Source organism: Leptosomus discolor, chromosome 1, assembly GCF_034619465.1.
Source record: "Leptosomus discolor isolate bLepDis1 chromosome 1, bLepDis1.hap2, whole genome shotgun sequence".
NCBI classification, from domain to species: domain Eukaryota; kingdom Metazoa; phylum Chordata; class Aves; order Leptosomiformes; family Leptosomidae; genus Leptosomus; species Leptosomus discolor.
In genome coordinates, this window is record NC_141391.1 from 133,289,514 (window position 1) to 133,361,602 (window position 72,089).

At 39.0% G+C, this 72,089-nt stretch overlaps 1 protein-coding gene across 1 annotated transcript; it reads left to right on the forward strand.

Moving 5' to 3' along the window:
- Positions 1-544: 544 nt before the first annotated feature.
- Positions 545-27,397, forward strand: LOC104346363 (transient receptor potential cation channel subfamily V member 6-like). The gene is made up of 15 exons (XM_086464998.1): positions 545-675; positions 10,079-10,176; positions 10,706-10,828; positions 11,728-11,868; positions 12,424-12,522; positions 12,732-12,907; positions 13,789-13,935; positions 19,672-19,884; positions 20,227-20,313; positions 22,423-22,499; positions 22,808-22,973; positions 23,257-23,323; positions 23,932-24,200; positions 25,248-25,354; positions 27,124-27,397. The coding sequence occupies exons 1-15, from the start codon at positions 545-547 to the stop codon at positions 27,395-27,397; spliced, it is 2,175 nt and encodes a 724-aa protein (XP_086321124.1).
- The last annotated feature ends 44,692 nt before the right edge of the window (positions 27,398-72,089 follow it).

Sequence of the window (72,089 nt, forward strand, 5' to 3'; positions counted from 1 at the left end):
GGTGGGAGGTGTGTCCTCCTCTATACTACCTTCCCAGAGTGCAGTGTCTTTTAGGGCACATTCCCACATGCTCACTCACCTAAAAGGTGTTTTGCCGGACCTGTTCAGCTGTCTATTTCAAAATTGCTTACATGTTGCTTTCCAGAGGAATTCAGAAATATGTAAGGTGGATGATTACTTCTAAATTCTAGACCTCAGAAATGGAATACTGGAAGCCTAGGACATTGATGCTGTATGAATTATTCAGTGCTGTAGAGGGTCTCTGTGAGGGGAGGCTGCTGGCAAGCTACTTCTAAATCAGACACACCTTTGGGTTGGGCTATTTTGGAAACTAAGTACTTGATGAGGCTCAAGGTATGGTCTGCTAGGGACAAGTTTTATTTTGTGTTTTTACTCAGCTGATAAAGCTGGCGGACAGTCTCCTCTGTAAGTAACAGACTGAGGTCAGAGGAGTGGTGACCTGTAGTGAGTCTTCCCTGTCTTTTTTCAAAGTGGGGGTTGCTGGTGTTCAGGGAGCTAGGCAAGAGAGAAAAACGGACGTGCTATGGGGGTACCTTTATTTGGGGATAGCAAGCCCTTCTATTTCCGGATCTGGAATGGACTAAGCCAGAAGTTGCAAGGCAAAAAATCCTGGGATAAACGTCTGGATGAAATCTACTTACTCCAGCAGAAAAGGTACAGTGCCTTTCAGCCCTCTTGTCCTCCCTTTCTTCTGCTGCTCTCTCACTGTAACTCACTCTCACACTTTTCCCTTAGGCTTTTCTGCCAGTAGATAAACTTTAAACAACCCTGGAGCACTTTTCTCTATATCAGATTTCTTCTTTCAAGGTGGAATGCTTCTGGAGTTCCAATCTTATCTGCTTTCACAGGTGGGTTTAGTAGATCATAACTGAGTTACCCTGAGTGCAGTACTTCAGTGACAAATTAATAACTTATACTCTTGTCTTTCCTGTTTCATTGGTAAAGCTCACAAGAAAATGCATGAGGGTCTGTTTGGCTTTTTTTTTTTTTTTTTTTTAATTATTATTAAGAGTGTGTGTGACGTATATGCTGCAGTCAGCTGAAATAATGGCTTTTTTGCAAGGATTCTGCTTTCTGTCTCTCTAAATGTCGCCTTTACTGTGCGACAGTGGACCTAATGTTGTTCCACATTTGGACTGTGGTTTCTCACTCCTGTGGCCTGGGTGTCAACATGTACAGTGACTACTCTTACACCTTACATTATCAAGAAGGTTGCCTGTGTCTTTGTATGTAAATACTGAATCAAGGCTGTTTGTTACTGCTGTGCAGGGTTGCTCCCTGAACACACAGATATGCAGGAGTATTCTTGGAAATCAAGCTGACTCTGTTGTTCCTTGTAATTTCTGCATGCACAAACACTGCAGTACTCAATTAACAAATTGCTTCTAGTCCCTTGTAAAATTTGTTTTTTTTTCTTTCCTGATAAAGCTCTGAACATCTCTGGGGACAAAAAGGTGTCTGTGTGGGACAAAATCTATCTGTCTGTCTATCTATCTATCTATCTATCTATCTATCTATCTATACATATGTATAAGTAGCACCTTAAGAGGGACAAATGTACATATCCGTCTTTAGGGACAGAACTTACATATATCATCATCTAACTTCTGACCAAATAACAAAAGCCTGTTCTATTTTACTTCAGGGCAATGGGATTTAAATACACCTAAAAAGGGGAGGGACAGTGGGAACAATAGCGTCTCCATAGAATGCTGAAGTGTTCACATTTTGGTATGTTCACGAAAAGCATCACAGGTAACAAAAATAAGTTCTCAGCAGATTCTGTAATATCCAGTTGAATGTGTGCAAAATAAAAGTCTAAATATACTAATATTTTTATAATTATAACATTATCTTCACATTTTCAAGTCAGAGAGATGTGGAAGGGACCTCTGGAGGTCTCTATCTGACCTCCCACTTGAAGCTGGACTGTTGACAGCAACAGGTCACATTGCTTTGTCTATCTCAGTCTTGAAAGCCTCCCAGGACAGAGGTTCCACTGTATCTTTAGGTACTGGTTATAGTGTTGTAGTAACCTCCTAGTGAAAAGGATTTTTTTCCAAATATTCAACCTGAACTTCCAAAATCACCATTTGGTGCTGTAGCCCCTTGTTTTATCATCTGCTGTTACAAATAACGGTCTAGTCCCTTACTTTTTGTTTCTCCCTTTCACATAGGCTGCTATTAGATTGCCATTTAACCTTCTCTTTGTTTGACAGTCCTCATTAGTCATGCGCTGCAGGCCCATGAACATCTTGTATGTTGCTGCTGATAGAGGAAACCAGAAAAACTCTTAGGCATATAAATTCTTCTTCTTATAAACTTAGTGAAGCCTCAGTGGTCTCCAAACCTAACATTTCTGTGTTTCTTTATAAAACTCTGTATAACAACATGTGTAGTGCATACAATATCATTGTCTGTGAAATCAGGGTTGCATGGGAACATTATTGTTCCCTTCCTTTTTAGGTCTATATGTTTTCCACAGCTTTCAGCTAACACAAATTAGCCTTCTGTTATTTGTCAGAAATTACATAGTGCAAATATGTGGATACTCTTTCCCTAAAGAGGGACAGGACCATTTCTCCCTCTTATTATCCTACTGTTTCCTTCCCTTTCTTGTCCCCAGAGATACTCAGAGTTTGAGGGGAAAGAAAATGAGTATTCTGTGGAGGACTGGAATCAGTTTTATTGCTTTCATATTCTTAATTACACACGGATAGGAAAACATAACAGGAAAACCTTCTGTGATGACTTGTGTATGGGAGCTACTCTTATAAAAGCTTTGCTTTTGTGGAAAAAATGTTGTAAGCCAAGAGGGCTTTTACTTCATCCTGTCATTTTATTGTGTAGAATTGAAGTGTTGTGGCTTCAGCTTGAGTTCTTAGTGTTAATGGTGCTGGAATGCATACAGTAATAAGCAGCAATTAAATTCTATTATCTTATTGAAAGCCAGTGGTAAATATATTACTATTTAACTAGTATGCTCTGACTGCACAAAGTCTGCAAGAGAACAATGTTTTTTCCTGTTCTGCAACTGCTGATGATAATACCTGAAAGCTAACTGTTTTGGAAGTTCTCACCCTCACTGGAATTGCTCTCTCTTTCTTCATGTGTAATAGTTCTTCGAATCTTATTGGCAGTTGATCTCAGCATTATCCACAGTAAGGGGTTTCTTTGGCTTAATCCTGCACTGTATAGCATTCCTTAAAGGGACATCCAAGTTCAGTAAATGTGATACAATCTCCTAATACTAGAGAGGACTTTGAATTTATTTTGCCTTACTCCTCTGGTTTCTTTCTGTTCAAGACTCTCCTTTTTAAACAGCCTGTAGGTCAGTGTGAGGTCCCAGGGACATTGGTCACGTCTCATGTGTCCTTCCTAGGATTATCTTTGGAAGAAAACTCTAGCACCTACATAGCCTGGAGCATATGAACATAAAAACCCACCATGGTTCATAATCATGGTGAACAATGAGATAAATACTTATGAAAATTCAGGCTTGATAGAGGTGAAGAGGAATTGAATGTCTGTTACTGATCTAACAGTTCTACAATTTATGAGAGCCATTGCTTGATTTATTTTTCTTAGTCTAGCTTTCACTGTAAGAGATGCTAAGAAAATGTGATCAAAATCTTCCTAGCATGTAATGTTAGAAATTCCATCCTATGAAAACTGTACTGTTCATAAAAAATAACTAATAAATAATTTAGAGCAAGTGAGTACATGGATTCTGGACAATGACGTTAAATTTTTCTTTCTGTTATTGCCTGTCTCCATAACTTTAATTGATAAATAATCTGTCTTCTGTGTGTCTCTTCTCTCTCACAGTCGCTGCTTAGGGATTAGTGTTATCACCTGGCCTTCCTGGAATGCTCTGAAGCTTAATTATTCTAATGACAATAAAACATTTAACGTGTAGTATATAAAAAACCAAAGAAACAAACAAAAAATCAACCAAACACCCATCAAAAAACAATGCATTTTTACACATTGATTAACAATAGAAATCTGTGCTATGAGAAATAATGCATTAGAGGTGCTCGGGATAATTTGCATAACTTGCAGAGAGCTATGGTCATTCCAAACATTGCAATAAAGACTTTATATCCCCTTTTTATTTTTTTTTGAGGGGGCTCTTTGGTATTGCAGACATATTAGCAAAGTGCTTTCCTTACCCTGAAAACAAATCTTTCTGAAGCTGCTAGTAAATGAGAGATGTCACCATAGTTTTCTGTTCATTTTTCCAAACAACGTTTCTAAGTTTTCAGTGCACAAATTAATGTAGGACTGTCCTGTCTTCTCAGCTCTTCTGAGTAGTCAAGATGCAAACAACAGCCTGTTGGAAACTCTGCTGCTGCATGCAAAATAAAGTCAAAGGCATCACTGGCAGCATTTCTGGTCTTTCTTATGCTATTACACTTCCATGCTAATGGAAGTTTTGAGTCTAATAATGAAAAACAATCCTTAATTTCACAAGTATAAAGGTCCTCCAGAGCTCACATTTCCCCAACATTGCACAAACATACACACACCTGATCTCAGTGCCTAAGATGTGGCTCAGGCTCATAGATTTAGGAAGCTATTTGCCTTCTTAAAGTTGGCTATATGTTTCCTTATGAAGAAGTAAACATGAAATTTCTGCTTTGAAAAAAAACCACTGTAAATTAAACAGTTGTTAGGGAAAACTAATTAGACATAGGGTGAGGGACACAACCTAGAATAAAACGGCAAGAAAATCCCTCTTGAAGAGGGTTGGAAGTTTTGATACAGGATGAGGTTGTGCTTCAGAGGACAAATTTGTTTTGTGGATAACTCAGTGATAATAAAGAATAACTAACATCTGCTGAACTGTTGATCCGATTCTGGCACAAGATTATTCTTAGGATGGTCTTGGATGCAGAATCAAAAAAAAGGAAATTAATGCAAGGAGATTGCCCTGCTGGAAGTGACTGAGGAAGATTTCTATTGCTTAGTGTGGTAGATAGCTAAATATCTGAAGGCATAAGACTTCCCTATCAGTTTCTTGTCTAGTAGCATGAACAGTTAGTAACCTGTTTAATTTGTTTCCAGAGAAGCTCTGTTTACTGTCAGCTGAAGGGGCTTCTACATACATGCTCAAGAGATTCCAGTTAATTTGCTGAGTTGTTCTATCGGTCCTGAAGAAATTGGTTGACCCTGTTGATTGTTCAAGCCCCTGTTATCTGTCTCCTTTACACTTTGTAATATTAATTTCCTAACTCATTCTTTAGCAATTTGTTAGATGATTGTATTGATCCTCTTTCTGTCTGGTTAGCTTCCTCTGAGCACTCCTCTGCTCTCCTGAAGTCTTGCACATATTTACATAAACATACTAGCGGAAGGAAGGGAGAAAATAATATTCTTTGTCAATTTCATGATGAAGAGTTGAGCATGGATATTCTGAGCACCAGAACAGGGAAAGAAAAGAAAGCTGAAATAATATCCTGCTGATGAATTTATAGCTCAGTTAGAAAGAATTGCTTTAGACCTTTAGTAACTGACATAGCTATGCGGATAAAACATAAAGCTAGCAGATGCTGAGCATAAACTAGAGCAAACAATAGGAAAATTCCATAAAGTGAATGACTCAAGTAGTTGCACCTCTGCTGAGCTCAGTCTTGAAAAAGAAGTTTCAGATTGCTTGTTGTCCTTACGGTTCATATATTTAATATATATTTCCCTGTTATAAAAGAATAACCCTGTAAATCCAAATTCATCTTTTTGTAACACAGTTAAGACTTACAGATCTATCCTTGCATTCTTATTTCTTCATAAGTGTAATGAGGAGGATACACTCCAAAAGAAGTGCTTAAGAAGCTGTAAATCCAAATGGGTACATATTATCAGCAGAAAGTGCTTGTGAAATAATTAACCTTGTTTAAAACTGGTTTATGTTACTCCCTCAGTCAGAATCTGACCTACAGTCTATCTTCTCTTTGTTTCACAATGGATTTTCAGGTGTTCCTGATTTTGTCCTCACCTATGTTGAAAAACAACTCACAGCTTCCTGAGCATGTCATTGAATCATCTATTAAGAAAACTGACTGATATTATTGCATGATCAAGGCTCACTAGGTGTCTCAACACAGCTGCATTCCTTAGCTCAGTAAGAAGAACCCAGGAGCACTTTCAGGTGGATACTGTCGTGGTTTTCATTTTTCAGAACTACTGGTTAACTATGTAGCTGCTCTTATCCTATACTGATCCGATAAGGCAACATCAGTACTACCTAGTGTTACAGACGTAACTTGATGGCTAAATTAGGAGCTTACTGTCCTTCGACTCAATAGCTAATGAAAAAATTATTTGGAACAGCAGTTTAACTTAGATGTGCAGAATTACCTTCTCAGAGTGTCTAAGTAGGTCTTTGCCGAATCATTCTTTGAAAGCCACCCTCTCCATCCAGTGACATAATGATACTTTATGGAAACCAAACATCTACTGTAGACAGCTCTGTTGAGAGACTAAGTTACAGATTTTACCTGCTGCTGCTTTGAGACGCAGGAACTGGAGTTGTAAAATGTAAAATTCATGCTGTGTTTGATGGGTCAGGAAGAAAATTCATTAAATATGCAGAACTTAAAGAAATTAAAATGTTCTGAAGGTTCTAGATTCAGGTGACTTTGTTTTATATTTTGTATTAATGAATTTGCCTCACCTAGTATTTGACATTTATACGCTCAGCACATTGCTGTAATATATTATAAATGAGTTGATAATTATAATGGCATGTTTTAAATGAGAGTAAAATGTTTTCCCAGTTATGGGACAGAGAATTAAATGAGAGTAAAAGCATATGGTATAAACATATGGTCCATAAGTCATGGACCTTTGAGGCACCAGAGGCAGTGTGCCATGACATTTACCAACACTTTCGGGTTCTTCACCAGCTTGATGTTTGGCCTAGGATCTCTGGTTCTTTAAGCCCAGTCGGAGGTTCCTACAATAAGTAGAAAGGTTTGACGATTTTGCCCTAAATTTCTGAAAGCTGAGTACGGTAGTTATTAGGTGTATCCCTCTTAGCAGACTTGTAATTTAATTAGTTGTTTACCAGGGCTTTGGAAAGTTTTGTGAGGAAGGTATTGTGTTTGTGTCCTCCCACATTGTCTCTTACCCAATCCTTCCTCCTCTCTGAGGTCATTTGAGGGATAAAGGCCTACCCAGTAAAACATCATCATATTAATTGTAGCATTGTTTATACTGTTGAAACTCCACCTCCTTCCCACTTCCTGCCTCTGAAAGTTCCATTCTCCAGGAACACAGAGTCTTTCTCAGCCAAAATAATGGCAGAAGTGGTAAGCTTGCTTCACTGATACTGAATCTTGCAACTTTTGCTCAGAGTGCCTCTTTATTTTGTTCCTATTTGTCTGATCCTAGATGCAATGTTCTCATTAAATCATCTTGTAATTAGCAACTAACACAACTGATGCATGTTTAAGCTAAAGAAGGAATACTTCTCAAAGCAGCAAGGTTAAGAGTTTGAAGGACGTGTAAAAATATCTCATTTGTTCAGGATGGTCCTTTATATTCTGAATGTTTTTATTTCTCCTCCGTTCTTCAGTGTTTTTCTAGTCTAGTTTCTAGTGACTTAGATACTGAGGTGCTGTTGGTGACAGGAAATGCTCCTTTTATGGAATGATAAATATAATGTTCAGTTATGCTTTTATTACTTGTAGCCCATGCCCATTAATTTACAGTTATTAAAATGATTCCTATTTATCTGTGTAATTCTGATACTTCTTTTTGTTCTGCTTTATTCCCTCAGTTCTCTCAAGTGTGTCAGTATCTTTCTGCTATAAAGGTGTGCAGAACTCACACATTTCAGGTGGATTAAATCCAGAGATAATGGTATATCAAATTTTTTTTTTTTTTGCTTCAAGATTCTATTCTTCATAAAATAATATTTTTTTATCATTTAAACCGAGAAAGATATATTTTTCTGAGCCACAGAATTTATGTTACCTGTTTTACCTATGGTTTTACCGTTAAATTATCCTATATGCAGTAAGCACAAGTCCTGAGAAAACGTTTTGTACAATGGGCCATTTATATTCTCTTTCTCTCTTTCTTTGATGTGGGTTTTCTTGTGGCTTATAATAGAGTTATATTCACAGATAATGTATTCTAATATCAGTGTTATCACTTAATGCAAAACACCTATTGCTTTATATAGTATTTGCCCTATAAACTGTATCCCCAAAATCTTGTAACTAAATAATACCAGAATACAAGGAAGAAATCTGGGATTTCAAGGAGAAAGCATTGAATATATCTTCAGGTATATGGTTTGACTAATTTATTTGTCCCACATGCTTTTGTGTATGTGTGTGTGTGTGTGACTAACATCAAGTCTATTGGCAGTTGTTAGATTGTAGTAAAAGAACAGACAGGAGCTAACAGGAAAATGAGGGCTAATGTTCTCCTTGTTCATATCAGCTTGAATTTGTCATTGTTCTACTGTGTTCCCTAGACTTATTCCACATCACACATGACCTGAGCCACGCTAGGCAATTAAGAACAAATTAAACATCTGTACTACAAGAAAGCAGAGGTGAGATAAAAGCACAAGATTTGCATCTGAACAGAGATCTAAATCTGAACTTACCCTATTTGGCGAGAGGAATCTCTTTCATACTGAAAATTTATGAGATGTAGGCTGTTTCTTTGGGTTTGAGGGTCTTTCTTCCCCTTCAATCTTTAGCTCCTGAACTTGGGCTACTTATAATTCTTTATTTGTATATAAAAAAAGAACTAAACAATACCCCACCCCAAAACACTTCTTGTGAATTAAAAGACAAATCTGAAAATATTTGAGGGTAGCAGAAATATTTACCGCAAATTAGTAGATTTTATTCTATTTTTTTGGTGACTTTTTTGGGTGGCCAACTCATTATTTTGAACATTAGAAAAGTTTATTTGGATGCTGAGTGAGCAGGCATTGCAGGTAACTCTTTGCACCCTCCCTTCAATTACTTGTACACAGTGATAAGAATCCTGCCTGAGACTTCTCTTCTTCAGGATAAACAGTCCCAGTTCTCAGCCTTTCTTCATACAAGAGATGCTCTAGTCCCGCAATCATCTTTGTGGCCCTTTCCTGAACTCCCTTCATATGTTTTTCATACTGAGGATTCCAGAACTGGACACAGCCTCTAGATATGGCCTTACCAGAGCTGAGTAGAGGGGGAAGATCACCTCCCTTGACCTGCTGTTTGCATCAAAGGACCTTGGTGTAGTGAAGTTTGGTTACTGTACTTGAAATTTCTTCATCAGCCCCAAAGGATCTATTGAAATAACCCAGAGGGTCGTGGAAGACTCACGGGCATTCTTCAGCTATAATTGAACCATTCCACCTAGAACTTGTTTGAAGGCATGCTCTTTCCCAGGACAGGCATACATTTCAGTTCTCAACAGTCTCAATTTTCTCAGCATCAGACAAAAAAATAATATAGTTAAGCTTTTAAATTTTTCCTCATAAATTTGTATGATGAGGAACTACATTTTAGAGCTCATTCTTTTAATTATACTACATGAAACATTGCTACAACACAGGTGGGTTTCTTGTTTGTACATTTTCTTTTCCATCTGTTATTGGAGTAATTCAGGGGTAAACCTTTTTTTAATTTATTGTGCTGTGTAAAAAAACTACTGGCTTTTTCTGGCTTGTAAGACAGCTAGTCTAATGGCAGGAGGGGTATTAAATGACCCATCATTCTGTGTCAAAATGTTGGTTATATAAACCAGAAACATTTTTGAGTTGGTTATCCTTTTTTCCTACCTTTCCCTCTGCTGCCACCATATGTTTAAGCATCAGTAAGTCAAGAGATGATGAAATGCCTTGGTTTTTATCATTGTACTTATCTGCTTTTCAGGTCGGTTTTTTTGCGTTCAAAAAATACCTCAGATGGTAGGTGTGCATTACTGATCTTTCAGTGAAAATATTGAAGACACATAGTGTCACTAGCAAAGGCCATGCTAGCTCTGGAGAGAGGCACCATGTGTTTGAATGTGTTCCTTATCAGCCACTTTTTCTTGACTACAGGATCTGGGAATCCCCACTCCTCCAGGCTGCCAAAGAGAACAACCTCCCAGCCATTAGGAAACTTCTTACTGATGGAACATGTGATATCTATCAGAGAGGTAACTCAATTATTTGCAACAAATTGTTTTCTGTGGAAGGCAAGAGCCTGCTACAATGAGTAGCATGTAGTATGTTTGTTAGTTTGCTAAAACATTTGCATTAGCAGACTCAAACTACTTAACCCTATGTCAGCAGCTTTGCAACAAAGTGAGTATTCTGACTTGACGAGCATATCGAACCCTAAAGGAATGGCGAAGATCACAGTTTTACAGCTTGAATGGGCCTTTTTTATAGAGAGACTGGGGGAGGTGGTTTACTGTGGTAGGTGGTCAGTCATTCACCTTATGCCTGAGTCTGCTATCACAGACACCCGAAGTCTCTGTCCAGCTTTCGGATTTTGATGGAGTGAAGGACAGAGATTATGCAGTTATGTGGCTGTTACCATGTCATATGATGAGGAGGCACCTCGAAGTACTCAAGGGAGGACCTAGCACTCCCATAATTCTGCACCCCAATAAATCCATTTCTGCTTTTGTCCCATAAAGTTGAATGTCTAGATGACTCACATGCTTCTCCTACTGTTTCTAGGTGCAGTGGGGGAGACCGCCCTTCATGTAGCTGCCTTGTATGATAACGTGGAGGCAGCAGTGACTCTGATGGAAGCAGCTCCTGAGCTTGTCAATGAGAGGATGACATCAGAGCTTTATGAAGGTAACATCTCAGGGAATGAAGATGGGCAGGATTCTCCGCAAGGGGAGAGAGAAAAGGGTACATTTAGGGAAGTGGCTTATACTGTTCCTGGTTCAATATATTACTGAACTGTTACATAGCAAAAACAACATACAAATGGCTTCTGATCATTTGTGGAAGGTGGAATTATATTAAACCCAAGTATGCACATATGCAAACATGCAAATGAGTAATTGACAAACCCTTAACCACAGGTGAGCCCGTTGGGTATAGTGGGATTGCAAGGAGTTTGCTTTCTGGCATACTTACGTGTAACAAAAGGGGTACCGACCTGATTTCCTCTGAAAGGAGAAAAAAATTAGTTCTTTTGTTGACAAAGAATAGGCATTGAAAACAAATGTGGCCACTGCTTTTGAGTCTAGACTCTGAGCAAAGTTTATAAAGAACGGTTCTGATTGACTACACAGAAATGCCAGACAGAATCTTGAAACCACTAAATTAATAATGATGGGGGTTTAAAAATGCTAATACTTAGTTTGAAGTATTAGAATTAGTCTTCCTTGGGAGCTTTGTCTTGACCTGGTCTTCATGTCCCATGAAGGAAAGTATAGACAGTCACACAGCTTTCATGGTGCTTCCTGAAATAGTGTGGCATGTCTTGTTTTCCCCTAGAAAAAATTTCGAAAGTGTATCCTGTTGGGTTTTTTTTGGCAGGTTGTAAAGTCAGTGTTCATTAATTCATAAAAAGATTTAAGTAGAATGGGACCCCTGGAAAAATCTGTAGTCCAACCCTTGCACACAACAGGGATAACTTCAAAGCTAAATCGTATGGATGCAGTCCCAAAAAAACTTTACCATGACTGAAATATGAACTGAAGTTGCTTTCTTGGAAGGAGAGGATTTATTTCTGTGTCTTACAGGGCAGACAGCTCTCCACATTGCAGCCGTGAACCAGAACATCACTTTGGTGAAGGCTTTACTCAAGAGAGGGGCCAATGTCTGCACAGCACAGGCCACTGGGCACTTCTTCAGGCGCAGCTCACAGAACCTTCTCTATTTCGGTACAGCCTTATCTTCTCCCCTTGCTGCTACGGGAGGGAACCAGCAGAGTGATGAGGGAATATAAGGGAGACTTGCTTTAGTCCCCATCTAAACTGGACAAGCAGAGGCTCCTGTCTCCAAGTGTCAGCAGTCACACACCTTCTAGCAGAGACAGTAAGACTCCATCTGAGTATACAAATACTTCATAAATATAAATATATATGAATCATACATATTCTATATATTTGCACATATACAAAAAATATATATTACATAAAAATTGTAATTTCATTTCTTCCTAGCAGCATGTACTGCAACTTACTTGTCAACATTCTTATGAAGATAATCTCCTGAAAAGAACAAGGGAACCCCCCTTTTAGTGTTATGTGGGGCTGGTCTTTTTTTCCTTTCTGAGAAGGATGAGGAGTGGGGCAGGAAATATACAGGTTACCTGAAGTAACTCTTCCTTTCATGTTCTCTGGCTTCATAGCATGGATAATTTTCCCTCAGCATGCTTCAACCTTCCCTGCCTTCTGGGGTCTTAATGTTGTTTCTCCCCATTCCTTTCTTTGCAGGAGAGCATGCTCTGTCATTTGCTGCTTGTGTGGGAAATGAAGAAATTGTACAGTTGCTCATTGAAAATGGAGCTGACATTGGAGCTCAAGATTATCTGGGTATGTGCTGTGGGGCCTAGTGAATTTTATACAGTGGATCTGGACACTTTAAATCAGACTCTGTCATCCGTGCACACACATATTTTTCTCTCATTACAAATGGCTGTGGGATGAACGATGTGAATAAAATGAAAACCATCAGTCAATTGCCAGTCTTTGCACATGGCTGGTCTATTCCATATACTTTACCTGATCTGTTTTCTTCAAAGGTAACACTGTTCTTCACATCCTGGTTCTCCAGCCTAATAAGATGTTTGCCTGCCACATGTACAGCCTGATACTTTCCTATGACAAAAACAAAGAGGGACCGGGATCACTTGAACTGATTCCTAACAATGAGGGGCTTACTCCATTCAAACTGGCTGGAGTTGAGGGCAACACTGTGGTGAGTTTTTGTGACACAGTTGCCTCCATACAAAAGAGAAAGGAAGAACTTGAATTAACATCATGCAAACCAAGGGAGTTTGTGCATGTTCTTAGTGAGTAGAAGATACACAGCAAGTCTTTTTTTTTTTTTTTTTTCCCCAGAAGTCTCATGTAGGACCAGAAAAGCCTTTGTAAGAAATTTCTTTACCCTATAATGAAAGGAATGAGTGCCTAAAGAATAGTTCTTTTGATCCAGTTTTTGAAGCATTTGAGTTAAACAGGTATTAACAGAAAGATCCACCCCAAGTAATTTCTTGAAAGTCTGACTGAAATGATTGTCTTTGCTATCTAGATTTCACTACCCTAAATGTGACATATGGGAAACTTCTTCAGGTATCCACAGACATTTATTCATAGACAAGAACTCAATATTTAATGAAAACTCTCATCCTTCCCCTTAAAATAATACAAAGGTGGTTAGTATTTCTTATGTAGATCCAGAAAGGATAGGATCATTTCCCTTGCCACACCTCTTTCTTGGTAACTTGTAGAAGAGTGTAAAAGGATTTTTTTTCTAATCAATATATAATTCGATATGAAAGTTATTGTCAAGATATATAACTGTGTCAAAAACTTTGGCAATTTGATTAGCATTTAGAGTAAAAATCACTCATCCTTTACCTCACGCATGAGCTAGTTATCAAATGGGAATCAGAAAAAGTTATTACACTTCTTAACCTCTGTAGTTGTTCCTGAGAGATACGATAACCTCAACAACTACCAAGTTCAAGGAAAATACGTTGCAATTAAGGTTTTTAAACAACTTTATTTGTTCTCATTGCAAATACACTGTATACTGGAAAGCTTCTGATATCTTTAACCCCATTTTTTTCTCCTCAGATGTTTCAATACCTTATGCAGAAGCGCAAGCACAACCTCTGGTCCTTTGGCCCCTTGTCCACTGTGCTCTATGATCTCACAGAAATTGACTCCTGGGCTGAAGATCAATCCTTCCTTGAGCTCATTGTCTCAACCAAGAAGAGAGAGGTACTCTGGGCACCACATGCTTTCCATGTGCAGACCATGGTGATTATAAAAGGAGAAGAATGATGAGTTTGAAGGTTCAAGCTCTTTTATACTATCCGTAGAACAAGGACTTTGCATCATATACTGTAGGGAATACATGAAATGTGGCAGCTTATTAATGACCTGACTACATCTTGTGCTTTATATACAGTTTCTTCTGAGGTGTGAAAGTTGCAGATGATTGAAAGAACTTAGTATGAGCAAGCCACAGGAAATTACATTGTGTGATTCAATAAAGGGTTCTCTGTCTTTCACAGGCTCAGAGATATCAGCAACAAGTACCTCTAGAGTAGCTCTAACAAGTAGATTTCTGTAACTGTGATACTGATTAACTCTCATAATGTCCCTGTGAGACAAGGCTGTGCTCAGAAATCCTAAACTTGAGTGCACTTTAAAACCACTCATTGTTACTATTCCCTTGATTTAATGACATTGCTTGTCCACGTTATGACAAAACAAAGTGGGCAAATTATCTTTGCTGTAGGCTCAAAAACTTGTAAAGGGATCACTGAGATAAAAATAGCAGAGTGTAATGGAAAGCTTAGACAGATCTCCATAAGACTTTCAAGGTACACTCCCTAGCAGTTGTAATTGGCTTAAATAATCCTAATAGAATAGGAAATGAATCAAAGACACTTTAATTAGCACAATACTACCTATCCTGTATTATTTCCATCTATCAAAATTTTAGTCAAACTTAGCTCTAACAGAAGTTTCAGCTGCTGGAGAGTTTTGAACAGTGTGGAGGAAGTCTATGAGACTCTCAATTGCTTTTCTTTGAAATCCTCTAAATTTCTATGTGTGATGATACTTATGGAAATTCAGGGGAAAGCAGTCTACGTCAAAAAATAGAACAACCTTAGATATTGTTCGGAAGACTAAACCATAATCCTAAAAGAAAGCAGAATGTTGTGCCTCTATCTTATCCCAAAACATACAGTGCATGCAGATCCAAGATTCCTAAATTCAAAGGATATAATGTCACCAAATACCATAAGAGATTCTGATTTCTGTATTTTCAAGAATGCTCTTGAATATGAACAATTGCAATTTTTGCATGCATAACTAGTAATTCTTTGCATTTGTTATATGTTTGGCCCAAAATGTTGGCTGTCTCCTCTAGAAAAATGCTGTGTGTAACCTCATCCTATCATACCATCCCAGTCCAGTATTGGGCTAGGTGAGCGTCTTTAGGCCCCCATCAGAAACAGGTTCTTCTTGTATTAAGAGGGATGCATACACAAACAGGTACTAAGATATATTCTCTGACCCTTAAGTGGGTGTAAAGTGGAAAAAATAGAAGGGAACTAAGCTACAGGAAGATTATAGTAAGCTCCAGACTTAGATCATCCATTTCAAAATGAAATTTACTCTCTTACGGAAAGAATTATAGAATACTGACTTCTGCAGAAAACAGAACACCTAAGGCTATCTAGCTGGGTTCATTATCTCTTACTTAGTTTTGATCCTTTAGGATATTTCTTAGGCCATTCAAGAGTTCTGTTAGAGTCATGTCAATTTATTGGAACATACATATTCCTTGCACTTTGCACAATCTGTCTTTGGCCGACTTAAAGTAAACAGGGCAATGTAGCAAGAGAATGAAAACATCTAGAGTGAAATAAGAGACTTTCCTTTAAACTAACATACACCAATTTGACATATGTCTCCTTCTTGCTTATTGCAGTGGTCTCCTAAATATTACAATAGGAAGTAGGACTAGAATTTAATAATATGTGTGGGTCAAATTCGTAAGCAAGGTGTAAAGTACACCCTGTTTGTCCTAGTTATACTGTAAGTGTCAATCTTCCAGCAGAAGCTGAAAGCTTGACATAAATGATTCAATTAAGTATCACCCAGATAATAATGCAGAAACTTATAATGTAATATTTTTACATAAGCCATGGAGCTTTAAACAAATGCTTATCTCTTTTGGAAAAATGTTCCAGTTTTCTTATCCTAAATCATCTGATACAAAAGACTTCTATTGCTGTACTAACAGGAATATTCTGTCATCCTCAGTTCTATGTTCCTACAAACAATAAAAACATTTCAAAGGTTTATCAGATACATTTTAGTTGTTAGTGGTTTTTTTTACCCTCAAGATGCCATCAGGACCGAGGGTAATTTCCAATCAATTATATACATGCCTTTGTTTCCGTTTTACAGAAAACACCTTATTGACATTTTGGGTCTTGGTTGGCAACCTTAAACAGGATTCTTGGAGAAGTAGCTTATTGCTCATGTGGACCCTGGATACATTCTGTGAGAAAGGACAGATAGGTTCTTCCCTTTTTTATAGGTAGAGAAACTGCAAATGAAATAGCACTGACTGTCTTAAAGTCGCTGAATCCAACTGTTTTTGACCATCTCTGGAGTAGATCGAGCCCCTTGACCTACAAAGCCAACTTTGATCCTTTGTAAACATACCAGTCATAGTCCTGTTTCTAGTATTTATATATTCTTCTTACATCAGTAGAAATTACACTTCCATGTAGGGAAGACAGATGAAGGACTACAGGCTCATTATTCCACTGTTAGAGACCAGTGCAATTATGGCTTCAGTTCAGCTATACTGATTTCTTCCAGACTGCGAACAGACCCTAAACGGTTATAATGAGATGACAGAAAAATCACAAAAAGACTCCATGCTGATTTTCTGGGCTTGCAGGTGCCAATAAACAAATATCCTAGTTTTAATTCCACTTCACAGAACATGGCTTATAACTAAATGGAAAAGAACATTTTTTTTTGAAAATACTTCAGGGTGATCCGTTTGATTCCAAAGTATAGATCTAGCTCTTCTACTGCAGATCTTGGAAGCCATGCTAAATTGAGTCAGTACCATACATCTACTTTGAAAATAACATTTGTCACTTCTGTGGTACATACTTCCTCGCAGTGGAACTCTATGTAGTTTATGACCACTAGGGAATCACAGGCCAAATTTTTCAAAAGAACTCAGTATGAAAAGACCTTAATATTCTCTTTTCCATTTTATTTGTATCAGCATAGTCATTTTATCACTGTGTTGTTGAATACATCCCAATAGTACGTTACATACTAAAATTAATATCTTTCCCATGCAGTTCACTCTTTCTTCACAGACTAGTTTACTAAGCAGAGCTTCTAGTTTTGGGCGGGCTTGAGAGTGACTACTTTTTTGCACGCAATATTGTTTGTTTACATTGGACAAATTAAGCTAAAGAAGTGCACTTGGCCTAGATTCGTCTCATCTCATTTTTGTCTCCAACTGAGGTGTTTAATTAAGGAATACTGATTGCCTACTTTTTGCATGTGGATGATAGAGAAATGCAAGTAACTAAGAATCTCCAGAGAGCAGTTTAGATCTTAGGTGAGCTGAATGGCTATCTGTAGGACCCTATTGCCTACAAGGAGAGAAATCTTACGATAACAACATCACCGATGAAGATACCTCCTTTAGGCGCCTAAAGTTATGTGATAGGGTTATTTGTACTAGTGATACTCTAAGGACATAGATGAGGCAAAGTTTCTAGGAAGAAATAGTGACATTTATTAGACAGTTCATGTAGCTGCAATTTCATCTTGTTCTAGGAAAACAGTTAAAAAGAGTGGAATGACATTGATCTTTGTCCTGGTTTGGCTAGGATAGAATCATAGACCAGCCATTAGCAGCTTCAAGCCAGCCAGGACAGCTGACCTGAGTTAGCTGCAGGTGTAGCCCATACCATAATGTCATGCTCAAGGAGGAGGTTTACTGAGGAGTGGGAGCTCCTGTGAGTTTATTCTTGCTGATGTTCCTCCTGCTCCTCCTCTGCTTCTGCTGAGGACTACTCTGCAGTACGTTGTGATGACAGCATATTTATTTAGTTGAGTATTTTCTGTTTGTACTGGTGATGTTTTCATTAAACCTGTTGTACTTTCATCTGTGAGTCTTCTCTCCTTTTTCCCAATTCTCCTCCCTGATTGATGAGGATTTATTGGGTGATAGAGCAACTGTTACAGTTTAGCCCTAGTACAGCCTAAATGTAGATAACCTTTCCAAGTTTTATAGTTGTCATCTCTACAGCAAATCAATAGATTCACTCAGAGGTACAACAGAGGAAAATACGTTGAATTTTTTTTCTGTAACATCTCACTGTATTTTCTTTGTCCTTTACATGCATCTGTGCAAATCAACCATGAGAGCACTTAAGAAAATTTCTGAAGTCTTCCTGTCAGTTTTTGAAAAGGAATTGTATGATAGGAAAGGGCTCTTCCCTCCAGTGCTTATAACTCCATTTCTCTTACTTTTTATAGAGCCTCTCTGTCACTTCTAAAACTGTGGTGGCAACATTTTTGATGAAGCTTGCTTTTTGTATAGAATTCCTCAGCTACAGTGAATGTATAGATATATACAGATCTTTGACACAAACGCAGCCCCAAGGTATGGAGCAGCACTATTTTTCATATCATGCAAGATGCTCACTGAAGTTTCTGTTTATTCCTGGAAATTTATGTGGTCCTCTTACAATATTTGAGCTACACCACCGAGATACTACAATGAAGGGCCAAAACTTTGAATAACATGCAAATAATCTAAAGGAAGTAAGTTGGAAAAGCCTGGGTTGTTTTTTTTTTTTTTCATACTATATCTAACTGGGGGTATACTGCAGGTTTTATCATAATAGCTAAATGGTGAAAACTTTTGAAAATCCAGTCCATTAACAGGCTGCATTTAAATAGAAAATAAAGAATTTTTAAAATCTTTCAAAGTCCTCTTAGTTGCCTGCTAAATCAAGGTAATATGAGTGTCAGTTTTTCAAAGAGAGCTAATCATCTAAAAGACCTTTTGATATGTTTCCTAGAGATTAAGAGTTTCACAAATACTACTGAAGTTGATAGAAATAGCTGTTGAAATCAATGTTAACTTACACATATAAATGCAGTGCTCCAATTTGGAGAAAAAAATCTAAGTGAATTTCACAAGCTTACACACAAACTTTTTTCTGTAGCTGAAAATAGAATACAAATTGTCTTTTTTTTCAATTCTGTGTTCTAATAATGATGTATATTTTGTGCAGAGTATCTGCTGTAGAGTGCACTGTGCTGTCTTGCTTAACACAAAATATTATTCAAAAATTATACCAGTCACAGTAAAAGACAATTCGTGAATAGAAGTAGTTTTGTATCTGTTTGAATCCCTAGAGTTCACAGGACATACAAAATTTTTGACACTGTAAAGTTAGCCTGACCCTAATATGTATATATCTTATACTCTGCAGATAGCCTTGTAAAAGATAATAGGATCATTTATAAAGGATGCTATGAAATGCTATTCTAAGTAATACCTTTTATTCTGTGCAACACATTCTCACATATTTGCATTCATGGACCTAGATCATAGGCCTGTCTCAAGTGTTGATATGCATACAGGCCTACGAAGGCAACAAACTTATTCCAGTAGCTAATATGCTTTTCTTGTGCATCCCACGGGTACTCAAAAGCTATTCTCTACAGGATATATTTTTTACTTTTTTCCAAAGATCTTTACTGGCAAACTGAGCAAATCCAAACCCACATGAGCATTCTATTTTTGCAAAATAAATTTGGCTTCCTAATGCTGAAGAAAGTAGGTGAGAATAGTTTGTTAATATTATCCCAGGAAACGGTGTGAATGATGCTTATAAACAAATGCCCTTATGGTAATTAATTACTTCTTTCTTTCTTTCTCAGGCACGCCAGATCTTGGACCTAACACCTGTGAAGGAGCTGGTGAGCCTGAAGTGGAATATGTATGGTCGTCCCTATTTCTGTTTCCTGGCGTTATTCTATGTACTCTACATGGTCTGCTTCACTATGTGCTGCGTCTACCGACCTCTGAAACCCCGAACAGGCAACAAAACAAGCAGCAGAGACAATACAATCTATGTCCAGAAAATGCTGCAGGTACTGTGTCTGTAGGAGTCAGGTCCCTATAGGCAGCATTGGAAAATTCTCATCTAACCTACTTGGCTGGAAAGTTCAAGTTTTTTCCAGTTCTGAGCTATTGCAGCTGTCCTCCTTGTGTCTTTCTGCCAGCTGACCTTTGTCAATGAAGAACATGGGGTATGCTCTGTTCTCCATTGCTAGGGCTGGACTGGTTCCTGTGGCCTTGCCAGGCCTGGTCATGTTTTCACACTAACAGTGGTCTTTCGCTTCCCCCACCCTCCTTTTTAATTTCCTTTCACTCCCTTCAAAATTTAATTTTAATTTCCATTCACTCCTTTTTTCTTTTTTTTTTTTCGTCAGGAATCATATATGACGTATGAGGATGAGCTGAGGCTGGTGGGGGAGCTGATCACAGTCATTGGAGCTGTAGTAATTTTGATCCTTGAGGTAAGAGAAACTGTAAGCTATAGAGTTTCAAGTTTCATCAAGACGGATTTTACTTACTAGACAAACATGAGTTTGTGCTCACAACTTAGTAGGGGTATTTGCTTAGTCTAAGTGCTTTTGGAGGCCTGTATCTAGTGGAGTCCCTCAGGGGTCTGTACTGGGACCAATACTATTCAGTATATTCATCAGTGACCTAGATGAGGGAATAGAGTGCACTGTCAGCAAGTTTGCTGATGGGAGGAGTGGCTGACACACCAGAAAACTGTGCTGCCATTCATAGAGACTTAGACAGGCTGGAGAGCTGGGCAGGGAGAAATTTAATGAAATACAACAAAGGCAAGTGTAGAGTCTTGCATCTGGGAAAGAACAACGCTACGTACCAGTCTAGATTGGGGACTGAGCTGTTAGAGCATACTGTAGGGGAAATGGACCTGGGGGTCCTGGTGGACAGCAGGATGACCATGAGCCAGCAATGAGCTCTCGTGGCCAAGAAGGCCAGTGGCATCCTGGGGTATATTAGAAGGGGTGTGGTCAGTAGATCAAGAGAGGTTCTCCTGCCCCTCTATTCTGCCCTGGTGAGACTGCATCTGGAATATTGTGTCTAGTTCTGGGCCCCTCAGTTCAAGAAGGACAGGGAACTGCTTGAAAGAGTCCAGCACAGAGCCACAAAGATGATTAAGGGGGTGGAGCATCACCCTTATGATGAAAGGCTGAGGGAGCTGGGTCTCTTTAGCTTGGAGGAGACTGAAGGGTGACCTCATTAATTTATAAATACGTAAAGGGCGAGTGTCAGGAGGATGGAGCCAGGCTGTTCTCAGTGATGCCCAATGATAGGACAAGGGTCAACAGGTGCAAGCTGGAGCATAGGAGGTTCCACATTAACATACGGAAAACCTTTTTCACTGTGAGGGTGTCAGAGCACTGGAACAGGCTGCCCAGAGAGGTTGTGGGGTCTCCTTCTCTGGAGACATTCAAAACCTGCCTGGACATGTTCCTGTGTGATCTACTCTAGGTGGTCCTGCTCTGGCAGGGGGGTTGGACTAGGTGATCTTTGGAGGTCCCTTCCAACCCCTAACATTCTGTCATTCTCTGATTCTGTGATTCTCTGTGATAAACGTCCATGGCAATAGACATTGTCAACAGTATCTGTTGGATAAAACAGAGACTGTGACAACATACTAGTAGGACTCCAGGTGCGGAGGAAGCAATTAGGACTGGCCACACTCTCAAATACTATCTGCAGGGTAATGCCAATTGCCTTTAGCTGAATCCCAGCTGTTACATGAGTTTGTTAGAGATTCTTCACCCAACACACCTGAATACTCATGTGTTTAGTGGTGCTATGTGAAGTGATTCCTGTGTGTACGCGTAAAAGTTTATATTTAATTGGAGATCAGTGACTGTAGGGACCTATAACAGGAGCCTTACTCAACCAGAGTTCTGATATGGACATGTTTAGGTGTTCTCCCTACCATGAGACAACTAAAAAGCAAAAGTTCTTTAAATTAAAACAAACATATTCCCCATTTGACTTACTATAATATGAAATAGAACTCTGAAAATTTTAAGAAGTTTTAGACTCAATTGACTATGAGATGATAAGAAAACTCAAATGATGATGCCAGGCCTTGTAAACAGCTTTCTTTCTGCTCATATATGTTCCAGAAGAATAGGTCCTTCTTTCTGTACTTGGTCAGGACTCTGGGGCTACACTACAACTAACACAGTGAGAATTATAACAAACTCCTTTGATTTTCCAAGAAGATCTTTCATGACTTCATTTCTGAGGCTCAGCTTTTTGTCTGGTCTCTTCTCAGTAATCTGTATGAACTTCAGGCTCACAGCTCTGTTCTGCAACACCTCTCTGCCACATATTGAAGTCTTTCAATCTGCCTAAGCATTGTTAGATTTTCTGGCAATCTCTGTCGCATCCCCAGAGGGGCCAAATCATCCTGTTATTAAAGTAATATAGAAATCAAACTGTTAACCAGCAGAAACAAAGCAGATGCACGTGGCCTCAAGTTACTGTGAATATTGGTGGTTATGATGACATTTAATAGTATAACGGAATCCATCTGAGTCTTAAAGTCAACAGGATGTCTCTCTTAGATCCCAGATATCCTTAGAGTTGGAGCAACGAAATACTTTGGACAAACCATCCTAGGAGGGCCTTTCCACATAATTGTGTAAGTACACAACTTTTTAAGTCTAATAAATATATTGTCTCTCGCTTTCGCCACAGCTGTCTTTTGCTGGATGAGTCAGTTCCTCCATTCTTTTAGAGTATTCCTTCTCTTGATTTATTTCTCTTACTGGCTCAGCTGGGGTGTAGGAAGCCAGGTGAGTGGGCAGGTACAGCTGACAGTGCTAAGAGGTCTCTGTCTATGGGGCTGGTGGCTGTATGTGCCTGTCTTGGAATTTTTGAAAAGAAATCAAAAAGAAGGGTAAGATTCCTTTATTGAACTTTGTTCAACTGTCTTTTCTTCCTTTGCAGCATCACATATGCTTGCATGATTCTAGTAACCATGGTGATGCGTCTCACCAGCACAACTGGTGAGGTGGTGCCCATGTCCTTTGCCCTAGTGCTAGGATGGTGCAATGTCATGTACTTCGCACGAGGCTTCCAGATGCTCGGACCCTTTACCATCATGATCCAGAAGGTATAAGACACAAACAAATACGGGCTTGTTACACACATCCTGACACCTCTGCAGAGAGTGAGAACTGAAAGAATACTTCTTTCTCCCTCAGGACTAGCATTAATGGCAAAGTGACAAGTTCTTGTCTGCACAGAGGATTTGGTATTTTCACATTCTCTCTTTAGTGCAGAAGTTTCCTTTAGTCTACTCATAGTCTTAGAATCTGGAATATGGTTTATGTAGGGTTGCATTGTGACTTGGTGGAACAGTTGGGCCTTATGGTTGCTCTGTCTTTGCTCTACAGATGATATTTGGAGATCTTATGCGCTTTTGCTGGCTCATGGCTGTGGTGATACTAGGCTTCGCATCAGGTGAGTCTACAAAAGGAAAACAGCAATATGTTACCCCTGCCAACTTCTTTAGTATGAATTAAATGCATGGATTTTGATTTTATTCTCAGGTTGCCCTCTGAGTTAGCTGGCAAATGTGATGATGATGTACAGCTTCTATTTCTTTGACCATGGTCACTTTCCAGTACTGATTTCTGTTCTATTGAGTTTGGTTTTCAATTCTTACTCTTTCCAGTGTAATAGAAATTAGAACAGTCCAGATAATTCCATATGTTTACATAAGTCAAGGTTTAAAAACATACTGCATTTATGATATTTGTCTTTTGAAAATGAGATTAACACGCATAGCTTTATTATATCCTTGAAGAAGAAAAGATCACTATTTTGAGAACAAATAAATAAAGTAATTCCGAGTCATTTTAAAATGGAGACCAGTGATTCTAGTCAGGGATTTGTCCTTGTTATGCTGGGTACTGCACTAGCATAGAAACACATGCAACTCCTTCCCAGACCACTTTGTGTTGTCAACATCTCTTATAGGACCCTGTTGTTGCTCTTGGAATGTGATTCCTACTGTTAAAATCTCTCTTTCTTTTTTTTTTTTTTTTTTCTTAATTGCTCCCCTCTAGCTTTTTACATCATCTTCCAGACAGAGAACCCTGAAAACCTTGGGCAGTTCTACAATTATCCCATGTCCTTGTTCACCACCTTTGAGCTGTTCCTCACCATCATTGATGGCCCTGCAAACTATGATGTGGACCTGCCCTTTATGTACAGCGTGGTATACTTTGCCTTTGCCATCATTGCCACCCTCCTTATGCTCAATTTGTTAATTGCCATGATGGGTGACACCCACTGGAGAGTGGCACACGAGCGGGATGAGCTCTGGAGAGCCCAGGTAATCTAGTTTAGGTGGTAGGGTGTTTGCTTTGAATAAAAAAAGGGAAAAGTTGTCCAGGGAAAATGTGTTACTGTAGTTACTTACTCTGCCATCCATGCTCTGAAGGAGCTACTTAAACCTTTCCCTGGTCTTCACTTTTCTCAGGGGCTAAGACAATAAGCCACATCCTTTTAATTCTGTTTTACAGCTTCTGTACATCAGCCACCAAATTTCTTTCATCCTTTCTATGAGTCTGAAGTGTCTAAGTGCAAGACTACTCTTTGGCTCATCTTCCCTTGTGAAACTGTCTTCCAGTATATCTTTGCTATGTGGGTATTCCTACCTTATTTCAAACAGCAGCTAGAAGGCCATCTAGCCTTTCTTTTCTCCCAAGATTTTCGTTCCTTACACATGGAATCACTTGTTAAATAGAATTAAATTTGCATTTTTTTTACAAATCATATTTCTATGTAACTGAGCGTTAAATTATAATTATAGGGATTGACTGAGGGGAGAGAGAATGCAAGGTAATGATTACAAGTAGGTCAGTAACAGTTTTAGATCCATTAAGAGAAGTTGGCCTGACTCTCTTGCTTAAAAGACAAAAAAATTCAACCAGATCAGTTAAATAGCTGTTCAACAGGAAACTCATTTCCTAGTATTTTTCTGTAAGAAAGCAGTTAGTGAAATAGTTAAATGTAGTTGTGTGGCCACATTGGTAAGTTCTGATGATATTTAATGCAGATACAAATCCTGTCCTCTTCTCTAGCTTGCAAATTAATTGCCATACTCATTGCCATCAGGTATAAAAGGAAAGAAATATAACAGTGTTTTAAGAGCACTATTGCTTCCTCAAAACATGGCACAGTCAGGACTAAAATACTGAATTGCCCTATAATAAACAGAGTATTAATCCTGTGATTTTTCTTCATTACATATGGATCTGTAATAAAGGTAACGGATCAGGACTCACGAAATTGATAATTTTGAAAGAAAGTCTGATTTTTTTTTTCTAATTAATCTGAGTTCTCTCTTTTTTTTTTTTTTTTTTTTTTTATTCTCAAGGTTGTTGCTACTACTGTCATGCTGGAACGCAAACTGCCACGGTGTCTCTGGCCTCGGTCTGGCATCTGTGGGCGGGAGTACGGGTTAGGGGACCGATGGTATCTCAGGTGAGTTCTCTTCTAGTGTGTGCATGTATGGATCCCAGAAAAATAATCCAATGTATGGATGTTAATAAAGAGCCTTTCTGGTGGCCTAGGGAGGAGAGTTTGGATTCCTTCCCTTTCAGAATACAGACCCCAGTCTGTTTTCTGTCTGTGATTCTGCTGTGCGGTTCCTTGTGAAATCAGCTGGTGTTTTCTTATCCAGTAGTCACAGGACACAGACCCCAGAAATTGCATGGGTTATAGGGCCTGAATTTTTCTTTCAAACTTCTTATAATGGGTATCACAAAACTTCACTGTTGTGCTTGGTTGGCTGTCCCTATCCTTTAGATGAATGACATGGCAGAATCAAGCAATTAGGCTTTCAGCAGCAATGAATCATAGAATCATTCAGGTTGGAAAAGACCTTTGAGATCATAAAGTCCAACCATCAACCCTACTGTACCAAGTACACCTCTAAATCATATCTCCAAGCACCACATCTAAATGACCTTTAAACACATTAAGGGATGATGACTCAGCCACCTCCCTGGGCAGCCTATTTCAATGTCTGACAACCCTTTCAGTAAAAAAAAATTTCCCAATGTTAAGCCTATACTTACCCTGGTGCAGCTTGAGTCCATTCCCTTTTGTTCTATTATTAATTACCTGTGAGTAGAGACCAGCACCTACCTCTCTACAATGTCTTCTCTGGTAGCTGTAGAGACCAATAAGGTCTCTCAGCCTCCTTTTCTTAAGACTAAATAGCCCCAGAATTGCACTACAGATGATTCAAAACCACAACGGGAATAACTAAAGCAAATTTTTCTTTCTCATGTGACCCTAGTGACTATACTATATTTTGCAAAGACTATATCAGGTAGCAAAGTCTTAGGTCCAAGATTTCAGTAGTCTAGATAACACTAGATTCCTCCTTATTTCTGATTGGGTGAGAAAAGATTAAACTTTGTTTGGGCATGTCTCTCTTCCAACTGTGTCATATTTTGCTGACAAAGCCAGAAGGAGGAGTGGTGACTATATGAAATGGGATTTTCTGCAGGTTTTAGCAGAGAAATGAACCTTGTGGATTTACGGGTTTGCTGGGTAGAACAAGTGACCTAAAGTGGTACCAATGTGCAATACCTTCAGTCCAAGGTGCAGAATATAACTTTGCAAGAGCAATATCCCAGCAACAATTCTTCATTGGATGCTATGAGAAGAGGGTGTCAGTGTGATCTAGTTCTGTCAACTTATATGTGTGCTCATTCAGACAGCGTAGGACAGTATTTCAGAAGACAAGTGATATAGAGAAATGTTGGTGGAAGTGGAGCAGTTAAATAAAAGTTCAGCAAAAGCTAAGTGACATCCTGAAGCTAGCATCCATGGAGGGTGGATATCAGAGGAGGCAAGACAATAACAAAGAAAATGGATGAATATACATGTATATACAAACGATCTGGAGCCAGAGTCAGGTGGGATAGGTCTGCCAATAGCTTACAGCTGGAAAAATGGAAAGGGCAAACCATGACTGGGAAACGAGTTAAAGGACAGGAAACCATGGGCAGATAAGGGTACTGAAGTCAATGACAGGGATGAAGGTCTACAAGATAATTGTGTGCTAACAGCTGCTAGCACCATTCTTCTAATCATTTTCCTGTTTCTGTGTAGATTTTCTGGAATGTGTGGGTCAGTAGGCATATTTTTGGGAGGGGCTTCTTCTTGTGGCTGCTCAGTTTTGTTGATAATCTGGCATGTTTCTACTTCATTCAGGTTATGTTTTTTTAATTCTCTTACAGAGTTGAAGACAGGGTTGAACCCAACAAACACAAAATGATGCGGTACACAGAAGCATTTAAGTCTCAGGATAAGGATAACTATGACAAGGGTTTGGAAAAGCTGGAAATCAGTAGGGACTTCCTGTACAAGAAGGAACTGTCTGCTCTATCATTGTCACGGAACACATCCAGGACTTGTTCTCACCGTGGCTGGGAGATCCTAAGGCACAACACCTTCCACCAGCTTCGTGGAGAGGTCAGTCATACCATGGAAGAGGAGGTCTATGATGTCTAAGAAGGCTTTTTTTTAACTCCACAACACAGATCAATTTTGCCACAACAGTTGTCTTCTCCAGCTGTTCATACACATTCCAGCATGTTACACACAGTCGCCAGCCTTGAAGAACTCTGCTGGTGAACAGTTGATGGCATCTATCCTATGATATACTAATGCAGTCTTTTCTCTCTTATATTTAAGTGTCGCTGCTGTTGCACTGATATTTGCACCAAGCTGGTGGGTGTGATGAGCTAAGGTCTGTGGTGGTTTGTTATGTTTTATAATGCCCTACAGAAATCAGCAAAAGCAGCCAGCAATGGGATTTCTTCCATTTACAAATAAGTGATCAGTAAGACTTCTCCTAGACTGTTACATACAGTATAATCTCTCCCTCCAGTTTAACAAAATCCCAATGCTCTCATAGCAAAGAGCTGACTGAAGTTCTGTTTTATGTTTTGGTACAGAATTGAAAAAAACCAACCCTATAACTAAGCTCAGGAATGAAAGTAGTTGCTGACACTGTGATGACTAAAAGGACTGTAGCAACCTGGCATTCAGGGCCTGACACATTTTGCCCTCTGAAGAAAGGCAGTCTCTATTATCTGCATTTTCAACATTGCTGTCTTAGCAGGACTGTTTTGGTTTGGTTTGCTTGTTTGGGGTTTCCTTGGTGATTTTTGTTTGTTTGTTTTATTTTGATGTCACATGAATGCACTTTAAGCTTTTGAAAAGAAGTGATTCCTGTTCCTGGGAGGATTCTGAAGGATCTCAAGTGGGAATTTCTTTTCCTAATGAGAGCACATATGACCTGGTTAGGTGACTTTCAGCAGTGTGAAATTGCAGCAGAGCTATTAATCTCCCAAGTGAGGTGAAGCTGGTCTTTTGTTTTCTGTGGAAGAGTAGGATTCTGAACCATAGTTCTCTGACTGAGCCACCAAGGTTTCAGAGCTACAATATAGAACTGAAAGAAATGGAAAGGAAATGTTAGATAGATGAATAAGAGCTATTGCAGAGGCAGTTCAGAATGTGGTACACTCTCTCTCTCTTTCTGAAATTCTAAAACAATCCAATGAACAACTGAGTCATCCATACAGTTCACTTCCAGGTAGGATGCTGTGACAGTCTGTCAGTTTATCATCTGCCTAGGGCCACTTTAAGAAAAATTGGAGAAATGTTCAGAGAAATGGACTGTCATTTCAGGGTTTTTTTTGTATTCTAAGGAGTGTGGAGTTTCATTCCAATAGCAGAAGTAAGTGCAAAGCGATCCATGGTCTTAACATTTCCTTCCAACAGGACTTGTAACGGAAACTTTGCTTTTTAAGAAATAAGGGACTATTATCTAGCACCAGACTTTGAGCCAAATCACCCTGTGATAATCAAAGCAGATAATGAAAAAGCTGAATCCAGTGGATTTCTGCTTGTATTGAAATATCACAGCAATCATCTGCTATATCTCCTCTCTTGCAGGTGCTGTAATGAGCATCACTATCTTTGCAATTATGTGTGTTTACTTAAATGTCCTCTTTCTCTTACTTGAATGTGTATTTGTTCTTCAATGGAACACCAACATAAGACTGTCTCTCTGGAATTGAACTGCGTACTTTTGAGTTGACTCATTTTGTTGAATTGAAAGTGTTGCCTGGTCTGGCTCACTTAAGTATTGTCAGTCCTTTCAAAACCTTTGGGGTTTGTACTGGTGGCCTGTGGAGATGGGAACAATGTGGTACATTAACCAGAATTGTGAATTGCTGCTCTAATTGTAGATTTATTTTCTTTCATAGTGAATAGGAAATAGCAGGAAGGGGAGAACTGATGGCTTCCCCCTTTTCCCCTCACTCCCAAGAATAACAGTCTTTTCACTAGTTGGAAAACCTGCAGAAATAGAATTAAGATGGAGCCACATAGAGCTATTTCTACAAAAGTACTCCTCTTTGTGACATTAATAATAATAATAATTTTAAAAGTTAGTGTGAAATATAAGCTGGTTGTGATTTTGTGTTCTTCATCGCTATAAGCAGTAATGAGAATTTTCATCTTGGAACTCAAAACTACATAAACGACATTGCAGGAGGCAGAACAGAACTCAACATTCCTAGGCCTTTACAGATTTCTGTATTTGTTCTCCATAAAAAAAAAAAAAAAAAGGAAGAAAAAATACAGTAGCAGATATTTTTAAGGAAGCGCCTTCTCTTGTAAAATTACGTTTTGTAATAGCTAGCTTTCAAACTCCTTGCACAGAACCCATGCACAGAACAGCATCGGAACTGTGTGAGTTATTTCCTATCTTTGGAGTTGCCTATTGTAAATAAGAGAGTTAATTATAGAATCATAGAATATTTTGTGTTGGAAGGGACCTTTAAAGATCATCTAGTCTAGCCCACCTGCAATGACCAGGGATATCTTCAATTAGATCAGGTTGTTCAGAGCTCCATCCAACTTAACCTTGAATGTTTCCAGGGATGGGGCACCTACCACCTCTCTGGGCAACCTGTTCCAGTGTTTCACCACTCTCATCGTAAAAAAACTTCTTCCTGACTGCTACTGGATTTTGTCTTCCAGTTTCCTGAGGTGACTTGTGTATTAAAAAAAATCCTGGCAAAAGGCCTTATAGAAAATGGGGCAGAATTTTTTTTTTTTTCTTAGATTTTTTTTTTTTTTTAATTCTATTTTTTGGCAGTGTTTTACCAATACTAAATGATTCCCTAGTCAACAGATTTCCCATAATATTTTTGTTGATGATGAGTGGTGCAGACTGTTTTTAGCATAATTTATTTGATCTGGAAGATAAAGAGCTATAGAAGAAAATTTGAGGCAGGAAAAGTCAGCAGATACAATGGGCACACCAGCAGTTAGAAATATCAAATTTAATACATAAATGTGGAATACTTACTCTCTTCCATTAGGATGTATTACACATGAGCTGTGTCTACGTGAACCTTAGATGATGAAGTTATAGGATGCACTAGACTAACATTTGGGCTAGTTCAGTGCAATTCTGGCTCAGACTTGGAAAAGAGTAATGACTACAGTGACACAAAGGCAAAACACTTTTGCTGTAGTATTCTGCATGAATGTGCTGCTTCAGGATTTGCTTCCAATTTTTTTACATTTTGTGGTGCAGTTATATCCTAAAATTCTGAAACAGTATTGCTGCTCCTTGCTGTTCCAATGTGTCTCTCCTCTCCCCCCTAATAATATTGCAATAATTTCAGAGCAGACACTCTTCCCCTTCTTGAAACTGCTCACCTCAAACTATCTTCTACGACACTGAAGCAACTTCTGAGTTTATGATAATGTGAAAAGAATTAATGTTTTGATCCAGTTGCTTGTAGTAAAATGAGTAGTATTTTGCTGAAAATAAAAATATTAAATGTATGGAGTATTTCGTCTGCTTCTTTGTGTCTAAGATAAATATCATGGGTTAATTTTTGTGTTTGTTTCTCTAGTAGCAATGATGGACATGAGTTGACAAAATGTTTGTATTGTCATGTTTGGGTCGATGTTAAATTTTTTGGATTAAAGCTGGTTTTCCATAGCAATCCGCTTCAGAAATGTCTTTATAGAAAATTTGTATAGAGTTTCAAATACTAATTTCCAGTTCAAAATGAGAACTATCAAGGCTCTTATTTTTTTAGTCATTGACTGTTTAGTGAAAACTGCAGTACAAGCTCTTTGAAGGAGAAGCAGCCATACTTTGCTGTTGGTGGAATGACCTATTTTGGATGGTGAGGCGATAATCCTTGCTATAGCTGCTTGCAATAAAATGCACATAGGTACAGAGAGTTCTTTTAGTAATACATGTTCAAAACAGATATGGACAGCCCAGTTTTGTGTGTATAATTATGGTTTGCTGAATGCAATGTTTATGCTATTTCTTAAATAGTTACTATGTTTTCCTTTCTAGCCTGGTTAAGGGCTTCATCTTATATTACACATTAAAGCAAACAAGCTGCAAGTCAGACTAAAGGAATGAATCCTGATTAATGAATTTCCGTAAACTCTTATTGAAGTGTATTCAGTAAACTCTTGAGGAACTCAGCTGTATACAAAGGGTCTTGCTTGTTTATTAGATATCAATAAAATTGCTAAATACTGAAACAATAGTTTAATTGGGCTTTGTATTTGCACTTGTTTTTTCTCTTGTTTGCAATATCTAAATTTAGTCCCAATAATATGTGCAATTTTTTCATATTTTTATAATAACTACATTAACAAAACCATCCTTATCTTTGTCTTGTATAGAAGTAAACAATTTAAATCAACACTTTCAGTCGATTTTTTGGAAAGCTTTCTAAACGGGAATAAACCAATCCAAGAGATACTTGGTTCATAGAAGATTAGAGTAATATTTAGAGACATTAACTATTGATTTTAAAAATAAGGTTATTTTTATTTCTGAAATAACATTTAAATTGAGCTCTCAACTGTGCATGGAGAACAATTTGGGCCTGCCTTGAGAAACGTACAATCCAAGACAAGAAACTAGTGAAGATGTAAGCAAGCGTCTCTGTGATGGGCCATATGCTAAGCCTCTGGTCTTGCTACTATTTTAGGCTGGGTTGATAAATGCGAAGTATCTAAGATCTGCTGCTGGTTTTTCCTCTCTGTTGTTCCAACAGAAGCACATTTTACCATTAGCCCTCTGCATACATGGAAACCTTGTCCTTAGAACACCTTCCTACTCATTAATTGAATGCATTGGTTTGCTGAAGTTCTTTTTTTGTTACAATAAGTTGAGACTGTATTTTGGAAAAAAGCAGGACGGGGAAAGAAAACACTACAGTGTTCCGTAAGCTCAACCGGCCTATAGTATGGGAGGAATGATTTTTAAACACCTCTGAGAAGTTCTAAGTTGATCTAGCAATTTTAATATAAAATACCAAGAAAATAAAGAGAGACAATAACTGCAACGCATACTCATCAATTATATTATTGGTATAGTCAAGCTGGACTGACAGTCACTTGGTAAAACCATGCTGTGCATTGATGCTAGCTACAGTTCTGTCTGGGACATGGAGGGAAAGTTCAAGAAAAAGTAGCTTCCAAGGTGATAGCTGGGCAAATGAAATGTCAGGAACCAGATGGAAAAAGTTACAGATTCCTTGTCAGATGTGCTGATTTCTGTAGCATCTTGAGAAAGTGGTTTTCAAACTGCCCAACTGCTTAAGCACAGAACATGTAATGCTTTGACAGAGATGAATGAGGCACTCCACACCTCTTGTAGCTTGTGGTTTCAGGCTTCCTAGAGATCTGACCAGATGTTAGGGTATTAGTTACTGTCTCCTCACTGTTTCAGATTATCTCCATTTGGAAAACTTTTTAAACAGAAAAAGATGAGATTTTAAAAAGAATTTTATGGCAAATTCTGTGGAGCAGAATAAATAGTCCTGCCTTTCAGGAAATAACAGCAAGTTACAAAAAGTACTTAACCAGTGCTATTCTCATTTATGTTGTATTCTCTGGCTTTTCCATTTATGCATCTGATTAATATTAGAAAATTCACTAGCTTGCCTGGAAAAAACTCTTCTGGGAGGAAATTTGACTCATTCACCCTTCATCCTTTCTTTTAGTGTTCAGTGCTTTACAAACAAAGCTCTAGGATTTCATTTAGAGGTGAAATAGACTTGACTAATTTTTCCCACAAATAAATAGCAGTGATGCTGATCACTAATCAGTGGCATTATCTACAGGATAATTTTACAAGTCAGTTTGAATTTGAAGAAGTAAGAAAAACAAGTGATTAAAAAAATGAATGAAAGATTTGAGGTTAGCAGATTTCTAGCAAGTTTTATCCATTCTCTCATAGAAGCATTGGTTGTAAAGGACATCTATGATCATCCAACCTCAGACTATGTCTACCATGACTTTGTCTTCCAAAGTCTTGAAAATCTTAAAGATCCTAGAATCATAGAATATTTTGGGTTGGAATGGAACCTTTAAAAGTCACCTACTCCACCCCCTGAAAATAGGGGGCTCAAACCCCAAATGGCTCAAGGGAGTATTTCAAACCTGCTACCCTTGGGACCAGAAGCACTGGGCTTCCCCACTTGTCCATGCAAGAGGCCCCAATGCATGGAGACAGAGATCCAAAACACCTCAGTGTACCTGTTTTTGTGCTGCATCAGCCTTGCGGTGAGAATATTATTGCAACATGTGCAACACGAACCTCTCGAGTTACAATTGATCAATGTCCCTCATGAATAACCTTTATTTGACTCCTCATTCCCCTAGAAAATGAAGATTTAAAATAAAATAAATTGCAAGTTCATCTTTACTGTCTCCTGTAATTTCCTCTCTCCCATCTGGTGTTGTGCCTGTATTCTGTCCTCCACCAGCAATTTGGAGCTGAATATAAATTTGTTTAGCCTTAGATATATACATATACATCCACTGCAGTACTGAAGAGATGAGTTTTATATTTACAGGTGAAAAACTTATCACTTAGCAAATAGTATAAAGCTGGATATTTGTCTTGGTATTTTTCTGATCCCCAGTATGAACAACACTTTTGTATTATTAAACTATACTTGATAATGCCATTCAGATAACCTCAGAGGTCACTGTACAAACTAGAGCGTATTGAAAGGCCTCTGGAAGTTCTTTGGAGGGTATGGGCCTTTGTAAAGTTCCTAGTAGGCTTCACACAAAACGTCATATAGTGATATAGGACAAGAACACGAATTTTGAAAACTGTGCTCCCTGAGTGTCTTGATTAAGGCACATCAACAAGACAACAGCAGGCTGTTTCTGCTTTGCAGCCTCAAAGAAGACTTTCTGAAGTGCTAAGCTCACTATGTTTTATGAAGTTTGCAGTTTGTGTGTTACAGAATATAAGACTAAAAGAGTTTGGCCTGTCATTAAAGAAAGTATGAGGGTTTCCTTCTAAGTCACTGAATCTACATGCCACCTTAGCTTGGCACCTTTTTCTTAAATTGTACTCCATGTGCAATTTTTCATGATTCAGCCTTTCCTTGGTTTCGCCAAGCTTACAGCACATATATGTAATGTTTACACCACCACCCCAGGGTTGACTCAAGCTTGCTGGCCATGGCTGGGCTCAGACTAATGAAAAAGTATCAGTACTTTTGATTTGGCCTGCACGTGCTGGAGAAGAAACTGGTTGCTGTACCATACTGTCACACAGTTTTCAGAGTAGTGTCTCCATGAATAAGTCAGGAAGGCTGATTTTTGCCTCTACAAAAAAGTGTCCACGTCTCCTTAAAGGCTTTTTTTCTCTCTCATTAGAGAAAGAGTTTCCTAGTACTGCTATATTCAAAAAAGGAGAAAAGAATCACAGAAGTCCAATTCCTGAAGCAATTTTTATACTAAATCATTGAGAAGTGTGCATGACTTTTTTCTCTTCAACTATTTGTTTAAACTGGCTGTAAACTGTGAAATCAAACTAGGTTTCTGAAGAAACTTGCTATAAGCTTTTTGCTGTAGATGATGACGACTTACATAGCAAATGCTAGAACTTTAACTAAATGTGACAAATTCAAACATTTCAAAGATGAAAAGATTAAGTGGGATATCATTAATTTCCTTGCACTTGAACAGAAAGATAATAAAATGACAAGAACAGGTGCAAGAAGAATAATTTGATTCTCTGTTTCATTTTTTTTTAAAAGCAATGAGATCACAGCTGCTCATAATTTTCCCAGAACTCCATCTGTGCTGTTTCTTCCTTTTATGTCTCAATGTTTGGGATGGGCCTTACCAACTCCCATTAGTAAGACCACATGATATTCTGTATAAGAAATAATCAGGAAAGGATCATAAATGTCAATGTGCAAAAGGTCACCTTCATGGCATATTGTCAACAGCTGGCACTGGCTCTGGCCAGACAGCACACGCATATCTGGGTATCAATCATAATTCTAAAGCAACTGACGTTTAACAAATACTAATCTCACCAGGGAGGGGCTGATGGAAGGAGTGGCTGACCAGCTTGCAGATGGTGATCCTAGATGGTCTTAGAGTATAACAGTTTCAACGGACTCATGGTCTGGTGGAATCCATGCTGAAAGAAGCCAGGTGGTCAGCCCAGGTTATTTGGTTGTGCTAAGATCTTTAACCACCACCTTTTCACAACAAGGTCTCCTCCTACTCTCTATGAAGGACAAAGATAGGATATTTTGAAATGCTTTAACACATGGCAGCAATGTATTTCCCCCTCTTCATCTCTCCAAACAGGGGTTGCCATTTATGGCTTTGTTCAACATTTTTCCTTCATGAATATTTGATTTTTTTTTGATATCACATGCAACCTGATACTAAAACTAACGTGCATAGCCTGCTAGAAAATGAGATTTGGGAGGAAGATCTTATCCTGGGGCTAAAATACAGCAAAAATCTCAACCTTCTGAGATACTCAGATCCTCACATATACACTTTCTGCCAGATTTTCTCCTAATCTTCTGTCTACCTCTTAATCTCACCAATTTCATCTTCAGACACAACCTTCTTCTGGAGCAGTATATAATTCAAGGAAGCCTAGAATTATATTTTTCTGTGGGGCACTTCCACTTATGCACTGAGCCCTATGCAAAAAGTATGCAAACTAGTACATTCAATATAGGCTTATAATAAAAAGCAAAGGAATATAATTAAAAAAATAAAGAGAAACATAACTGCACCCATTGTACTGCTGGGTGTGTATAATAATGTATTAAAAAGATGGGGTCCATGGGAACAAAGGCATAACCATTTACTTTGCGCAGTAATGGGAAAAAAGCTGCCATGTCCTTCTTCATAATGGACTTGTCATTCAGAGTGATATTATTGAAGGTCAGAAACGAGATAGATTACCAATTCACAAACAGTTTTTCATTATCATATTTGCAGACTCGTAATTGCTGAAATACATTAAAAAGTCTTTCTGTACACACCAACACTGTTAGAAGACACCTATACCTCAGTTCTCCTCTGGTTATACAAAGTGTATTTGTTTTCTTCTCAGGAACTGCAGAGTTTTACTCTTGAACTTGTCTTTATGATCAGACACAAATGCTACACTGTTATTAGAATCTTTATTTTTCATGGTAATTGCATAGCAGCTTCAAAAGCATTTTGAGAGCTACACAGTAACTGAGGACTCACAGAAAATTTTAGGCAATTTCCATAATATTTTCTTTTCTGTAGGCATACCTGAAGAATATGCAAACAGGACATAGAAGCACATAAGGTAACTGGGTACTTAATGCAGGTTGCTTTAAATCATTCTCTTAGGGCTTCACATTACTTCATTAGACATCTGGACTGAGTTTGGAGGTTTGGGAGCTGGGCTCTTCTCTTACATCATTATTGTACCAACTAGTTTTGGGGTTTCTCCCACACTGATGTCTTGTGCCATGATTTAGCCTTCTAGGCTTCCTGCACAATAATATACAGAGAAAATTAATGAAATGTACTGATTTTGGTTGGGATAGAGTTAATTTTCTTTATAGTAACTTGTAGGGCACTGTGTTTTGGATTTGTGATTAAAACAGTGCTGATAATAACTAACAGGGATGTTCTAGTTATTGCTGAGCAGTGCTTGCATGGCATCAAGCCCTTTTCTGCTTCTCACACTGCCCCATCAGTGAGCAGGTTGGTGGTACACAAGAAGTTGGGAGAGGACGCAGCTGGGACAGCTGACCCCAACTGACAAAAGAGACATTCCATACCATATGATATTGTGCTCAGAAATAAAACCTGGGGGAAGAAGAAGAAATCAGGGGGGACGTTTTCTCCCCAAGAAACTGTTACACGTGATGGAGCCCTGCTTTCCTGGAAATGGCTAAACACCTGCTTTCTGACGGGAAGTAGTGAATGAATTCTTTATTTTACTTTGCTTGTGCATTCAGCTTTTTCTTTACCTCTTGAGCTGTCTTTATCTCAGACCACAAGTTTTCTCACTTCCAGCCTTCAAATTCTTTCCCCCATCCCAATAGGTGAGGAGTGAGCAAGCACCTGTGTCGGTCTTAACTGCCTACTGGGGTTAACCCACAACAGTGAAACACCAATAAAAGAGAAATTCGTACTAGACAGAAACTTGGTTAAGAAACCATCTGAGTAAGTAAATAAGAAACGCTTAAGGAAGGAGAGATGACCAGACAGTCCTGCATATTCTGGGCAGACAATGTAAAATTAAAGGGAGATATCTCAGCAGCTCTCAAAACTTCCTTGGATTTAAGGGTCTAAAAATGGTTCAACTTATTTTCAAGACACAAACCCAGTATACACATACTTTACATCCAGTCTGTGGTTCTTTCAGGCTGTCCTCATGAAACTACTCAACTTTTTTTGTAATTAGTCACTGAAAAAAGATGTGAATTTGACCTTCTGAACAACAGATAAATTCCATAAAAAACCCCAAAACTACAGAGTATATTTAGTAGTGTTTTACTTGTACTCTGATCTGGTTTTATTTAAATTCATCTTTATTTATAAGATACCATGATATTTAGTAAAGAGAAGTGTAATATTACAGCTCAGTAGTTTTTGTTCTCTTGAATAATGGTATCTGAATTCCTGCAGTCTTTTTTTTTTTTTTTTCCCTGAGTATTTCAGGTAGCTCATTATTATGGGCTCCTTGTTCCCACTTACCCTCATAGTCTCCATTAGTTAAGGTTCATATAGCTAGGCCTGTAACTAGTGGTGTTCCCCACGGTTCAGTACTGGGTCCAGTCTTATTCAACATATTCATCAACAACCTGGATGAAGGGACAGAGTGCACCCTCAGCAAGTTTGCTGCTGATACTAAGCTGGGAGGAGTGGCTGACACGCCAAAAGGCTGTGCTGCCATTCAGCAAGACCTAGGCTGGAGGTCTGGGCAGAGAGGAACCTAATGAGGTTCAATAAGGGCAAGTGTTAAGGTTCTGCACTTGGGGAGGAATAACCCCATGCACTAGTACAGGCTGGGGGTTGACCTGCTGGAGAGCAGGTCTGTGGAGAAGGACCTGGGACTTGTGGCAGACATCAAGTTGACCATGAGCCAGCAATGCACCCTTGTGGCCAAGAAGGCCAATGGTGTGCTGAGGTGCACCAAGAAGAGTGTGTCCAGCAGGTTGGGGGAGGATATTCTCCCCCTCTACTCTGCCCTGGTGAGGCCACATCTAGAGTACTGTGTTCAATTCTGGGCTCCCCAGTTCAAGAGGGACAGGGAATTACTGGAGAGAGTCCAGTGGAGGGCTACTAAGATGATTAGGGGGCTGGAGCATCTCTCCTTTGAGGAAAGGCTAACAGACTTGGGTCTGTATAGCCTGGAGAAGAGAAGACTGAGAGGAGACCTCATCAACACTTAGAAATATCTAAAGGGTGGGTGTCAAGGGGATGGGGCCAGGCTCTTTTCAGTGTCCAGTGCCAGGACAAGGGGCAATAGGCACAAACTGGAGCACAGAAAGTTCTGCCTCAACATGAGGAAATACTTCTTTCCATTAAGGGTGACAGAGCACTAGAACAGGCTGCCCAGAGAGGTTGTGGAGTCTCCCTCCCTGGAGATATTCAAAACCTGCCTGGATGCAATCCTGTGTGACCTGTTCCAGATGAACCTGCTCTGGCAGAGGGGTTGGAGTAAATGATCTCCAGAGGTCCTTTCCAACCCTTACCATTCTGTGATTCTGTGATTCATGTGTTTTCAGTGTGCTCCTTAGTCATGCTGTTTTGGCCCTCTTCTGTTATCTGCAACTGTTCTCCAATTTCTACCTCTTTCTTTCATTTTCAAATTATTATGTTTGGTTTATGACTTGCATCCTTTTGAAATAAGATTTTTTTTTTTTGAAATAAGATTTTCTGAACCTTTGGAGGCACTTGGTTAGTCTATTTCTATTAATTTTGTTCACATCAAACATACACCCACACATACACAAGTGGGAATTGCTTGTTTGTAACCATTGAGCATTTTCTTCACTTACAAACTTTGGTATACATACAAAGTAACACACCTGCATATTTCACCTTTGAGAATGGGAAAGCCCTGTCATGCATAAAAAAAATAGAGTCAGCAATGGTGAGAGTCCTGTTTGGCTAGTTTTACGTATCACCAAATAAAACAAAATCCATTAAGGACAAGAGTGTTTTTAAAAAGTGATTGAAAGGAAAATGAATGCATGAAACAAACCCAGAAGTGATTAACCACTATTTAACCTTTCTGTGGGTGATGTTTCATCCATTGTCTTGGCACTGAAAAGAAACTTAACCAGGTAGAACTGTTTAGTACGGAATAGCTCCCCATTAATGATAAGGATCATAGAGTTACAAGAGAAGAGATCACTTAGTCTTCAAAGGAGACTGAGTTTTCAAGTTCAAGTCATTGTTGCATATGGGCCTAAAAAGAGTTAGCTAGGGAAGCCTATGGATAGAACTGAGAATCTTCTCCCTAGCCATCTTATTCTATATCTTTAGAAGGTGATATAGAACATGGACAGAACTAGGTACAATCTATTTTGTTCGACACAGTCTCTGTTGGGGCAAGATCATAAGTTCACAAAATAATTCAGGTTGGAGGGGACATCAGGAGGTTATTTTGTCCATACTCCTGCTCAGAGCAGGGTCATCTATGAGGTCTGACAAGGTTGCTCAGGGCTTTCTCCAATCTGATCTTGAAAGCCCCTGAGGAAAGGAACTGCATAAACCCTCCGAGAAATCTGTTCCAATGTTGAACTGTTCTCATAGTGAAAAGCTTTTTCCTCACATCCAGTTGGAAACTCTCATCTTCTAACTTTGTTTCATGCCTGTCATCCTCCCACCATGCACTGCTGTGAAGAACCTGTCTCCATCTTCTCAATAACTTCTTCATATGTACTTGAAGGCTATTATTAGATCTGTTTGAAGCCTTCCCTTGCCCTGGCTGAACAAGTTCAGTTCCTCCAGCATCTGCTCACAGGGCAAATGTTCCCTTCCTCTGACTATCTTTGTGGCCTTTCTCTGGTGTAATTCCATTTGTCTTCCTCTGGGGAACCAAAAACTAAATGCAGTTCTCTAGACATGGTCTAAGAAGTGCTGCGTAGAGGGGAATAATCAAGTCTCCCTACCTACTTGTTATGTGCCTTTGAAAAGAGCTCAGGATACTGTTTGCCTCCTTTTCTGTCCCTTTGGATGGCAGTCCTGATCCCATGTGTATCAACTGGTCCTCTCAATTTGGCATCACCTGTAAAGCTGATGAGCAAGCACTCTATCACCTCCTCCAGGTCATTGATAAAGATGCTGAACAAGACAGACTGCAGGAATAACTCCTGCCATAACCCACTGTTCACTGGTGTCCAGGCAGAATGCAGTCTACTGATTAATTCACCAGTCCCCTCTGAACCTGATTATTCAGTAAGTTTTTATGCACGTGGTTGTCCACCCATCTAAACCACAATGCCCTAACTTGAATACGAAAGAAAGCACTGATGGTTTTGCCAAATTTGTTGTAAGTCACGTTGCTCTGTCCTCATCCACAAATCAGATCATTTTATCAAAGAAAGCAATCAAGTTGGTCAGGTATGATTTACCATTGGCAAATCCATGCTGACTGTTCCAAACCATCTCCACATGTCCCCGGAGGACCTGCTCCATGATTTTGTCCAGTGACCAAAGTGAAGCTATTCAGCTTGAAATTCCCCAGCCTGTGATCATTGACTCAGTCTTCCACTTGTAGTTCTTCTTCTCATTGAACTCTCCTGCCAAGCACAGAGGCCTAAGAGAGCTTGTTGGTGAAGACTGAACAAAGAAGGCACTGTGTATCTCAGCCTTTTCCATGTCCACTGGCTCTAAATTACCTACCCATTCAACAATAGGCCATCATTTTCTTTGTTTGGATTTTACTACTAACATAGCAATAAAGCTCTTTTTGTTGACATTGATGCCTTTGCAAGCTTCAGCTCTAGTTGAACTTTAGTTTTCCTAACACCATTCCTACTTGTTTATGTAGTATTTCTCCTTTGTAACCTGACCTTGCTTTCGCTTCTGTATGCTGCCTTTTTGCATTGGAGCTCCATCATGAACTCCCTGCTTAGCCAAACCAATCTCCTGGAACATCTATTTGTGTTCCTGAGTACTGGGATGGACTGTTCTTACACTTGGAGGATGCTGTCCTTAAAGACCTACAGGGTGCCTTTAGAGTTCACTTTAGAGTTTCCTTCTGCGGAATGCCACTCACCAGTTTCCTGGAGAAACTGAAATCTGCTCACTTGAAATCCAGGGTCTGTACTGTGCTACTCTCCTTCCTCACATCCTCCAGCATCTTGAACTTGTCTGTGTCAAGGCAACCACTAATTACCACATATGTAACCAATTCTTCCTGCATATCAGGTCCTTCTGAGAACATTTTCATTGTAGCTGCATAATAATTCAACAAGAGATTACCTGAAGATTCACTGATTTAGTATGACAAAACAACAGTGTTTTTTTTTTTTCTTTTCATGTGGGCAGCACTGGGCTTAGGTAGCCCTTCCACTCCCAATTTTTCTGTGCTCCTAGATGTGGTTCTGCTCAATTTGTCTGTGGGGCCAGGCTTTATGTAAATTTCCATACTGATTTATATAATAAATAGAGTATGTGTTCCTTAGGGCACATGGATCCTTTCCTAGTCAGTACTTGGTACTCTCTATTTGATAACATTTCACTACAGTGGCAAAAAGAGTGAAATGTTTTGTGCTGGAATGAATGTGCCTTAATTTGGAAAAGTTGTGTAAAGTGAGTCCTAAGAATAGATGCTGTCATCCTGCAATGTAATACATCCTGTAATAAAATCCTGCAACATGTGTAAGACATTGGGCGCTTAGTTATAGAAGAGATTCAGGGGTTTGATATATCAAGCAAAATGAATCAACACAAGTTGCTATAACATAAGTCGAGACACTTGGTGGTAATTTCTCCATTCTGCTTTCAGACAGTTTTCTTCCACTCTCCCTAAAAACTACGTGTGTCAGGGTAGAGGAATGATGTAGTGGTGTTCTCAGAAGAAACTTATTATCTACCTATGTTCAGGCATTGTACTGTAATAATCATGAAAATACACCAAATGCATCCAGCAGATATACTAGACGTAATACCAGTAGATAGTAAAATGCCAAGTGTATTTTATTGCTTCTGAGAGTTTCTTGTGTAAGTTTCCTTTCTGTCAGTTATATGGGGTTTTCCTCATGACGCATTTCTAATTGTGCTTATTTAACTGAAGTTACTTCCCTAATAGTAACATACAGAAAGTTAGACTCTGGGCCTCTTGCATTAGCATAACTATTTGGGTTATGCTAGCTCAGTAAGTCAAGACACTGCCTCTAGAAATTAGGAACTTATGCAAAATCTTGTTTGACAAGTCTCAATTTTATTACCTTCTTACATTTCTACCAACTAACTGGAAATATGTCTGAAAAAAAAAGAATTATGAAAATAAAACAGAAGTAGCTTTTAGCAAGTAAATGAGGGAAGTTTTTTTTATCATCAAAACATCATGAAGTTGTCAGAGACTCCTCTATTTGAGGATTTATTTAATTCACATACGTTTGGTAAAAATGAAGCTTAAAATTGAGCCCACTGCTGTAATTGCTTCATTTAGGAACAGCTATATTTTAGAACAATCTCGTTCTCTGCAGTGATAGTACTACCTGGATATTTTCAGAAGTCTTTGTGACTGCAAAGCTGGACATACAATCATTTTGATTGTAAAGGAAAATTTTCTGCTAAGTTCAAACTTATACTTGAGAAGACAAAATTGAGAAAATCTTCAAATTATTTTTTCATCTAGTTAATTTCAGTGCATTTCATCAAGACTATTTCATGGAGTTAAATTTAAACCTAAGTAATAATTTTGATCTTACCCTTTTCCAAGACCTATAAAGAGATGTCCACCTTGTTGAGTGTTTTTAAGACTCTATTCCCATATTATATGTAGAGCTATTTAATACACTTGTATTCTCAACTTCCTGTGAGATGAGTAACACCTATAGTCTAGGCAGATCCCCAAAGAATCCTCCCTTAAAAGCAGGCTACTGAATACCTTAAGGTATGTCACTTTGGCCAAGACTTTTGATATCATACAGGAAATCTAGAAGACTAGGCAATCGATCTCCAATCCTCCAATCTATTGGAGGTTAGAAATTGGAAGGTTAGATGTAAGGCAGCAGAAATGCAATTGTTAGCTGTAAAAAGACAACCATAGATTCAAGTATTGTCTGACTGTAACAATCAGATTTTATCCATTCCACATTTCTATTTTCTTGCATTCCATATTTCTAATAAACATGCTTCTTCATGTGTGAGAAGATGAGGAGAAAGAAAAAGGAAAAATGATAGAACCAGAAATGGAAGGATAGAGGACAGACAGAAATAAGAGAAGAAAAAGGGAAAAAGGCAAGTGTTAAGTGATTCCCAAACAGGTTTAAATCAGATCTATAAGATTTTATGTCAAAATGAAAATAAAGTTTCTTTAACATCATCACAGAAAGTGAATGCTCCCTTTGAAACAAAACTTGAATGCTGTTTACATACCACCCATGTGATCACAGATCTACAGGAATAATGACAAGTGTTTCTACGCAATGATATTGTGATCTGCTGTTACAACTTCAGAGGTAAAAAAGAAAGAATAAAAATTTCCTTCCTTCATTTTGTAAGGACGGGACATATGAATTTAGTAACATCCAACTACAATTAGTAAAACATCACAGAGTCTGGGACAGAAGAAAAGAAAGGCCTCCATGTTCCATGGTCCTTTTTGCCTTAGTCTTGGGACAAAGAGAAATACAGCCTTGAAGCAAGTAGAGGTATCATGAGTACAAAGTTATATTAGTCTTGGAGGAGGCATGACTTTCATAGTATGTTTATGCATGTCTACATTTAGCCTATGCCTGGAGCTAAACTATAACAGTTCCTCTATCACCTGGCAACCCCTTACCAGCCAGGAAGGGGAAATTGAGAAAAAGGAGAGCAGACCGGTGGGTGGAAGTGAGATAAGTTTTTAATGAGACAACACTGATAGCAACAGAGATATACATAGTTATACGACAAATGAATATCCAGTCCTCACAACCAACTAGAGAGCAGTCCACAGAAGCAGAGAAATATCAGAGGAGGAAAGTCAGAGGAGGGAGCCCAACAGGAACCCTCCAGGAGCTTCCCTTCTTTAGTAAACTTTCCCCCTTTATAATGAGCATGACATTATGGTATGGGCTACACCTGTAGCTAACTCAGGTCAGCTGCCCTGGCTGACTTGAAAGTGTTAACAGCCTGCCTAGCATGGCTGGCCTTTGACTGTAACCCAGCAAACTGTGACAATGTATAAGCAAGTGAAGCTCTGCTCCACATCACTGGTTGAACTGTCATTGGAATGGTGATGCAGGACTGCAGTTCATACAGCTTTGTCTTGAAGATCACAAAAAGGGAAACAACATCTGTAGATGTGCCAACAGAGTGAGGATGCACTCCTGCTGCAGACAGCAAGAGCATTGCTAATTCTCAGCATTCATTCTTACTCATCAAAACAATAAAGAATTACTGAAGTATTTCCTTCATGAAAACACATCTTGGAGGAATTTGTTTTAGTGTCTCAAGCTTGCTCCAGAGCTGTGTGTACAATTTATTTTTTATTTGAGAAAACATGGATCATTCCATCTGGAGATGTGGATTCAATTATCCCTATTCCTCTACTGCTATCCTCTTGGACAAGTCAATTTTCCTTTCCAGTAAGTAGTTTCTTCTTCTGTTTGTTGAGACAATAGACAAAACAATAGACATTGTTTCAGAATGTCTGTTGTCTAATAGAGCAATGGTGGGGGGCTTTTTTAAGACTCCCAAGCATCATCATAAGTACCCAGTACTTAGACAATAAAGGCACTAATTAGTCTTTCAAGCTACACCTCAAAAAGAGTAAGTGGAAAAGAAAGGAGAGAATCAACATTTTACTAGGCTAGATTAAGAGTGCAAATTATTTTCCTTAACATATATTGAAATCCTGGCACAGCAGAGATCCAAGTGAATCAGGATTAAAAGATACTCTGAAATTTCCATTTGTAGCTTAGAGTTTCCTGATCAGCAGCCTTGTCCAACCGATGGCTAAAATGAGCAATGGAAGCCGAATCTCATGAAAGTTGTTTCCTCAGCTCAGAGACTGGCAATACCTGTGTGAAAGAGAGATGTTTCCCAGAGACATGGAGCAAATGAGACAGGAAACCCCAAAACATTGTGACATGAGGATGGATCCAATGCAATGCACAGACCAGATTGTGCCAGGTCTTTTTCTTTGTATTTTCTGCTTACGGCATAAATAGAAGACAACAGCCCTCAGTAACTGGTCTGCCAGACAGTGTGAAGTATTCTTTTGGCTGAAACTTAAAAAGTCTTAAAGATAAAAGAAGAAGATAACAGAGGATCAGAGGGGGTAAGGAATATACACTGTTTATTTTTTTCCCTAATAACTCAGTGACTCAGAAAAACGCAGAGCTGAAAAAATACTGTGTAGAATGAAGAATGTAGAAGTAGAAAATACCTCTGTGTTTTCATTACAGCAGAGTGGCTATGAGGATATGAAATGAAATAGAGAAAAGCAAACTGGAAAAACTATTGACTGTTCAGCGGGCCAATGACTGCTAGCTGTCTGGATGTTCCCACCAGGCACAGCAATTTCAGTAAAAAAGATTAAAATAAAAAATGTTATCCTTTAGGTAAGCATATAAAGGACTTTGAGTTTTGGCTTCATTCATACCTGTGTGCCTGTCCCTCTGTGAATATTAATGTGTGTACACTCATGTATATGAATCTGCTTTCAGCTTCTATTGCAATTTTTTCTTTTCAGTACATGTGGAAGGTAAATGTCAGTCTGGTGGCAGTCTATAGGGATATATTTGTATCTCAGTAATGTTTATAGCTGACTGGTATCATATTAAAAGCTTTTTATCGTAACAGCTGCCTAATTTATTTAACAAGCTGTCAAATTACAGTTGACAGTTTCAGTACCTGTTCGTGTTGGGTCATGTTAGTATTCAGACCTTCGTGCTTCAAAAAGAAACAACAATGTATGAGTCAAGCTTTTGCTCTGAGGAAAATAAGAATGCTACAACATTATAATGGATAAGTGGAACTGGGGGGAAAAAAATTAAAAGCATTCGCTAAATCCAATAAATTAGGACTTAGAACTGCAAAGACAATCTTGAAGGTAAGTGTGGGAATAAAGAAAGAATGGAATTTATGTGTGTGTATATGTGTTGGAGGCTGCTGACTGCTCTAATTAAACAACAAAAACTGTCTTCCTGTAATGACACATGATGATTTGTGGCCTAGCTTTACTGAGATTTTTAATTTGGCTTCTTGTGGAAAGCTAAGCTGATCTAGAGTAAAATTGACTAGCATACTCATTAGGAATGAGCATTTCCTGTACCTCGGTATCTGACTTAACACATCAATTTGGCACTTTTTTTTCCAGGAGCAGCAGGTACGGATTAAGTTGTTCAACAACAATTTTCCATGTTGGCAATGCATTGCTCTCTTCAGTCCATAAATCTCCAAGTAATTTACAACCATCTGATACACAATTTTGTTTTTCCCATTGGACATATAGGGAATTGGTAGTGCTGCTGCCCATATAAGGACCCTCTAAACCTGTTTCTCATACAGACAACCATTCTGTCTACATGCAATCTTAAAGGCATTAATCTTCTGTAGCCAATCCAATGTTTTAATAGTGACGGAAGTTCAGACACCAATCACTTAACAGATGGCTACCAGCTTCTAGCTGTATGAGGCTAACGATGCATAGCTAAGTGAATGTGTTTCTCTTTTCACAGCAGTGATGACATAACAATGCATGGACTGTTTCCTCCAACATCCACTTTGTAATTGCCTTATCTAAAGCCTCTTTGTTCAGGAGATTGATGCAACTGAAGAACACATTAAAAGGCTTTTCCTTCATTCGTTATATACAGATGACGTCAGGATTTGTTCATATAACTATATTTAGAGATTGTTTTCAAAGATGGGAAGTATCTTAGATTTTTTTGCTAGTGCAGAGAGGTAAAAAATTCCATGGTGTGAAACTATATATATCGTGTGCCAGGAAGGGTGATGGGGTTTGATTCCTCACTATCACAAGATCATATTACCATATTATGCTTACACAGACTTAAGAAGCTATAAATAAATCACACAAACAGTAAAAATAAATAAATCTCATAAACAAATACAGGATCATGAAAAATGTACCAAACAATTACAGTGGAAAACAGACATATTTCTGTAAACAAGGTCATCTACTTGATTCTGATTAAAACTACTCAGAAGCTTACTTCTGACATCAGACAGTGGATTTCCCTTAACTTTAATCATGTAAATATTATGCAGCTGCTCTATGTCAGGTTTTCTCAATGGTCGACAGTGGGATACTGCTTCAGGTGGGAACTCATGCTTCCTTGGGAGCCTCTCTCAATTATAGAGGGAACTTGTTGGCTATCTGACTAGTGACATACAGATGTCTACCATTTCGATTAGATGTCTACCTCTGCATCAATCAAGACCTAGTATGCTGAGCTTCAAGGAAGTTTATTCCCTTAGCATTACTTGCCTAGAGGGATTTTGTTGTGATAAGACACTTGCTACTTTTAAAAACATGCATGTGCGACTAGTCTAAATTAATAGTAACTGCAGGTTAGTGATTATTTATGACTTCTGAAAGTAGCAACAGTTAGTGGTGTACATTTCAACTTTGATTCCTATGAAAGTAGTCTACTTTTTAACAATCATTTCACCCACTTGTGAGCCTTTTCTATATTATGATAAAAACCTTGGCAGCCATCACAAGAGAAACAACTGCATTTGAACGAGAAATTCAATGTTGAGGGACTATATAAAACTTTAATGTTTTTCCTTTCAATTTCCCTTTAGGAGAAGTTTGTAGTAGTTCCCCTTTGTAAGTGGAAGTGAAGCACAACTCAACAGTTTATCACTTCACCTTCTTTGAGATTATAGTGGAAGTGTCCATTTATCTAGCGTTTGCACTTCACACAATTTGTAAGTCTAGAAAACAAAGGAACTCAACTCTATCACATGGCTCACTTTGGAGGTCTGCCTTCTGCTTTGACCTCAATAACCTCATTCGCAGTATGAACTGAATGCTTCCAAATCTCAAAGTTATGGATACTTTTCAATCATAAATCCAGAAGGGATTTTTAGCATGTCAAGAAAGCTCACTGGAAACTGCTGGTCACATAGTAGCTCAGTTCTAATGCAGGACATTATTGCACAGGTATGATGTTCATATTTACTGTAAGTAACCCCCTTCTGAAAGAGGTGAAAATTTATAATACTGTAAATACCAACTCCCTAAAGTGTAAATGAGAGACTGTACTTACAATGACTTCCAGGATTATTCACTCTTAATATTCTTGGGGTTTTTTTTTCCTATTTCTTCAGAATTTTTGTTTGTTTACTTCTGATTTTTCCTGGGCTGTGTCTTCAGTTCTGCTTACTCACTAAATATTTTCCTCATTCTGAAGGGTTTTTTGCTTCCTTTCCATCTATTAAAATCCTTCCATTACCATGTGTGGTCATGCAAGGACAGACTCTGCATACCAACCAATATGGTTTCAAGCAAAAGCTGTTTATTGAATGTTTGGCTGCGTCTTATGTACTGTTTTATTTCCGTACATGTGATCATTCATTTTCAGATTGGCTATCTCGCTTTGTCCACCCGCCCAGCATGCAGTTACCTTACTTATGCGATTGGTTACAAGTTCTATGCGACAGCGTCTGTTAGTACCTACTATTCACCCCTGATTTCCTCTTTGTCCATATTAAGTACACTCTCTCTCTGCTAGATAGTCTCCTACAACCATGTATTTTTCATTAGCTCAGATTGGTCTCTTCATCCTCAATTCACTATAAGACATTACTTTCGCTTATTCTCCCCATCCTCTAACTTCACACCTTTTGTGAACCTGACCATATTAACATTCAGTGATGTTATTGAACTGTTGAATATGGTAGCTAGAGAGAGTTTTTGAATCCTCCAGAGGAGGATTTTTGAACATCACATCCCTCACTCCATTGCTATTCTTGGAATACATTTTCCAGTTGAGAAGATTTTTTTTATTCATAAATGTCTATCAGTCCTTAAATTTGTCTGATTGATTATTAGGATCTGAAAAATTGCATCAAGAAGAGTATGCTTACTTGAGGTATGTGTTACTTCCATGCTTTAAAAATTTCAGTAACCCAGTCAGGGAACAGAGCTATTACTATATGATTTTTAAACCCATCACAACTGAATATGTTTGTTTTATTTGCCACCATGTAAATTCATTGTATCAATTTGTGAGTGTTGTTATCTTGTGCTTTTGATTTATTACTGTTTCAATATCTAGCATGCTTTACAACATTTTATTTTATAGGATGACTAAATTTGGAGAACAAGAAAGAAGACTGATTGCCCTTAGTTCCCCGGTTAAATTTGTAAAGTTAACAGTTAGTATGGAACTAGATATCTTTAATCTTCAAATTAAAATGTTGAATGAGAGATGGCACTACCAAAGAGTAGATGATAAGTATGGAGTTCTATGTAGACTCCATATTTAGGGTTCACTTCCCAAAGCTGAACTGCACTTGATGGCTGAATAAGAAAATAATAGAATCAGTATCCTCAAATACCAGATTTTTTGCTTTTGCCTGTGTTTTATGGAGGGAAGGGAAGAAAAATGGGAATGTGGGAATGAATTCCCACCTGAAGTTACCTAACACATTGTAAAGTCTTAATTGACAGAAGGTTCTTGTTAATGTTAGAATTAAGAGGTAATACCATAGCCTGCTTAGGCTTAAACTTGCCTTGCTAACTGCAGTGCAAACTATAACCTCCACAAGACTACATAGTCCCTTCTCCCCACCCCCTGCAATTGTTTGTACCATCAGCAAATTCAGTATATAATTAACTGATACTCTTTCTGTGCCTTGCACAATGACTCTTAAGCATTTCCTAGCTTCTCTTGCCTACAGAGAGTTACAAATATTAAGGACATAAAAGCCATTTACCATAGTGGCATTTGAGATTATCATTGAAGATTGGGAGCTAATTGGTCACACTAAGACAAATAAAATTTAGTGTTATTGTTCCCATTTTGTATACGATGGAATTGAGATACAGAGTTAGCTTCCCAAGGAAATAAACATATTTGGCAGCACAGCTGCTGTCACATTAATGTCACTTTAGTATATACCTGAGATATATACAGTGGTGTAATAATTAAAAGAAACACCTTTTCCTCAATCCATCACACTGGGTATATACAACATGTACTGGATGGGCTCAGATCAACTTCAGGGGCATGTAGCCTTCCAGAGGGACCATGGCAGGCTGGAGAAATGAGCTGACAGTGAACCTCATGAAGTTCAACAAGGGGAAGTGCAAAGTCCTGAACCAGGGGAGAAGCAGCCCCATGCAACAATATATTCTGGGAGCCACCCAGCTAGAAAGCAGCTTTGCAGAAAAGGACCTTGAGGTCCTGTTGGGCACTAAGTTGATGACGAGTCAGCAATGTGCCCTTGCCACAAAGAAGGCTGATGGTATCCTGAGCTGCATTAGACAAAGTACTACCAGCAGGTCGAGGGAGGTGATACCCCCCTCTACTCAGCTTTGGTGAAGCCGCACCTGGAGTCTTGTCTCTAGTTCTGGGCTCTCCAGTACAAGAGAAACATGGGCATGCTGGAGAGAGCCCAGCAAAGAGATACTAAGATGATTAAGGGAGTCAAGAATCTGTGGAATGAGGAGAGGCTGAGAGAGCTAGGACTGTTCAGCCTGGAGAAGAGAAGGCTCAGCGGGGATCCATCAATCTGCACAAACACTTGAAGGAAAGATGCAAAGAGGACAGAGACAGGCTCTTTTCAGTGGTGTTCAGTGACAGGAAAAGAGGCAGCAGGCACAAATTGAGACACAGGAGTCTCTGTTTTAACTTCAGGAAAAACTTTTTTTTTTTGAGGGTCACTGAGCACTGGAGCAGGCTGCTCAGGGAGGCTGCAAATTCTGTATCCTTAGAGATACTCAAAAGCAGTCTGGATGTGGTCCTGGACAGCCTGCTTTAGGTGACCCTGTCTGAGCAGGTGGATTGGACCAGATGACCTCCAGAGACCCCTTCCAACCTCTACCATTCTGTGATTTCTTTTTTATATTTTTCAGTAACACTGATTGGATTGGTGTTAAAGACACACAAAAACCACTTAAATCCAAACTCTGATATGAATCAGAAGTCTAGCTCAGTTATCCTTTTGAGACTCACAAAGTGTGAGGGGGAACATATTTTGGATGACCAGCAATACTAACAGACATGTGCCATTTCATTTCACTGGCATTTCGCAGCTTGATTTTATACCTGTTACGACTTCCTTTTCACTTCAAACACCAAAATTCTTGATAAAAAGAATGTCTCTTTACTCAGTCAAATCAATGTACCAGGCTGCTGTAAAGGATAAGAAATAGCTAGGTGAAATAAAAACATATAAAAATGGTGCAAAATGTGGAGGAAAAGGATCAATTTTAAATTATAATGACAAAAGCCTATCTGTACTCAAATAATTGAAATGCTTTTTGAAAACACTGGAAAAATATTTTGATATTACAGAATATTTTCCCCCACAAACTTTAGGAAAATCAGACAATCAGTCTCTTGAGCATTTGTGACATAATCTTTTCTGTCTGGACAAATTTTCATTTTCCTGTGTGTGTAGTAAAACAATGATTCTCAGTTTGACTGCTGTGTTGTAATATGTACTTCAGACCCATTACTGGTCTGTAGGAATTCCCCTTTTGTATATGCATCAATGTGAATGCTGTGGCATCCAACCTTGTCTGTGTCATCTTGTGGGTAAGCTTGTATTTTGTTTTGGTGGCTGCTGAACTGTGAGGAAAGAAATTCTATTTATCTGCAGTGTCTAATTTGCCTTTTCTGAGTAAAGATAATGGGCCAGCTCTTTCAAAGCACCTAAATGGTTGACAGGGAGTGAGAGATAGTTTGTTCTAAGAGGGCAGGACAGGATTTTAGCCCTTCTAGGCCTTTTCCTTGTCAAAAGTCAGCCCCTTGATATTTAACCACTTTTCAAGAAACTATTCTTCAGCTAAGAGAACTACAACAAATGGTGTTTTTCTGATATTTCTAATAAGTGTTCCTGAAAACACAAGCATCATTGCTGTCCTTAAAGGAAAGGCTGGTCACAACCATCAGCAGAGCAATTATACGTAAAGTAAGTTTACTGATGTGAACACGTGTTCCTATCTAACCTGAACTCACTTATAAAGACCCTCATATAAGAAAGATGATAAGCAGCTAAATAAACTCAGTTACATATGTTTCCCCTACCTCTTTAAAGCCATTACTCTGTTTGCACGAAGACAGATCTCTCATCCTGACTGTCCCTGATGCTAGGAGGCAATAGCATGTTTATGTTCCTACTCACTAAATGTTCTCACACTTGTCCATGTACACCTTCCCTTCTCCACCCCACAATTCCTTTGAAAAGAAAGCAGCGGTCTTACATCCATCAGGGTGGCGAGACTCTCTGAGTTCACAGGGTTTATCCTCATGCAGTTCAGCAGAGAGACTGTACCCAGAGACCTGGCTCAAGCCAGTCTGCTGAACCTGCAGCAGATTGCATTCATTCCAACTCATGCTTTACAGATCAAAACAAGTTTTCTTTGATTTCTGGTCATGATTACAGAATGAGACTGCAATCCTTGGTTTATGATGACAGCTAAATTATACTGTGGCTTTGTTATGTCTGTTTAACAGAAGACCTGTGACCTAACTCAGCCTCACATATCAGTTTTGGGTTGATAAGCTTTTGATGCTCATTCAGTTGAGTAGCATGAAAGAGAAGAAATGACAGCCTAATTCCTGGGCCTTCACTTTGTTATTGCCAATCTAACATGACGAAATTTTCATTCAGGGATAGCAGGTACCTGCAAGGGAATTTTTGTAGGTGCAACAGAAGTCTGCATTAAAAAGAACTTATGAAGATGACTCCTTTTTGGTCCCTTTCCTAATATAATTTTGGTTTAATGACTCACACAGGGGGAAAAGAACATCTTAGGACAGCCAAAGATCATGGGTAGCTGCTACCCAGGACGGGGATTTAAGCCTATACATGTGGGCTTGCTTGTGGTAGAAAGAGGCACAAGAGAGAAGTTTGCCTGGAAATTAAAGCAGAAAAGCTTCAAGCAAACCCTCTTGTCTCTATCACTGTTCCCCCTTCTGCAGACAGGGACAAAATATACCTGAAAGAGAAAGAAAGTTAAAGGAGAGAAGGTCAAACGGAGTCCCTGATAACTTTTGTCACTTCTCTTATAACTCTGCTGTTTCTCTTAAAAATCTGTTACTGAAAATACATGCTGGAAGTCCTGTGTGGAATATAAACAAGACTGTTTGGGAAATACGATAGACTTCTTACAGCTCCTGAACAAAGCTACCTCTCTTTAAATCAGGAAGTAGTTTGAAAGACAGGTGTGTGCTTGCTGTCTTTCACTCAGCAACTCTCCAGCAGACTGTCTGTCTCTGAAATCCAGTGAAGCTGCCTGCCGTCACGGGTTGAGGCTGGGCCGGCCACTAACAAATGAATGACAGATGTTCTCTATTAATCTCTCTCCCCTCCAAAAAGGGAAAGGGAGAGAGAACAAGGGAGAGAGACTTTACAGTTTGGAAAAGAAAACTAAAACAGCTTTAATGGAGCAGTAACAATAAAAGAAAAGATAACAATAAGAATAGGAATAAGGAAAAAATGAAATATATACAATAGGTACAAATAGATACAAAACCAATACCGAACCCGACTCCCCCCACCCTGATGATGGTACATCACCACCACACTGCAGGGCTGGCACTGGGGCAGTCCCAGGCTGGACTCAGTAGCAGAGAGGAATGGGATGCAGGAGCTGGACTCAGGCACTGGATTCAGGGATGCACGGATCAGGATCAACAACAGAAGAACAGACAGAGTCCTCCTCAGATGTCGGCCATCGAAGAAGAGAGATTGACCCTTGTGATCCTTCAGCTTTATACGAATATGATGTATATGGGATGGAATACTCTGTTGGTCAGTTTTGGGTCACCTGTCCGGTTCGCTCCTCCCTGCAGGTGCGACCTTTTTCGTGCTTGCGACCCTTTTCACTCCCAGCCCCCAACACAGAGTACAAGATTTAGCAGTGACCTTGGTCACTATAAGAACAAGTACAAGCAAGGGCCTCTCTGCATACCACCATTCCTGGGTACGAACTATAAACATCAGGCCTTATCACTGCTAGAAGCAGTTACTGTCTGGAAAAACATGCTGCTGTTTCAGAAAGCGCAGTTACTTTGAAGAGACTTAACTGAAAAGTAAAAGCACTAAAACACAATTAGTTCTGGTTTAGCCCAAACCAGGATACGTGCCTTAGCCAATTGTTGCAACTCTCTGCCACTCTTCTGCACTGACCTTTTCTACAGAAGAACATGTTTACCACTTGCAGGGAGCATATTTTTACATTGTTACTAATTTTCAGGATCCATAGCATACGGGCCATAGCATCAGTGTTACTTAAATGACATTTAGGAGAGGGAGGGGATGATCAAGGTGACCTACTGCTCTATAGCTGGACAGTCAGAATATAGCAAGAGAAAAAAAAACCCCAACAAACCAAAACCTTTTGTTTGGGTAAAAAATTTTCACAATGCCAACATAGTAGCTGCTGTGGACTCTGCTCTTGCAAGGTATTTGGGGAAACTGAGTACTGCAGTGTAGGTGATTATTTCCTGTGGGGGGCGAAACAGGTGAATCACAGGACTGGCTTGATCAGTTATTTGTTCTATTACGTCTCAGGGTGTGCATACTGTAATTCTATTTGTCTTAATCATGATGGTTTGCACCTGAGGAATTAATGAACATGAATGCAGTAAAACTTGGCTTGAGAACTGAAGTCCGTAGGGTCAGTAATTGTACAGTAACTAGAAGGTTAGCAATTGGAAACATTTCCTCTAAGCCCTCCTGCTCCATTACCAATGTTCGCTACCACTGAATTAATGAACTGTTCAAAGCAAATAATTAAATTAATGGAACGTGTCTCAAAACAGGAAAGGGGTGAGATGTTAGAATATTTTCATTGTTAGTGACCTCCTTTTTAAAATTTCAGCCTATTTAAAAGTAGGAAGAGAATAACAGAATATTGTAACGCTCAGGGCTAGAAAGGGCTAGAAGAAGCCACAAGCTGAATGAAAGAAATAAACAGTCACAAAGCCAAAATCCTTCAGAAAATTTGTTCCTGTCCCATTCTGTAAATGAGTGAGACAACTTTCTGATGGAATCATGTGTTCAGCCTCGATTATCCTCTCTCAAAAACTGAGGAGAAGGTAAGAATATGTACAAAATCTTACTTGAAGCATGAAGAAAATATGATGCAAGACAGAGTTGAATTTGGTTCAGAAAGATTAGTAAGTGGGAGGGTGGGTGCATAGAGGGAAGATTTCCTAAAACAATGAATGAGGAAGAGGAGGATGGCCTTGTCCTTGATATGATGGAAGAAACTACAGACGTTGCAGACTAAAAAGAAAGTGCTTTTAACAGAAAGTGTAGTTTACTTCTGGAACAGGCTATAGTGAGGTAAAAATCACACCACAATCAAAAGATTAAAATGTAGAGAATCTATAGTTTGGGTAGTTTTTAAGGTATATTACATTCATACCATAGCTAGTAGCATAAATCTATATGCAGTTGGAGACGCAAGAGGCTTGTTTAATGGCATTCTGAAGGTGAAGCTCTACCTGGAAAGGGACACTTAAATGTACTGCAGATTCTCCCATCATCAATGCTGTTATTCTAGTTTACATGACACTGCCCCCACCCCATGCCCCCCCAACAGGCACACTGAACTACCTTATATACTTCATGAGTGGATCTGATTCTGATATTAGCATTTAAGAAACCTCTGGCATCTTTCTACATTGTCTATGTTACTGGCCATGTTCTCTGACAGAACACCAAGTTAGTGAGCTGCCATTGTGTCACAGTACGGCCATGGCTGTGTGTCACACAATAAAAAGGGAAATTGTTACAATCATCATGTAACCCAGATTTTTAATTGTGGTGCATGGACTTGGATAACTCGTATTACCTCTTCCCATTTTCAGCCTTACAGTCTGCAGGGTAAAGCTTCCCTTTTGGTTAACTCATGTCTCCCAGTAGGTCAATGTTGATTAAAAATTTTGACTGTATCTTAAGGGGTACTGTACTGTAATTCTCGGTTGCATTAAAAATAGGACAGGGCTGATCTTTCAGATGTTTTTATTTATTTAAATTATTATATTTATTTTTATTACGCATTTAAATTATTATCTATCCTTAGATTATGCATATATTGGTAGAAAATGCATAACAGTATTCAGCAATGCATGCATTCCTGAGGTAGGTAAGGCCAAGTGCTATCAGTGGTGTTTATATTTCATGCTCCATCAATGTAGTCTATTCAGCTATCTAAAAAGCACCCCACTACCTGGAAGGAACAGAACTTTCATGTAGAACTGTCTGGGACCTTTTTCTAGATGACTACATAGATAACATGGTGAGGAATGCAGCACTGCTAATAGAGTATTAAGAAAGTAGTCATTACCATAAATGACCGTATTTTTAAGATTGACTTTTTCTAACAGGTTTATCTAAAGGTTTATTATGTAACAGAAACAGCCCACAGCCATTGCATTTTTATGAGGTAAATCCTACTCTCGGTGACACTGTCCAAACCCATTGACCTCGGTTAGCCTGTCCAAGTTAGTCCAAGAACAGATGACCTTTTGACGAGTATTCACCTCCTCCTGTGTTGTCTCATGACATGAATAGTTCAAGGTTTTTTCATGTCTGAAATCCAGTTTCATTTTCTTTTAAAATTAGAATAGAATATTATAATTCTAGTTGAAAGGGACCTACAATGATCATCTAGTCCAACTGCCTGACCACTTCAGGTCTGTCCAAAAGTTAAAGCATGTTACTAAGGGCATTGTCCAAATGCCTCTTCAACACTGACAGGCACAGGCATCGACCACCTCTCTAGGCAGCCTGTTCCAGTGTTTGACCACCCTCTTGGGAAAGAAATGTTTCTTAAAGTCAATTATGAACCTCCCTTGATGCATCTTTTAACCATTCCCACATATACTATCACTGGATACCAGGGAGAAGAGATCAGCACCTTCCTCTCCCCTTCCCTCCTCATGAAGCTGTAAAGAGCAATGAGGTCAACCCTCAGCCTCCTTTTCTCCAAACCAGACAGACCCAGTGTCCTTGGCTGCTCCTCATAGGACATGCCTTCCAGTCCTTTCACCAGCTTTCTTGCCCTCCTCTGGATGCATTCAAAGACCTTCACATCCTTCTTAAATTGTGGGGCCCAGAACTGCACACAGTATTCAAGGTGATGCAGCACCAATGCCGTATACAGCGGGATAATCACCTTTTTTGACTGGCTGGTTGTGCTGTGTTTGAAGCACCCCAGGCTGAGGTTTGCCCTCTTGGCTGCCAGGGCACACTGCTGACTCCTATGGAGCCTGCTGTCGACCACCACCCCCAGATCCCTCTCTGCAGGGCTGCTCTCCAGCTGCTTCTCTTCCAGTTCATACTTGTGTCTGGCATTCCTCTGTCCCATGTGCAGAATCTGACATTTGTTCTTGTTAAATATCATGCCATTGATGATTGCCCAATGCTCCAATCTGTCTAGACCCCTCTGCAAGGCTTCTTGTCCCTCAAGAGAGTCAACAGCACCTCCCAGTTTGGTATCATCAGCAAACTTGATAATGGTGCATTCAACTCCTGCATCCAGATCACTGATAAGTATATTGAACAGAATTGGCCCTCGAATTGAGCCCTGAGGAACACTGGAGTCACCAGCCAGATGTAGCCCCATTCACTGCAACCCTTTGAGCCCTGCCATTCAGCCAGTTCTTCACCCAGTGCACCATGTACCTGCTTATCCCACTATTGGACAACTTGTCTGGAAAGATACTGTAAAGAACAGTATTGAAAGCCTTAATAAAATCCAGAAAAATTACATCTACTTTTTTAACAAAAGCTGAGAGACAGCTTTATGAGCACCATGGAGATCACCTGTCACAGTGATGTGAGAAACTCAGGTTCTAATATACATTATCCTCGATTCAAAGTAGGGATGAGTCTTTCCTTGCAGGAGACTGCTCACATTACTGAACTACAGGATTTTTCCAGAATTAGCAGTTCTCCATGTTTTTACCATTTCCTTATAATTAGTCCAAAAAGAGAGAAGCTGTCTTCCACCTGGAGATACTGAGAGCAGTTTAATATGGAATTCCTGGTAGGAGTCTGGTCAGAGCCATTTTCTGAGACTTTGATTCAAATCCTGCTCTGAATCATGTATTACACGGTTTTAAATTCAGTGATGCCACAGAGTGGGTGATTGAATTGAAAGACACAATAACAACAATTTTGTTGTATTTTAAAAACAATGTTGTTTTCCTTGTCTTTTAAATTTTATGTGTATTGGTTCTGTTTATTTGTGCCTCAATCAAAAAACCATAACTGATTCACACTTTTTCATTACAAACTAATTGTAAAATTAGTTCCAAATTCCTGAATAGGCTTAAGATAATCCAAACTACACTTTCCTGCAAATAAAGTATTTGTCAAAAATTGCGAAACCTTTGCCAACAAATCCTCAACTCCATTAGCTTAAGTGAAGTAAACTCAAGTATCAATATTAGGACACGCAGAGTATTTTAGTTCTGATAGATTTCAAGAAGTTTGGTGTGTCTCAGCAGTACTCTAGTCAAGAGGTTCTACAAATGGTTATCACAGATAACTGCAAAACTATTCTCTTCATTTGCAAATCTGCTCCAGGTTCTTGTGGTGACATTCCAACAACTTTGTTCTAGAAGTACTCTGTGGCCAAAATTAAGATAAGGTTGAGTCCTAATTTCAAGAGTATTAGGTCCCAATCTTAACCTAAACTAAGGTTTATTCTTAAAAAAGAATGAACTCTCCAGTGTACCAAGTCCAATATCTCCTCAAGTGCCATACTGTTTGTTTTGATAGTCATTTACTCCATAGACATTTTTTATACTCACTTTTTTTTTTTTACTAAAAATAATCTGATTAGGATGTCAAACGCATCCACTTCTTTGTTGCATTTATGCATCAGAAGTTCAGTATTGCAAGTGCTTCTCAAAGCTCCATCTTCTGGGGCAAAATAGAGTACTTAAAAGAGTTATAGACACCAGTACCTTATAACATCATACAATCTATATTCCTACTAATGAAGGTCCTTCTGCTTTAGCACATTTCTCAAAGAACTCAACCCCTAAGACTTTTAAAACTGAGGTATATTGGTGGTGAGATGATCTTTCAGGGGAGAAGAAATCCTTATCTCCTGAGTTACCCATAACTGCAAAAAATAGAGATATTAGGTTTCCAGCCTAGATGTATTTTGGAATAGTTTCTTCTGGTTTAGTAAGGAAAGATCACAAATTTTACTTGGAACTTCTGAAGTTTTTGATTTTGATGACCACACTAGAGGGGTATTTTTTATTGTTCCTTAAAATTGTTTTAATCTAATAGAGCTGAAATAATAAACTATTCTTTTCGTCATTTTGAACTTGGACTGACAAGAGGTTTTCTAATTCAGTGTACCACTTCTGTTGATATCCCGTGCTACACAGTTCTGAAGAAGGTAAAAGAGCACTCACAGTTAATACCTTGGAAAATAATCTATTCATCTTTGGCTTTTATTTTGAAACAAAGGGTACGTTTTTAAGGTTTACTGAAACGCCCCTAAAGATTTGCTCCAGATTTATGATTTCCAATAATGCACTGAATATAGTGTGCTGGTGATTCTGATTTCTGCTGAGGTAGAGAGAGATGTGGATGGTATAAAAAAGCAAGTGAACACGATCGGCCTTGTTACTTTGTTCCTTAGGAGCTGACAGGCTTATTTGAGAAGAGAACACATGATTTTCACAGTGTTTTTCATGTCAAATTCCCAGGGTGATTTTCAAGGTTTACCTGAGCATCTGAGACATAAAAGGAAACGTACTGCCCAGAGCTAGAGTCCTATAACTAGTTCAGGTCTTGCCCAAATCCAGTATGTTGTGGAAAGTACCCAGTCCTTGTGCAAGCACCTTGCTGAGCGTAGTATGAGAGGATAAAGGTGATTGAGAGTTGGTACATGATGCAACTCAGTCCCATTCCAGGCTACCTGATCATTTGTAGACTCCATCATCCTTCACTAGTAATTCTCCTTTTAGATGGAACAATGGCAGGATTGTGCTATGCCAGAGAAGAAAGTGTAGGGCAAAAATTCTAGAACAGCAGCAAATTTTGGATTGTCATCAGGCATCCCACTGAGTTCAGAAACCCCCTATAATTCAAAGTATCTGAATGAGATATACATCTTTGTGAAGTCACAAAATGTCTTTGTTTATGACCTATGTGCACCCAGAGATTTTGCTGAACAGCATTGTAGCAATAGCATGTCATAGATCTAAAATATGATAGTACTGGCTTCAGTTCTGTGCTGAGAAATGATCTGTAGCGAGGGTTAGTGGTGAGGAATGGGAATAAATTAAGAAAACATCCATCAGTCAGTTGTTTTATCATTCTGGAATGCCTGTATTCCTGGTCTGAGTCACAGAAACAAAAGTAAAAGTAGGGAATTGCTCCAGAAAAAAGTTCTATGCCAAGCTCCTCTTCTACCCACATCTCTTCAAACTGCTTATCTGATTTGATTCCTAAGAATCAAGGCTAAAAAAACAACTCCCAAACAGATTTCGAACTAATGACAAAAATAAACAGTCATATTTTTATCATGCAAGTTCTAATTCTGAATAATTGTTTGTCCTTGGGGTTGAAGAGGCATAACATGAGCACTACGGTTGACTGGGAGCAGCACTGTGTTGATACTTAGAAAAGGTGAAGTTCTAAAACATGCAATGGATATGTCTATGGCTTTAGGCACGTCATATACCTCTGTATGTATGAGTTTCCCCATCTGAAGATACTATGATGGTGTGCAGAAGTGACATATATTCTATTTTGTCAGAATTATTTAACAGACCGTCAAGGCTTGAGGCTTGGCCAGCCACTAGTGAATGACAGACACTCTCTATTAACCCCTCTCCCCTCCAAAAAGGGAAAAGGAGAGAGAACAGGGGAGAGAGAATTTACAGTATGGAAAAGAAAACTAAAACAGCTTTAATGGAGCAGTAACAATAAAAGAAAAGATAACAATAAGAATAGGAATAAGGAAAAAATGAAACATATACAATAGGTACAAATAGATACAAAACCAATACCGAACCCGACTCCCCCCACCCTGATGATGGTACATCACCACCACACTGCAGGGCTGGCACTGGGGCAGTCCCAGGCTGGACTCAGTAGCAGAGAGGAATGGGATGCAGGAGCTGGACTCAGGCACTGGATTCAGGGATGCACGGATCAGGATCAACGACAGAAGAACAGACAGAGTCCTCCTCAGGTGTCGGCCATCGAAGAAGAGAGATTGACCCTCATGATCCTTCAGCTTTATACGAATACGATGTATATGGGATGGAATACTCTGTTGGTCAGTTTTGGGTCACCTGTCCGGTTCGCTCCTCCCTGCAGGTGCGACCTTTCATGTGCTTGCAACCCTTTTCACTTACGGCACCCCAACACAGAGTACAAGATTTAGCAGTGACCTCGGTCGCTATCAGAACAAGTATAAGCAAGGGCCTCTCTGCATACCACCATTCCTGGGTACGAACTATAAACATCAGGCCTTATCACTGCTAGAAGCAGTTACTGTCTGGAAAAACATGCTGCTGTTTCAGAAAGTGTAGTTACTTTGAAGAGACTTAACTGAAAAGTAAAAACACTAAAACAGAATTAGTTCTGGTTTAGCCCAAACCAGGACACAGACATATCACCAAAGCACTGTCTGTTCTCATGATCAGGTTTCAAGGCTTTTGTCCTTGCCTTCCTCCCTGTCGTCCATCCTTCTTTCTTCCTTTTTCTTAGGAAGTTTTGCTGGAGACCAACAGAAATATTTTTGTATTGGCTAAACAAAAGGGCCTCAACAAACAGAACAGACACATCAGTTCCATTGGATGCCTTGTTTGCCTTCAATGTAATTAAATAACTGAAGTTATTCAAGCTTAAGAAATACCACTGCTTTTGTGTGCGTTTAAACCTTTCTGCACTCTGTTGCAAAACCTCTATAAAGCGGGAAGAGAAAAGGCTCAAAATTCAACTCAGTCTATATAGTGACCTACCTAAAGAGGAAGGAATTAATCCAATGTATTAATACAATAATTGACCACATATGCACACAGATTACAGGACTCCTAATTGAGAGCAGACACTAACTGCTGTTCTTTAGAATGAATTATTATTTTATTCCAGAGGGACAGAGAACCATTCCTACTCTGGCTTCACGCAGTGGGAAGTGGTGAATGGGTGACATAGGAAAACAGAAAATTCTAGGGCAGTGCTTGTCTGTAGCAGGAGGCAAGGTAAGAAGGCAGCAGACAGTATCTGTGGATTAACCATTTAGGACCAGGGCATTGCTCCCATTATTGTTTAGTCAGTCTGTTCGGAAGATGGGAGAATGGGAAATGGCACCATATTCTTTTGCTCCAGGGTTCTCTTTCAGGTTTCACTGCAGGCCTAGTGTGAAACTGGATACTACGGAGATTAGTAAAGAGACAAACAGTGTATCACTGCTGTTCAATATATCATCAGTGACGCAATAATAAAATAAAGATTAAAACAGAGCAGTTTTACAAGACACTGTGTTTTTTTTGGCAACCTGGATCCATACATAGAGATGTCAGTCTTGGATGGGGTTTTGTTTGTTTGTTTTCGTTTTTAATAATACAGTCAAAGAAACCAAAGTTTTATAGCTATTCTGGTGGTTTGGCCCTGGCCAGATGCCAGGTGCCCACCAAAGCCACTCTATCACTCTCACCCCCTCAGCTGGACAGGGGAGAGAAAATGTAACAACAGGCACGTGGGTCAGATAAAGACAGTTTAATGAAGCAAATAGCCACGCGCGGAAGCAAAAGCTAAACAAAAGATCTTATTCTCTACTTCCCATCAGCAAGCGATGTCCAGCCACTTTCTGGGAAGTCGGGCTCTGGTACGTGTAGCGGTTGCTCTGGACGACAAACACGAAATGAATGTCCCCCCATTCTTTCTGTTTTCCCCAGCTTATACTGCTGAGCAGACGTCATGTGGTGTGGAATATCCCTTTGGTCAGTTTGTGTCAGCTGTCCTGGCTATATCCCCTCCCAAGTTTTTACCCACCTACTGGGTGTGGGAGGAAATATTGCCACTGAAAAACATTTTGGGGTAGTAAAGGACAATGAAATCAACTTGACAGTCAATGCAAAACCATAAAAAATACTACTGCAATCTCTTGGCCTGCATATTGAAAGCATTATGCAGAAGAAAGAATGTAAATTTTTAATTAATATGTAAATTTTTAAAGCATCTGAAAAGTTGAAAAACTTTTTGAAGGGAACCCTAAAAATGTATCAATGATTGGAGAAACATGCCTTACACTGAGAACTTTAAAAAGTACAGTCTGTACAAGCATAAAAAAACCCAAAAACCAAAAATGAGAAGTGCCACCTTATAAGCATAAATATTTTCAGCTTTCCAACAGCTCTGTAAAGTAGCTGAGAATGACATAACAAGGAGTGGCTGGGAGTTTACACCAATGTTAATTTTAAACACAAGTAATATTTTCTGTAACAGTGACTGATCAACTAGGGAACAAATTTCCTCAACAAATGGTAAATTTTTCATCTCTAATACTTTCTGGAAGACAAGCTCTATCTAGACATCTTTACCCAAGCCCTTGATATGTGGAGAATTACGAGAGTCTAAGTCATATGGAAGGTACGACAAGGAGATTTTAGGGTTGTACCTGGCCTTAAATTCTAATAAACCCCTTTATTTCAAACAAGTAATGAACACAAACTTATTATAGGTGAGAACAGGGTGGAGGAGAAAGACAGGGGAAAAAAGGAAGGCAGGAACAACTTCAGTTAACTTATAATGTACGAGCATCACCCTCTACCAAAACGGTAATAAAGAGAGAAAGGCCCTTTAGTCCTTGTCATCCTACCCTGGCTATAGGAGAGCAGCCTATATTCTGAGTAGGCTCTTGATGTTAGGCTAGTCAGCTGGAGAGCTATCAAGTCAGTAGGAAAAACGCGTAACTTTTAAACTAAACATTAAACTGTTCTTTGTATGTTGCAGCTGAAACTGTTTTGCTCTTTGTGCTACCAGTGTGTCTTCCCTTGTTTTATAAAATGGAGCATAGGTCATTGAACTCTAAACTAGACAGCTATACGTAGACAGAAGAATCATACCTCGACCTCCATTTGCTGAAGTGATAAAGGTTAATGATAATCTAGAAATCTAGCTTATCTACACCTATTCTACAACTCTATAGAAGACACCTAGTATTACTTCAGATGAAACCAAAGTTTAGTTTCTTATCTGGCATGTTAACTCTCGTATGACCATAGATTGTCAGTCGTATGAGGTATTTTGCTTATACTTTGATTCTTTGAAGTACTTATGTGCACCTTGCTGGCTTGATAATCACATATAAAGTTAATTCCTATAAGATGGTACCAAACAGTGATAAGCTACATATGAAAAAGAGCCTTGAAAGTTACAGAATTTAGGATTCTAGGCACAACTCTGTGTATGACAGAGAGAGAATACTATATGTTTTATCAGAGAGTGGATTCACTACTGCAGGACTCACCCATTGAAATAACTGTTATTCAGGATAAAGTGGAAGCTAATGTTGGATAAGACTTGTAATTTCTGATCCATAATATTTGATGATTTTCCCTTTTCTAGCAGTGTTATTTTGATGCTATCTGCTGCTTTGACTGGGGATGGGGTTCCATACCTGTAGAGCACAAACAAAAAGAGGGCTGCTGCAGTGCCAGGGCCCTGTGCCCTATTGTGTGCAGGAACCCATAGAAACATGTATTGAGCTAGTCACCCTCTCCTGAGATCAGCTTTCTGTACAAATGTATGAAAACTAGCACTGATATAAGAAAGAAAGATGAACTCAGGACAGCCAAAAATTTCATTGGATCATGTTGCTGTAGAATTTCTCAATCAGCTTATTTTTCTCAGAATTTCAAAATCCTTTAAAACATTTTCTCATCTGTAAAGGTAAAATCCCTTCCTATATTTCAAGGTGTAGGCTAGTCAAATTGCACTGGCTTTTGGAGTAGTTAGCTGTTTCAGGGTTTTTTGTAAACAAAGGACTAAATGCTGCATCGGCCTGTCACAGAGGCACCCTCAAAACAGACAGAGTATTCACTCAAAACACTCCGACCAGCCAAAGCAACCCACAAGCCCAGATGCTGGGCAGAAGCACCCAAAAACCAGACAGAGCAGCTGCTCAAAATGAAGGTTTATTCCAACATTCCAATGTACCAAAGTAAATCACAAGCTCGGATGTCAGGCAGGAATATACTACTACACAACTTGACTTAAAAATTCCCAAGTTTCACAATAGGCCTTTTTAGAAAGATGATCCAAAATGCGCACACACTGACTTACAAAAAGGGGGAAAACCTCCCACTCAGAGGTACGCAGAAATGGAATTACTCACCCAGAAGAGGTGAAGGCTCACTCAAGGATCTGTCCAGCAGTATTCACTCACCAAAGGAAGGGGGTGAGGTTGCTTAGCCCCAGTAAGTTTCCTCAGGCGGTGTCCCGACCCCACGGGAGAGTCCCTGACCACAGTCCCACTGCTCCAAGAAGAACCTGCTCCCATCGGCTCTACTGCTGGGCTCCATTTATACCAGAGTTGAGTATGACCCGTGGTCAGTTCTAATTAGCTGGGGGCAAGCGTGGGAAAAGGCAAGGTAAAGAAAGCGGTCACGTTTTAACAGCTGGAAAACCCCTATCCTTTTCTTTGGCAAGCCCCGGTCATTGTTTGGTCTTTGGCAAGGCCCCAGTCTTTGTGGTCTTTCTCAGGGCAGGTGCACCTGCAACACAGCCTTAAATCAAAAATAGGGAAGACAATAAAACAAGAAAGAGTGAAGAAACTCACTGTGGGAAATATTTTATGCAGAAATGTTTGTGGTAGTTTTGTTGCCTGGGATTTATTCAGCTTTTCACACCTATAGTGATGTCTGTGTTGCCTTGGTTGCATTTAAAGCTAGCTCAGGTAAATAAGCTGGAAGACACAGCAGTGGCATCAGTTTAAAATCCTCTAGTAGGATAACATTGTCATTTACTCAGAAAAACAGCGTATTTGCTGTCAGCTTAACAGTTCAGTTGTTTGGAAGTGCAGTACACACAGAACAGAGATGTGGACTATGCAGCCTGTATTCAGAGCCATGATACATTTTGAAGATTGTTTTGTATCCCCACTGAAAGGCAGAATGCAGTGGGTTTCAAGTTCCTAGCATTGATTTGAATACTTCTGTGATATGCAAGAAAGGGCTCACGCATCAGTTCCCTTCAGGAAATGACTAAATACATTAATTCCTTGCTTTTGGCATCTTGGACGGCTACACACTCTCTTTCACTAAGGGAATACAAAAGCCCAAGAGGCTCACCTGGATCAAAGTTGATTGCAAACTAATATGTATTCAGCCTAGATAATCAGGGAAGGAGGATTCTGATGGAAATTAAGGTAACCACACCCCAGAATCTCTGAGGGATTGACCTAGATGAGTTTTGTTTTGGATAGAATCAAACTTCTTAATTGTACAGGAAACATGAGTCTGATGCATCAAATGTAAACTCTCCCATGGGGGTCTCAGAACTCTGATTTGAGCACAAGAGTTCTAATTTCAGAATTACTGGAATTTTTCTAATTGTTGTAAAGGTATTCAGAATAAATTGTCACACAATTGTTAAAGAAAGTAATAAATCAACAAAATTTTATGTTCACTAACATGTAACCATCTCAGGTTGGAAAAATGAAAAACAGTTAATTTTGCACTGTTATTGCTTCTGAAGCAGAACTTTGTTTCAAGGGAAAGCATCAGTCCAGCAGGTATGTAGGACACAGATACCAGAACTTTCCTGTGTTACAGGTACAGATTAAGTAATTTTCTGCTTTGACTGAGCATTTTCAAGAATGATTATCTTCACACCCAGCTGATTTTACCTTCAGAAAAGCTAAACTCCCATGAATTCTGACAGAGAGCTTAGTCATAGAACAATAGATATCACCCACACAGAAAATGTTTTGCTATTTACAAGGAGGACATGTCCGCTAACCATAACTCACCACATCGTGATTCAGTGGAGAGAAGTTAGGCAGCAGCTGATGCATTTCATGATTAGTTCGAATCACCTGTCTCATTCCCTTCTGCTGCTGCCTGGGAAGTTCTATAGTGACTTCAGAATCTTGAGAACAAGCCAACCTCATATGCTCATTTATGTACACAAATTTTTTAGCTATAGAAGAATGCATCATGTTTTATCCAAAGGTGGCAGTATTTTTGCAGTGAGAGAGGAACCTCATTGAAAACTCATTTCAAAGGGTCGTTGAGTGCTTCAGAATGCAAGTCATTAAGTAGAGCAAGACATTCTTTTCTTCCAAGGTGAATCATTATGTTCCAGATCTTCTTGGGCAAAACATGCTTTTTAGTTACTAGTCCTCTTTTCATGCAAATGGATTAACTCTGAGCAGCATTCACTTCCTCCACTCAAGCTGTACAAACAAAAATAGAGAAAATTTGTCTTAATAAAACACACAGACAGCAACCTATGGACACCTGCATAGTGTTTGTAACAGTTTGTGCAAGCCAGGCAGTCATCTTTCTGTCACAGAATATAACATTTCAGCAGCTGCCTCTTGTTGAAAATGAAAACCTGAACGGATTGCAAGGAGTAACACATCGACTCAGCTCTTGTTTGCCTAAACATTAGTTCTGGAGGGCACAATACATAACTACCTGGATACAATGTTTGTAATACTTGGAGAAGGAGTTTGTGCTGTGGTATTCAAGAGCCAAAGGTATGGCACAGTTAAGGAAAATGTAATAAAATCAGGCAGAGGAAAAAGGCTGCATTTTTTTTTTCTATCACAGAATAACTGTTAGCTGATAATGTAGCATCTTCAAATGAAATGTGAGACTCATTGTCTGAGCCAGGGTGGAGTCAAGCCTGGGAATGAGAACAAGGTATATAGTTTTATGGACAAACTTCCTGACATTTAGAAGTAGCAACTGCATTCCAGGGCTGTAACACTGGCCCCATAAAGCCTGTGCACGTTTTATACTTAGGGTTTGATTTACCCTTGGTTACACCCAGATGTCAATAGCTTAGCTAAAGATGAGACTTTGGATGGGGTTAGGTTGATGTTTGTAGCAGTTTGAACTAAAACCTCGTTCAAATGGTTTGTATTTAATTGAGATTGCCACATATATGTCTTCTCTAAACACGTACACTGAGCAAGCCTTCGTATCTCTAGTTCAGGCAGAGATGAACTTCAAGCCCTTCCTGTTTTTCACTGTGATCTCTGCTGCTGCCTTGTGGTTATTTAGTTTCACTGCAGTAGAATGGATATCGTATCCTCGCCACAAAAACTAACTAGGATCTTAGAATAACAATCAAGATTGAGAGTTTCAAGTTTAGAGAAGCATTTGAGGTAGTCATCTAAGGTAGGCCTTTTTGTGCTGAGTCATGCTAGACATTTCTCAGCCTGGCAAATTCTTTGCAGATTTTAATGTCAAAAAATAAAATAGACTAAGTTATTGTTCCTGTCTCAAAGAAAATTCATTACATTTACTTCCAAAAGAGAAATCACTCCAAAACCTACATCTTGAGCCTTTGCATGGAAACTGATACGCAGGATTCCTTTCTAGATGGTTAGCAAATTTAGGCAGATTTATTAGTATTAGGATAATTTTCAATCATCTTATTTTTTGCATCTGTCTTTGCATTTGCAGAAATGTGCCTAAACAGGATTCCCATTCAGGTCAGCAAGATATTGAATCTGCCCACATATGTCACTCTCTATGTTTTTTCTGCCTCTTTAGCATGGAGGCAACCTCATCCATACATTCTTCCCAGTCCAGTGGGAAGAAAGAAATACAAGTTTTATGCAAAATATGAGTACTTCTGTGAAACTCTCAAGTTGTTTTTGCAGTCCTGAGAAGTTCACATCCATCTGTCTGTATCTGGTACCTACTCCATTTGGCACCAGATTTGCTGCCATTTCAATGTTGGGCTTGTTTTCTCAGGAACAGTATTACTAAGTCTGTGGGAAATAAAAAAGAAAAGAAAGAAAAAAAGAAACAAACCCAAACAAATTAAAGCACTGCAATAATAAGCTGGTCAATCTATGTATCCTGCTGCTCTTCTCCCAGCAAAATCCATGCAGCTCAGCTCTGTGTCCTGGACAAAATTACATGTTTATCTTTTGAAGGCGACTAACACACACATCAGAACTGGTTTTACCTAAACTATCACTTAAGCCAATCCTAGCTGGATATCACGGGGCAGATGTTTGGGTGATGGATGGGTGAATGAAGTGGCACCACTTCTGAGACCACCACTGAAGTGCTGTGGAAAGATGCAACTCTTCTACCAAAGCGAGTTGATCCTCTGTTCAAATAAAAGCAAGGCTGAGCTGTGCAACTTTGGAGGCCAGAAGTTCTGTTGTTGTTTAAATACTGTGACACCGTTACAGTATTTAAACAAACATGCATGGAATGATAGCCTAAAAATCTGTAAAGGATTTCTGACAGTCAAACTAAAATCATAATTTGTGACCAACCTTCAGGCTTTAAGGATTAATAATGAAACAGTAAGAAGCCTTTATACTGATATGTGCTTCCATAGAGAAGTGACAGAACCCCATTGCTTGAGTCATCTTAATATGAATAATTGGTGAGTAACACAATCGATCAAACATGTCTGGTAAGAATGAGAATAAGTCTAGTGAGGCATGAGCTGAGATTAATTCCTCTCCCGAAAGGTAGGAAGGACAAAAAAGAAGGAAGTTTCTCACTCTTCCTCTGGAAGTTCCTTCACTACAGTTTAGTAACAGTATTTTAGAGAGCGTGGAAATACCAGGCAAGTGGTACTTTGATACTTTTTATTATATTTCTAATCAAAATATGTTAAATGTTTCTTTACTGAAATTGTAATTTTTTAACCATGCTGAAAATTGGGTTTTTGTTACCTGGAAAAAAATAATTGTTTTAAGGACAACATTTGGCGTGGGAGAAGAAATTTAATCTAGTTGCAATTATACAAATATTTAGGCGGGAAGGGACTTCTGGTGGTTTCTGCTCTGGAATTCTCTACTCCAAACCCTTGCTTACAGCAGTATTCAGTCCAAAGCCAGATCAAGCTCTTCAGGTGAATTCTGAGCATCTTGAAGAATCTAGATTCCCCAGGCTCTCTGTGTACCTCTTCTAGTGCTGAGCCTGAACCATCCTCAGGAGGAGAAATTTTTCCTTATGTTCTATCAGAATTTCCCTTAATGCAACCTGTTCCTGTTGCCCCTCTCTTTCACTGTGTTGTTCTGAGAAGAGTTTGACTCCTCCTTTTTCTCCTTCCCCCACGGGTATTCCTCAAGCTGAACAAACTAGCCATCCTCAGCCTCTTCTCATATATCATGTACTCCAGCACCCTAAGTATCATAGTGATTGATAACTGTACTCATCATCGTGTCTCTTGTACTCTTGCAGAGCTCAACCCAAGACTTTTTCTAGATGCAACCTCATCTGTGCTGAGACAAATAATCATTTCTTCTACCCTGATGGCTCTGCTTTTCCTAATATACATCACAGTAAGTAGTTAAATGGCATTGTCACAAAGGCACATTACACTGCTGATGAGCATTGAAGTTGGAAGTCTTGTTGCAGAGCTGTCCCCTGGTCAGTCAGTCCCTGGCCTGAAGTGAGTCATAGGTTAGTTCCATTCCAAGTGGAATTAACTTTGGCACTTAACCTTGAATTCCTGAATGGCAGATTTTTAGTTTCCCTTCTATTTTTTTTTGTTTCCTAAACCATTATTCAGATGTGTAACAGTAAGTAGGAAGAAAGAATTCTCACTTAAAATGCTTCAAAATTGTTCACTTCATTGAGCAAGTGGATTATTTATACCTAGTTATCTAGAGCACAGAAGATAATATTTGATTCAAGCTTGTCTTTGTATTTGAAAATTACCTCAACAAGCACAGCCATATTTAGGGCTGTTAGGTTAGTTAGCCTATCTGGAAAAGTTAGACCACCATGTCAAAAGGGAGGAAAACTGTGAAAATAGCATGAAAGCAATAAACAAGTCACTTACTTTCATAACTTATATATTTCTGAGAGGAAGAAGCAGCAAGAAATCCTGTCATCAGCAGAACAACTTTTCTGAACAGTTACATGTCTAAAGATTGATTGAAAGTAATTTTCCTTCTCACTGAAGGGTGAAAATTCTCACCAGCCTTTCTGCTGCTTCTAAAATGACTGTGGGAATAGAAACCCTGAACAACACTTTTAGCGTGCTAAAAATAAGCTTCTATAACAAAAGAAAGTAGTTTCTTGATTCCTGGACACTTTACAGGTAGTATGTCAACACATACTCTTCCAGAGTCCTGTTAGACAAGTTCATCAGATTTGTATAACTACCCAGCCTTATGTGCACATATCCAATCAGGTGATGAACATCTGCTTTAGAAATTATCCCAAATGATATATAATATATTTTACAGAAGTTTCATGAGTATTTTAATTAAGGAATATTACATTTACAACTACAA

What these genes read in the sequence shown, in the direction of transcription:
- LOC104346363 (XM_086464998.1), top strand. Translation starts at nt 545, where the DNA reads ATGGGGGTACCTTTATTTGGGGATAGCAAGCCCTTCTATTTCCGGATC. An exon ending in TACTTACTCCAGCAGAAAAG is followed by an intron (nt 676 to 10,078) that starts GTACAGTGCCTT and finishes TCTTGACTACAG; the next exon opens with GATCTGGGAATCCCCACTCC. An exon ending in ACAGAACCTTCTCTATTTCG is followed by an intron (nt 11,869 to 12,423) that starts GTACAGCCTTAT and finishes CTTTCTTTGCAG; the next exon opens with GAGAGCATGCTCTGTCATTT.